The sequence below is a fragment of the Lepisma saccharinum genome, chromosome 12 (assembly GCF_977018435.1).
Source record: "Lepisma saccharinum chromosome 12, izLepSacc3.1, whole genome shotgun sequence".
Taxonomy (NCBI): Eukaryota; Metazoa; Arthropoda; class Insecta; order Zygentoma; family Lepismatidae; genus Lepisma; species Lepisma saccharinum.
The window spans coordinates 48,183,175-48,255,263 of NC_139240.1; the positions used below are offsets into that span (position 1 = coordinate 48,183,175).

At 38.9% G+C, this 72,089-nt stretch overlaps 1 protein-coding gene across 3 annotated transcripts; it reads right to left on the bottom strand.

The window, feature by feature from the left end:
* Positions 1 to 13,225: 13,225 nt before the first annotated feature.
* On the bottom strand, positions 13,226 to 50,575 carry LOC145996045 (uncharacterized). Of its 3 annotated transcripts, none has more exons than XM_083132256.1 (6): positions 50,396 to 50,575; positions 25,255 to 25,405; positions 20,392 to 20,674; positions 19,777 to 19,932; positions 19,123 to 19,240; positions 13,226 to 15,620 (listed from the first exon to the last, which is right to left on the bottom strand). In XM_083132256.1, the coding sequence occupies exons 2-6, from the start codon at positions 25,362 to 25,364 to the stop codon at positions 13,762 to 13,764; spliced, it is 2,526 nt and encodes an 841-aa protein (XP_082988382.1). In that variant the 5' UTR covers positions 25,365 to 25,405; positions 50,396 to 50,575; the 3' UTR covers positions 13,226 to 13,761. The 3 variants fall into 3 exon arrangements, with proteins under 3 accessions (XP_082988382.1, XP_082988383.1, XP_082988381.1); XM_083132257.1 differs by lacking the exon at positions 50,396 to 50,575 and adding an exon at positions 29,061 to 29,220; XM_083132255.1 differs by lacking the exon at positions 50,396 to 50,575 and adding an exon at positions 28,915 to 28,975.
* Between the last annotated feature and the right edge of the window lie 21,514 nt (positions 50,576 to 72,089).

Below are 72,089 nucleotides of genomic sequence, written 5' to 3' on the forward strand. Positions count from 1 at the left end.
GCATACGAGTGCTGTATTTGTGTATGATCAGATTTTGTTAGAAGATTTCAGAATTTGTATGAATAAAGTACAATGTTTCTAATATGTACAAACATGGAAGAGGTAATATTTGAAATTCATTGAAAATTTGTTTCATTGGACTTGCAAGGGATACATTTTTCATAATTTTTAATATCCGTTTTTGCCAAATAATAATGTTCTGCATTTTGGGTGAACTACTCGAGAAAGAGATACCATATGTAAGTACAGGTTGAATCTATCCAAAATATACTGTCCTTAAATCATTTAAAGATTAAACATTTCTCAGAATTCTCATCATGTAGCAGAGCCTGCTTAACTTTTGAGTTAAAATAGTAATTTGCATGTCCCAAGACAGGTTTGTGTCTATCTATGCTCCTAAGAATTTTATTGCATTCCTTTCTTTGACGACTTTATTGTTAATAATTACATTAAAGTTGTTTTGTTTGTTTTACTGGATTAAAATTTATTCGAACTGTTTTATTAGCATTCAGGGAAAGCTTGTTGTTGTTTAGCCAGGTGTTTAGTTGTGTCGTTGTCAAAAAGGAATTCTTTTGAAGTTGCTCATGTTCGAGGCTTTTTACTATGATATTTGTATCATCTGCAAAAAGTATGGTTTGAGACTCTGATAAAGTTTCTGGAAGATCATTTATGTAAAGTAAAAATAAAACTGGTCCTAGTATTGAATTTTGCAGTACACTGTTGTGAGGAACAATTTGTCGGATTTGATTTTGTTAATATCTACATACTGACATCTTATCTTTTAAAAAAGAAGTGAACTTTTTTTTTTTTTTTTTTTTTTTTTTGCTAAACCCCTGATTCCATAATGGTCCATTTCATCTATTAAAATGTCATGCTGTACCAAATCATGGTAAAATCTAAAAATAATCCATACATAGGGCTCGAAAAATCCTGGTAGCCAGATCGTCATGGCGACTAAAAATTCAAGCCTGGCGACTATGATCTTTTTCTGTAATTTTGCCGTTTTTTTAAGTTTGCATGTACGAAATTTTGAAGACTCTAAGTTCAAATTGCAGTACAGCCTAAGTTAGCAAATGTTTGTTTCTATCAACGTTGTGAACATTCAATAGAATCGGTAACAATTTCTTACTCTTTGTCCCCCAACCCCCCATTTCCCGTTTTACTCACATGATTTAGCGATGTTTTGAATACGGTGATGCTCAGCTTATTATAGATTTATTGATTTGCTTTATTTTACTTCACTTTTTGTGCCACTTTTGGCTAATTTGCGAAAATGGGGATGAGTTATATATGATATGATGAAATTGATGAATGAACACTCACAAACATCCATGCCCAGCCCGGGATTCGAACCCGGGTCCCCTGCCATCGTAGCCTGATGTGCTCCGCCACCGGGAATGGCTCAGCTTCTTATACTGGTATGCACAATTGCTAGTAGGTGGTTTCCTGGCACCTGATTTTCAGAGCTGGCGCCTAGCTCTAAAGAAGATTTTTTGAGCACTGTTCATACACATGCATTTCTTTGTCTGTCGATTTTAGTATGATATTTGTAAATTCGAAAATAGCTTCTGATATTGATTTACTTTTTTGGTATCCAAATTGATGTTTCAATAAAATTTTGTATTTTTCTAAGAAAGTTACTAATCTATTTAGCATAATTCTCTCTATTACTTTAGAGAAAACTGACAAAAGAGAGATTGACCTATAGTTTGAGCATTCCTCTTTGTCGCCTTTCTTGATTAGTGGTCTCACTTTTGCTATTTTGTACTTACTAGGAAAAATACCTGATTCTAAAGATGTGTTGCAAATACTTACTAGTGGTTGTAAAATACTATTCGCACATTTTTTGAGTAGAGAACTTGAAAATTCACCTGGCCCTGATGAATACTTACTTTCTAGATTTATAATTACTTTCTCGACTTCTCCCTCAGTTACAGGGGTGAGAAACATAGTGTTTGTGTTTCGGGGACTGCTTAAATATGTTCTTAATGTAGGTGTAGGGATTACTGCATTTTTATTTACAGTATTGGGAATGTTCACAAAATATGTATTAAAAATTTGTGCTACATCAAGGGAATTGCTTATTTTCTCTCCATCGGACATTATTTCTAGTTTTTTATTCACATTCTTTTTTTTCTTACCGGTTTCATCATTAACAATTTCCCACAGTTTCTTTGATTTATTTGCAGATTTGCTTATTGTATCTGCAATGGCTAATTTCTTCACATTGTTTATTACCTTCCTGAGGATATTTACATATGTTTTGTAGTGGTCTTTAAGTATGGGATTCTTGTTTTCTGGACTTCTTTATATAATTTTCTTTTTGTTTCACAGGATTTTTTTGATCCCTTTAGTTATCCTAGAAGTTGAGTTAGTTTGATTAAGGGGTTGTTTGTATGTCTTGTATGGAAATGCTACTTCAAAATGATATCTTTGCAAATAGGCTTTCTTTTGTATTTAAATTTTCCTCCATGAGCACATCAGTACAGTTTTCTTTCTTTAAGGAATATACAAAGTTTCCTATATTTTCCTTGGTGAATTTTCTTTTTTCTACAGTAGTGATATGTTTTGCACTTTTTTGTTTTATATTCTCTGGTATATGGAAACTTATGGAAACTGCTTCATGATCGGACAAGGCTAAAGGTAAAATATTTGTGGAGTGTTCAAAAAAATCTTGATTAACTATTACTTGATCAATACATGATTTACTTGCTGCAGTTATCCTTGTTGGTGAATTTATTGTTGCAATCAAGTTATGGGAAGTTAGAATTGTTTTTAGTTCATTTTTTCTTTACTGTGTTTATATGTTTATATCAGCTGTCACTATAATGGGTCGTTTTTTATGTAATAAAATGGACATTGTTTCTAATTTTTCAAAAAATGTGCCTAAATGTCCATCTGGTGTTCGGTATAAGCAAACTACTGTTACTTCATTGCGTTGTAATTTTAAATTCACTACTGTGTGTTCAAAATTGAATTTTTCATTTAAATAATCAGTTTTTGTTTGCTTCTAATTAGTATGGCAGCACCACCTCGTTTGTAGTGTTTACAGCAATATGCACCGGGTAAAATAAAATTTGGAATTTGTGTGGAAGAAACCTCTTATTTTTGCATCCAATGTTCAGTGGCACAAATTATATGTGGGACTTTTTTGAGGGATCCAAGAATCACATCCAGCTCATGGACCTTGTTCCTTAATGACTGAAAATTTTGACTCATTAACCTAAAAATATTTTTGTTTTCCGAGATAGGAAGTTGTTCATTTTTGTTTATATTGACTGTATGTACATCTACACTGGCATTCAGATTTTGTAAACTGTTTTTTTTTGTCTCCAGAAGCTATTTGGGGACTGTTTGCTTTTACAATAAAAAATCAGTGCTTCGATTGCGCGAGATGATTTTTTTCTGTCAGAGTGTCTAACTCTGTCAGTACACAAATCATTAGAAGCCACTTCACTACCTTTTCCATCGCTCAGCACTTCACTATTTTCCCCATCTTTCACCACTTCACTACCTTTTTCCATCATTCAATACTTCACTACCGTTTTCACTTGAGGATGTTGCACTTGAGTCAGTTACTTCCTTTTCTGGTTCGTTCCTTGTTACTTCTTTTCTTATATCTTGTGTGATCTTGATGGTGGAGGTTGGTGGCTTCTCCTTGGAATTATTTGGAAGTTGTGCCGGTAGAGGTATGGAATGCCCATTTTTATGGAGATTTACTGTATTGTTTATCAGCAGATATAGTTTTTCACATGTTTTTGCCTTTGACATTTAGGTGTTGGCCATGATTTGTGTGGCCAACTCTTTCAACTTCATTCACATCCAAGAGCTGAACTAAGGGGAAAGATTTGCAGACTTTGGCAACTTTTGAGTTTGCAGTGTCTACTTCAAAGTTAACACATGATGATGGGATTAGGTCGTATCTTTTGGGGATAGTGCAGACAATTACATTTGTATGTTGTACTGTGTCAAGGTATTTTTTTAGTGTTTGTATTGCCGTTTTGGTTTGGTTTTTTACAACATCCTTTGACCCCCCATTATAATTATGTAGTCTTCTATGCCAAAATCCTTTCACTTGGATGCTAATGAACTTAACACTTCCCTCATTAGGGCCCCTGGTTTCGTGAATCCAGATTCTTGATACTTATTCTCAATAGAGTTTTCTGCTAGCCTTCCTGCCAGCTATCCCCTACAATCAAACATTTACCCTTGTACTTTTGGTTTTCATGTGCTTTGTTTCCTTTATCAGTCTTTCGTGGACGGTTATATCTTATGTTACTGTTATCCTTTATGCTGGATTTACTGTGTTGTGTCTTTTGTTCACCGCATCAAATTTTTCCCTTCCATTCTTTTCCAAATATAATTTTGTCGCGCTTTTAGGTATGGCAGTTATGGTGTTGACTTCTGCAATAACTAGCACATTAAATACGTTTCTATGCACAAACTTGTTCTGTACGCTGTGAGCATCCTCTTCTTCTCTGGTGGATTTGCAAATTATGTTGCGTTTAATAACTTTTGTCCATATTTTGGGGTGTTTCGCATCCTCTAGTTCCTCTATTTCTCTTTTCTTCTTTCTAGTTTGTCCATTTGAAGTAATTGTATAATTCTATAATTCTGCCATTTTACTTTGTCACATTCAGGACAGGCAGACATATTTTTTTTTACTTATCTATTACATCATATATGATGTATAGATAATTCTCTACAAAACTGACATGGTTCTATCTACAATTTTGCTACACGTTTTACTTGTCCATTAATTTTAGCAGAAGGTTTCTTTTGTTGAGTGTGTGCAGAAATATTCCAGCAAAGTAGTAATTGTTCTATATCTAATAACTACTTCTATTTACATTGTTTATAATTATGCCATAGTCTAAAATTACATAACATAACATTGAGGCAAATGTTTACATACAATATATGTATTTTCAATGAAGAAATGTAACTTTTGCCATGTGTGTGGTACAAATTACTTTGAAATGTGCAGAATACAGAGGTCTTGCTCTTTGTAGATAAATGTACATATTTCTGTATCTTAGAATTAAGAATAACCCCAGAACGCACAACTAGAAAATATTATATGTAATCTATGCTTCAAAGTTGAATCCACTTCTTAAAACTAGCCATTGCATATAATGAAATCATCTCTCAGTTTTCATATTTCAATTTTATCTTATTTTTATTCTCTCATGCAGGAAAGTCTAATATTAATCACAAAATTTATACCAGTCAAATGTGGTTAGTGTAATCTGTAATCTTATGTATAAGCTTAAATGTAATTGTACAAATAATATTTTGAAGAAAACAGCTCTTGTTTTCCTTTTGCTACGAATTCTAAAAAATTGTGGAAGCAGAAACATTCGCTCCATCTTTTGTCAGTTTTTACAGGTGTCCCAAGTTGATAGGTTCTGTTAGCAAGGTTTATCTAGGATTGTGTGTGTGTTGGGAGGAGGGGATGTTGATAAGTATATGCATATAATAGTAGATTTAGTGCAAAATTTACCATAAATTAGGCCTTTGTGAAATATTTTGTAATGCATAAATAAATCACTCCCTGTTCGAAAGTCAAGTAATGGAATGTGTTCTATCAGCAGACACCAAACAGTTTAAAGGAACAACTGGAATATGGTGAAAACCAGGACTCGACTGACCCACCAGTACACCTGGTCAATTCTCACACATTTGATGCCTTTTTATGTCTCATATTAACAATTGAACACACATGTAGCAGCGATGTACATACCCATGTAATAACGGATCAATGTTTAAGTAAGGATGATCATGATTTGTGAGTTTGCAAATAATTTATGCTAGGGATGGCCACAAAATCCAGATAACTGATATCCGTATTTCAAATTATCTGATATCTGTTCGTTTCAGATGCAATTGATAATCTACGCAATAACCAGAATTTTATTTCAGGGTGAGGCGGGGGGGAGTTCATCCCTTAATAACAAACATGCTGAAGAATTTTGGGGGGCTTCAGCCCCCTGAGCGCCTCTCCTGTCTACATGGGATAATCCAAATATCTGGAATAATTCGGATATCAGGATAGTACATATTTGATGAAGGATTTGTAGATAATCTGTACAGTGAAATACAAACATGATGAATAAAATAATATGTGAATAGCCAATAACACATAAAAAGGATAAAACTGTCTGGATAATGCACACATTCGGATACATGGACATTTTGGATAATCCAAATATCTGGATAATTTAGATGTCTGAATAGTCTGGATATCCAGTATCCAAATAATTCAGATATCAGAATATCCAATATCTAGATATTTGAAATCCTGATAGAAAATTATGCAATATCCAGATAAAATTTTATCCAAATTTGACTATCCCTAGTTCATGTACAACTGGAGAATTTAAATATAGTTTGCACTGATTGCAACAGCTACAGGAGGTACCCCCACTAGTGTAGTGGCTTATGCTTATTTGCAACTGAATGACCTCTGCTGAAGACTCATTAAACAGTGGTTTATATCCCACTTTAAACTGTACGCCCAGTCTCAATTAGCCTATGTGAACACAAAGTGGACTTCAAAAAACAAATCACTATGGATAGGGCATTACAGTCTATCCCAGAAACCTGTGGTGCAACACCGACCATAATGGTAGAGACGGTGAGAAAGTGAGTGAGTGGAGCAAAGTAGTGCATGCTGCTGCAAACGGCTGGTAGCTGCAGTCTCATTTACTCCTCCATGTAACTCCTTTTCTTCTTGGGAGTTCATTGGTCCAACCCTCTCAAGTCACTATTTCATTCGCTTGTTAGACCACATCCTCCAGGGACAAGAGTATAGAAACAATTGGGATATTTCTAAAATCTCCATTTTGCCCTTAATATTTAAGTTAAATTTAACTACAAATCAAGAATTGGATTATGCTATTGGAATTCGTTGGAATAGTTGAGATTTTATAAAAGTTAGGAACCAGTCAGGTTTAATTGTTAAGTGTTTGCATGTCTTTCGTGGTTGGTGATTGCAAGGTGATGCAGCTTAGTTATGTGTTAGTATTTAGTATTGTAGCATTTTTAAAAATTCCAGTTGGTGGAGAGGGATTCCATATAAATTATACATAAATAAGTAGGGATGGCCCAATATGAAATTTTGGCCAATACCGATAAAGTACTAATATAAAATTTACTGATACCAACAACCATTATTCTATCGATCTGATATAAAATTTCAAGTGGTTCATTGACCTCCTTAATAAATGTATGTTAACAGACGAAACAAGCTTTTGCAATGCAAAATACACTGCACATTTAGACATTTACTTTAAAAAGAAAGTACCAAATGTAGAGTACATGTTGAAAATCCATAAAAACTATAACAAAATGGCACAATATTGAACTAAATTATAATATATTTATAGATATATATCAGATTGGTAAAATTATCGGTAATTTTACAGATACACTGATATGCCTACGTATAAATTTTCAGCGAAAAATGCAGGCTCGACCGGGACTCGAACCCGGGTCTCTGGCATACCCAGGTCTCTGGCATTGCTCTAACCACTGAGCTACCGAGCCTGATTTTTCGCTATCGCTGTTTTACCTGCGTGGAAACGTCTCTGCCAGTGCTACCGCAACGGGATCTGTTGCCTTTGAAACACAGGAGACTTTGACATTGCCTGGTTCCTCCCAGCATAGAGATGTTAATTATTGTAGATTAGGCACACACAGGAGATGTACTGCATAGAAATTTTCAGCAAAAAATGCAGGCTCGACCAGGACTCAAACCCAGGTCTCTGGCATTGCTCTAACCACTGAGCTACTGAGCCGGCCTGGCCTCACCTGATTTTTGCTCGGTAGCTCAGTGGTTAGAGAAATGACATGGTATGCCAGAGACCCAGGTTCGAGTCCTGGTTAAACCTGCATTTTTCGCTGAAAATTTCTACGTAGTACATCTCCTGTGTGTGCCTAATCTACAACTGATATGCCTATATTTACTGATACTGATAGAGTACTGATTAATCTGTCCCATCCCTGTAAATAAGTGTCAAAAATTAGATACCAGTGGGGGTTAATTTCCTTTCATCCCACTATTCAATCACCAACCTGAAAAACACTAATAAGTGGGTGTTTACCTGAGCCTGTTTCCTGCTATCAAAATATTTGTTCAAGGCATGCTCTCTACAAATGTGTACATCAAATCCCAAAATAAAAGATGAAAGGCACTAATTTCTCCCATTCATAAAATAGTTCTTTACAAAACAGTCATAATGTATAAATACTGTATGTGATCAGAAGTATCCGGACACCCACCTGAAAATAAAGTACAAGTTTGGGCAACCCTCCATCGGGAACACTGGCAGTCAATACAGTGTTGGCCCACCCTTAGCCTTGATGACAGCGTTCACTCTCACAGGCATACTTGCAATCAGGTGCCGGAAGGTTTCCCAGGCCATTCCTCGCAGAGCGCCAAAATGAGAAGAGGTATTGATGTGGATCGGTGTGGTCTAGCACAAAGTCGGCATTCCAAAACATCCCAGAGATGTTCTATGGATTTCAAATCAGGACTCTGTGCAGGCCAGTCTATTAGTGGGACGTTCTTGTCGTCAAACCACTCCCCACAAGCTCACAGTATGGACGGGTACTCGGTCATTTTGAAAGACACAATGGTCATCCCTGAACTGGTCTTCGATGGTAGGCAGCATGAAAGCTGTTAAAATGTCAACGTAAGCTTGTGCCCTGACATTGCCATGTAAAGCAACAAGGGGGCCAAGCCCCCTCCAGGAGAAACATGACCACACTGTAACCCCGCCACCTCCGAATTTCACTGTCGGCACTATACAGGCTGGTAGATGTCGTTCACCAGGCATTTGCCTCAATCACTCCGTACCATCGGATCGCCACATTGTGTATTGTGATTCATCACTCCACACAATGGTTTTCCACTGTTCTATGGTCCAGTTTCAATGCTCCTTGTGCCACACGAGGCGGCGTTTGGCATTTGTCTGTGTGATGTTTGACTTATGGGCAGCTGCTCCGCTATGGAAACCAAGTTGCCGCACCTTGCGCCACACAGTGCTTGGAGTAGATCCTGATGCAGTTCGGAATTCCTGTGTGATGGTGGCGATGGATGATTGACGATAATGCTGTACGATCCTCTTCAACACTCGATGGTCTCTGGAGGTCAACATGGGAGGTTGGCCTGCATGCTTTTGGGTTGTACACATACCTTCACTATAACATTGGAAACAGTGGACAAAGGGTTGTTTAGGAGGTTGGAAATCTCACACACAGACTTCCTACACAAGTGGCACCCAACCAACTGACCACGTTGAAAGTCTGTGAATTCCTCAGACCATCCCATACTGCTGTCTCACACTGTCTGCAGACTATTGAGTTCGCTGACTATGTGTTCCACACGGTAGATGGCAGTACTGTGTCGCCCTCTATGATAAACACACGTTTCGCGGTGTGTCCGGATACTTTTGATCACATAGAGTATGTAGATCTAGTTTAATGGTACATTGTGGTAGCATATTTATTTGAAAGCGATTTTCGAGGTTCTTGGAGCAGTCACTTCATAAGCATTTCTTTCGTGCCATAGTGATTCTCTTGCAATTTTGTACTGTACTCCTTCTTGAATATCTTGTATAGAGCATTGTTTCTCAACCTACGGGGCATGACCTACTGCTGGGTCCTGAGAGGGTGTTTGGTGGGTCATGAAGTCGGGCTCTAAAATTGATTAACTGTGTCTTAAAAACCTATTTCATTTAAATTACTAAGATATATTGTAAACTCTACATTTCTGTTATTCACGCTCTACCATTGCTTTTTACCGGCATCTCTCAATTTCAGCGTGTGTATTGAGTTAGATGTTAGAGTAGAGTAAACTTTAAATTACATATTAACTTTTCTACAGAGTGTCCCACTCGTAAGGGGGCCCCGGAGAAAGTGTTATAAAAATCTTAATAAAAGAGGATATGAAACCAAATTTGTACATGACATAACTTTATGGTTGAGAAATGATGGTACATTACAAGAAGTGCTGAAAGTGACCTCTCCCCACCTGTATACACAGTTCAACATGGCGCTGCATGTTCGTGAATGTTCTCACATAACTCGTCACTGAAAGGCCAGGGATATTGCAGTACACGTGGTACAGTGATGAAGCGTGGTTTCACTTGTCAGGATACGTGAACTCACAAAACACACGTTTATGGAGTAGTGACAACCAGCATGCAATCGTTGAGGAACCCCTTCATTCACAGAAGGTGGGCGTGTTCTGTGCATTATCACAGCGGCGCATCATCGGGCCAATTTTTTTTGACACTACTGTCAACAGTGATGAGTACCAGGTATTGTTTCATGACTTTGTGAACCAGTTGGATGACAAGGAACTGACACTTGGCTGGTACCAGCAAGATGGGGCAACATGCCACACGTCTGACGCGAGTATGGCTGCGGTGGAATCATTTTTCCTTGGCCAAGTGATTTCAAAAGGATTATGGCCCCCAAGGCCACTGGACCTGACCCCACCTGACTTTTTTCTGTGGGGTTAACTTAAAGGTAGTGTGTACAAGAACAAACCACGCACCATCGACAAATTATGTGAGAACATCCGCCGTGAAATGCAGGCAGTCGCGCCGAATACTCTGGCAGCAAAATTCACGAACTTGCAGCACCGTGTTGAACTGTGTATACAGATGGGGGAGGTCACTTCCAGCACTTCTTGTAATGTACCTTCATTTCTCAACCATAAAGGTATGTCATATACAAATTTGGTTTCATTTCCTCTTTTATTAAGATTTTTATAACACTTTTTCCGAGGCCCCTTACGAGTGGGACACCTGTTAGAATGAAGTATTTGTAATTTGTTTAAGCAAGCGTAAAAGAGGGCTTCTTTAAGTACTCGATGTTAGCAAGAATATGATGATAATATGTGTGCACACTCCTACTAGTAATACTGCTAGCACACATGCTTATGGGTCACATGAAGTGTAATATCCTTCAAGGTTGGTCTCGGACTGAGGCATTGAAACGTACTTTATCTTTCTTTTTACTGATAGTAGACTACGAAAATTGATTTTAAATTTAAATCTGCATAAAACTGCTCACAGGTCAGCTTGAGTCCTTACTCTCACGCATTGTGGTACTATTGTACTCAAGCCCAGCTGCAGGATATTTATTTACAGGCACGAGCAAAGCAGGCATTTTTAGCTCTCAAACAGTGCCTGAATGTGAAATTTAGACTTTGTGTGTCAATTTCATTTTAAATATATTTGATTTACATCTCCATATGGACTGTTTTAACCAGTGTTTGAATTGAAGTGCCTTCCCCCCCCCCTACTTTTTTATCTCAGGTTCTACATTTGTATTTTCATTCCCAACCAGGAAAAAAATCCCCCCCTTATGTGTTCTATTATAACCGTATTTGGGAAGTCATAACAGCCATTCACTGCTTGAGTCATGAAGATGAGCTTGCTGTTCATGATAATGTGAACGAAGTACACAGTATTGCACCTTGAATCTTTTATGAATGCACATTATTGTACTGTTCAGTCAGAGCAGAAATATCTAAGAGATCTGGCCACAGTGCTCAAACAGTGGAAACAACAATTCTGAAGATTAACAAAATATTTAAAATTCATTTGGTAGCATCTTGTTATCAAGCTGTTGATTGATTGATTTAATTTATTTTGCTTTTCTGCCACTTTTGGCTTCTTGTGAAGATTAGGATAAGTGATTTTATGATGAAATTGATGAAGTACTCAAAGTACACCCATGCCCAAGCTGGGATTCGAACTCAGGACCATTATCACTATAGCTAACCACTCTGCCAGGAGTGTTGTGCCAGTATTGAAGAATTATTCAAGTCTTGAACTCAGCGCAGTGCACCCTGGACTGCATTTTGCAGGCTAACGAGGTTCTGGCATCTGAACTCTCGGCCAGTATACTCCTCCATGTTGTGTGCTGTCCTTGTGTGTTTGTTATTGTTCTTTCATTTATTCCATCCTATCATCACTCATCCCCCTTTGCGATTAGCCAAAGTGGCAGAAAAGCGAGGCAAAATAAAACAAATCATTCATTCATAGGAATTGTTGAAACTTGTGCGAAACAGGTTTTATTCTTGGAATTGCAACCCATCTGCTTTTGCTTCAGGCCATCCTTTTGCAGTGTTGTTCCTGGATTTTTTTTTTTTTTTGATTCTGCAAAACAGCCAGACTCCGGAGAAGTATGAGCTGGCATTGGTGATTAAATTCCAACCAATATATCAATATCAGATCAGCCATAATATACACTAGTTAATAATACTGAACTTACAATTGTAATAGAAAATTTTAAAATCATCAACTCAAGGATAAATTACACCATCTCCAACTCCAAAACTTAAAATATTCTATTTACACTACTTTAGCTTTTCTTTTTTTTCTTGATAATATTCTTGTTCATGTACCAGTAAAACCATGAAATGCAAGGTCTTCCAGTTGGTAGGGTATCTGACTGTCATGTAGGAGACATAGGTTTAATTCCCTATGTAGATGTTTTCATGTGGGAATTTTCAAGCAATGTCCCTGCATGAAGAAGCTCTGGAATTCACTCAGCCTCTAATAAATGGATGCATGAGAGGAAAGGTGGCTAAAGCTCATCCGATCAAAGAAGAAATCCAAACATTTCGTCTCCAGTTTTCAAGTACAAAAAGCAGTGTTGCCACACGACTGATTTTTGTTCAGTCGTAAATGACATCATCTGCTGTCAACATGCTCCCTTCGCTCGCGAGGCAGAAAATCGGAGACTCATTCGTTTGCTACCCTGCAGCAACTGTTAGACTTTGCCATGCCTTGTCCTTGTGGGGTACCATTGCCATCTGTTTGCTTTCAAGCATAAGTTTGGCAAAGCAGAATACTCAAGAATTCCCCTCCCCCTCCTCCATGGCGACTGGGCCAAGCTCATTGGTTCAAGGGTTCATGTAATCCTCCCTGCCTTTCAACGCAGAAAACAAAAATAGAATTTGAAGTTGGTTCTTTGAGCAATTGGGCTTTAGAGTGTAGTGCTGATGTCATCACCTCCACAAATGACTGAGATGTGAATGTTTTGGATCCCACCTTAATATCCCCTCATATGTCTCCACGACATGTTGCATCATATTGGGGGTAGTTTTACCTTCTAACCTTATTAGTAAAGCTATGATTATAACTTATTTTTAACTTATTAATTAGTGAAAGTTATCGATGTGGAAGAAAATACAATTGAGATATATATGTAACAATTCATATTTACTTCAAGATATTATGCACTGTATAAAATGTAAAAATTTAACACCATTTAGTCATCTTTACAAAAACAAATTTCATGAGTCAATTTTTGAGAATATCATTGTCAGGTACAAAAGCTTGTTTCAAATTTGAAACATTAACTAGGTGGGTGAGCTTTTTTTTTAAAAACATAATTTCTTTTGAAAATGACATTACTCCAAGCATTATGGTGTCAAATATAAGAGTAATAACAACTAATATAACACAAATATTTACAGTTATGAATAACATCAGTCAAAATAGAGAAATAATATCACATTTCTTAATGAATCTTATGTCAGTGTTTCTCAATATATTACTATGATATGCAAGACAGGCAATGAGAAAATGAGACAGTAACAAAAAAAGAACACAACTTTACAAGAATAGATGATTATGAAATATGAGTATTATGTATTGTGAGTTATACATATACATTATGATGTGAGTGGAAGGTGGTGATGAATAGGCAGGATGATGTTTGTCGTTTGATTCTTCATCAAACTGCTTTGTTTACAACGTCTTCTGATGAAAGCACAACTGTCCTGACAATGGCTTTCAAGCCTTTGTTGGATGAGAACAGGGTTGGGGTTCGTGGTATACTTCTTTTCCTCTTGAAGGTGTCAAGGCTATCGTCATCTTCCTCGAAGCTCATTTGAGAATGGATGCAGTCAAGAGAGAGCATACAGGGGGAACTGCTCAGACGTGGTGATCTGGACAGCTTCGGAGAGCGTTTGTTCATCTGCTTCTCAACCCATCGTAGCATTGTGAGTACCGCATCTGGACCGGCCAGTCTGAAGTTAGCCGCTGTGCGAACCGTGGGGGTAGGATCTACACGGAACGTGCACGCAATCCCTTGCAAGGCCTGCATGGCATCCTCGTTGCCGGCGTAGATGATGCGCACTCTCTCCGACCAATCCACACCATACATTGTCCTTAGGATATAAATAGAAGCACGACCCTGGTCCCACTTCACTGGAGGTTTCGCCTCGATAGCCTTATGGGCCTTGTGAGGTTCGAAGCCTGCCTTTTTGAATATTTCACTTGCACGTTTCACTATGTTCTCTCTGAGGTGGAGAGGAGTTTCGCGATAGTGGAATGTGAGCAGAAGGCCTTTGTTTTCGATCCACGCTCCGTCATGACACACCTCGTCTTGAAGAGACCGGATGAGTTCCCTCAGTTTTTCTTCATACTCCTGCGGCACAGGGTGAACAAATTTGGTTCCATCGGGATGAAGAATTTCCAAACCGTGACTGCCAGCATATGCTACATTCTCAAGTCCAACCATTTTGCTCAAATTTTCAAGGCTACGGCCGGATATAATGGCGATGTTAACATCTGGCATATTGGAGAGACGTTCCAAGATCTTCTTTGTCTCGTCTGGCATGATTGCAAGATCAGGATGTGATGCCATGTGAGCCAGTGTACCATCATAGTCCAGAATGAGACTGAGTTTGCAGTGCTCGTCGATGTGGTTGTTCAAATAGTGATCAAAATCTTCCAACCGCAAGGGCATGGTATGCTCCAAAGGATCATACTCATCACCACTGATTGCACCCATTGCTGACAAAAAGGAGTGTAGCCAGTAATTCACATCCATGATCTGTTCACGGTGTCGCAGTTGGGTCATACGGAGTTCGCGTTCATCCAATGGCATCTGGAGGGCTCTATGAATGGTTTCGGCCACTTCATCAATCTCGTAAGGGTTGACTAGCAAAGCTTCATGCATCATACCACCTGCTCCTGCAAATGGCGACAAGATAAGAACTCCAGGCTCCCTTATCTGACACGCAACGTACTCCTTAGCAACCAGATTCATTCCATCACGAAGGGGGGTCACTAATGCCACTGCGGAGTCACGATAGAAAGCCGCCAGTTGCTCCTGACTGACACACCCGTAGATGTATCGAATGGGCGACCAGTTGGGCTTTGAAAATCGGCCATTTATGCGTCCAATGAGCTGGTCCAGTTCTTCTTTGAGCATCCTGTACTCTTGGACATCTGTTCTGGATGGGACTGATATCTGAAGGAATGTAACGTTCTCAATGTACTCAGGGTGTTTCTCCAGAAGTCTCTCAAAAGATTTTACCCTATGTACTAAACCTTTGGTGTAATCAAGCCTATCCACACCTAAGATGATTTTCTCCTTCTCGTCCTTGATAACTTTTGGTGCAGTTTCAGCAAGATTAACAAACCTTTCGTAGGGGATCCCAATGGGCAAGGCTTTGATGTGGACCGTCCTTCCTGCAAGCTCTACGAGCATGAGATTCCTGTCCACTCTACAACCAAGACGTCTTTGGCAACAGTCAATGAAGTTGAGGCAGTAGTCTTCAATGTGGAAACCAACCATATCACATGCTGTAAATATATAAGAAAATATGCCCTCAGAACATATAATGTAAAAAAAATATATCAAACAAGATGAATTTTACATCACAGAATGGAGCACTAATATTATAAACAGTACATCAATTTACCCAGCATTGCATCAAGCACTGTATCTTAAACAGTAATACAGTCATAACAGTATTATAGGATATGATTCAGATTTCATCATTTAGAAAAGGCTTTATAATATCAAAAAATATTCCACAAGTGCAAATATGTAATGGAACATACAGAGAAGGAATATTATTATCAGAAATTTTGAGAAAGAAACCCAAAATTCTGATTGATGTACAGTGGGATGCACAAGAATTGCTTGTCAAATTGTCCATGGCTATTTCCATATTTTTTTCTGTTGCATCCTACATGTTTTTAAGGAATAGGTTTTTACACACATGCATGGACGTCCGCAGGATTTTTTCCAGGGAGGGGCAAGGAAGGTATTTTTTTCCAGGGGGGGGGGCAAACAAGTCACATTTTCCCCCAAAAGAGTATAGTACCCTAAAAAACATTGCTTAAATTTTAATTTATGGTGTTAATGCAATAATTAACACATATTATTTTGGCTAAAATGAAATTATATGTGTGAAATACATAATTTTTGGTTGACTTTTATTTTCCAGGGGAGGGCCATGCCCCCCCCCCTTCCGGACGCCCATGCACACATGCTGCAGAGGGTGTCAGCAGCCGTTTGCCTTCTTGCTTCAAGTCTTGATCCCCTCATTGGTCAAAACAAAGTGCTTGAACAAGATGATGGACAATTTGCTTGGTAATATTTTATGCATTGCGCTGTACAGTATAAGATGGAAGGGAACGACTGCACCATTCTAGACAATGCTGAATAAAAGATGATCATGAACTTTCATATCCTTTGTGAACTACAGTATTTGATTTTCCTTGTTTCATGTACTATACCTGCCGCAAAATTAGTTTGGTATTGACGCTTGGGAAGCACGTGTTGAAATCGGGTCTACGGCACTGCGGGAGGGTGGGTTGCTGGCATGCGAGCCAATCAAAATCTTCCCAGTGCTTCACCCAAGCCCTGGTTACCTAGCAACAGAAAACGTTTATCCCGGTGTTGCCGCTTATCGGGCGATTCTTCCGGCGATCAGATTTCATGTTGTTGGGAGAGGACGTGTTGTTTGTTTGTTGCGTTGCTGTGATATTTTAACCGGTCCGTTGTTTAGTGTTTATTGAATTTAGAGTATTCTTTGTTGTATCTAGCGTGTTGTTTTAGTTGTTATTTTTTGTACATAATTTTCTGTGTTCTTGAGTGTGTCGTGAGCTTGTGTGAAGAATGTCAAGCACAGGAGGCAATACTCGAGATGACAATGTACCAAAGAGGCCATGCACTAAAAGAAAAAGGAATTCTTCTCAAAGGACAAACGCGGGAGATGGTTTGTTCTGAGCGCAAATAATTTGAGCAAGAGAAAAACAATGGGGCTCCAATCATTTCTGTAAATAAAGTTCTGGACAGGACTGTTGCTGATTTCGGCGTGTCTAAGAACACTATTGTTACCATAGGGAAAGAAAAATATAATGTGGTAGAAATAAATAAATAAATAAATGCGAGGCTTCAAAATTGGAAACCCCAGGAAAGAAGAGGAATATCAATAAACGCGTGACAAATTTAGATACCTTTCAGCAAGATGCTATTCGTCGCCATATTTACTCTTATTATAATAATATATTATATAATTATAGAAGGAAAGATTATTCCACTGTTGGGAAACTGCGAGTTTCGTTGAAATATTCGGCATTTTTTCAAGGTTGGGAAACATCTTTAAGGACAGTCATAAAATATCTGGGATTCTCATACAAAAAAAAATAATAATGGACGCAAAATAAAGTAAAGTATGTAGGCATATGGGGATGTGGAGGTAAAGCTCCACACATTCTCGACCTTGACCTAGGCCATATTATGGAGGTGATGTGGTTCACCAACCGCCTTTACCGCAGGTTTGCCCCAGGTACTCACTTGGGCTGAGTCGACCCCGGAGCCACTCGGGATATTTGAAAAAGTTCCACAAACCACCGCGGGTCTCACACGTGAAGGTCAGACGCCCCACCAACTCAGTTGCGGTATAATTGAAAGATGGGCAGACTTTAACGGGGACTTCGGAAAGAAATGATTATTGAAAGTGTATATACAGAATGGATTGAAAAGGTAACCTGTAAACAAGGCTCGTTTCGTTAATTCGTTCATGTTGTAAGGGAGATGGAAATGAAGAGAGAAAACAATAACACATTCATCATTGTTGTCATCATTGTTATCCCGTTTTCCTCGAAAAACAATAACACATTTCATCATTGTTCCTTTTCATAACACGTTTTCCTCGACACAGCGTCAGACGGCTGCACTGCGTACCGTAGCGTACCGCACGATATGGCAACACCGTGACGCGTGTTCCTTCAGCTCTCAATACCAAACTAATTTTGCGGCAGGTATACCTTACGATTGCACTTCATTTGGATATCAAAAAAATATATTTATGCAGTTTTGTTGCTCTTTTCCAGTTACATTGAAGAATGTAATATGTATTATTGTTGTTATTTTTTTGGTAAAAGTAAAAAACTATAAGAAAAGTACAATAATGTCATTTGCCTATGTAATAATATGAAAATTAATGTAACCTGCATTTTTTAAATTAGAATGAATGGAATGCAAATAAAAACATATACTCTGATAATAAATAAATATTTTTTGTATTAAAATAAAATAGTTGGAATTACAATCAATACATGTAAAAATCGTTTTAATTTTTTCACATCTACAAGTTTAAAAAAAAAGCATTTAGGGGTTGTACAGACAATTTAGTGGTACGAAATTACCATATTAGGCCCATGGAACATGTGCAGGGGTGGGATCTGTGGATAAATCATTGTTATCTTTATTTAAATATAATTTACGATGAGGGCAAGTTACTTTTTAGAAATTACCAACTAAAAGCCTGAGATAACAATATACGAAAGTGTTCTGTATAACAAAATCATGCAATAAATCTCGATTTGTAAAGTGGCTTTTAGATGCGACAAAAAGTCGCCTAAACAATAAGAGCCATTTGTAATTTTGTAAAAGCCTAATACTGATCTTAATGTGACATCAGTGCTTCAGCTGCAAATTCCTAGCTGGGGGATGCTTGGTTGAGTTTCAGCACATGTAGGGGGTTACTTGTATGGATTGTAAGTGTAAACAATGCAGTAGGTGGGAGGATGATTGTCCAAATTATCCTAGCTGGGGGGGATGCTTTATGAACATTTTCTTAACTAAAGGATAGCATCCCTGTGCCTTACTTGGAACACCAAGTGACACGGTGGTGTACCTTAATTTGCAAAGCACATAGAGCACATCAATATTACTTAATGTTTATTATTATTATTATTATTAAAATTTTCCTAATATTGGTATGAAAGATAGAAAAAATGAGGAATAATATGGTTAAAAATAACTTTTTTAAATAATGCTGAAACTTACCAAGCATGCTTTGAAGTATCTCATCATCCCATGGGAATAGCCTCATGATATCCCATGCAGGGAATGGAATGTGTAAGAAAAATCCAAGCCTGAACCTCAGATTTTCTTCTTCTGCCACCTGGTAATAAAAATAAAACAATTAAAATAAAATATAATCAAAATATATTAATACAGAAATATTTCAACCTCAAATAAACTGCTGTAATAATGTAAAATACTATTTAAAATGTTTAAAATAAAATTCAAGAAATAGTATGACTGTTCATGGAGGGTGAAAGGTATACACAACTTTTTGAAGAAATTATTTGTTGCTTTTTCCACTGACATGCTTGCAATTAACTTTTTTTGCAAAAATAAAATATGTTTTTTTGTTCCTATTTTACTCATAATTATTTTAATACTTGTATATATTTTTTTTTGTTATATTTACAATACTTATTCAAATTGACATTTCTTAGTATTTTGTTTTCTCTCTAGTTATGCATATGGTAATTGAATACATATTTTTTCTCAAAACAGGTACCATGAAATTTCATGATGCTTCTATAATTCTCTCAGTGTGTTAAAATACATGCCAGGAAATGCTACTGAAAACGTTATTGAAGGAAAGACTAAAGGTGTGTACTATTTACATATAATGTAAAGTAGACATACCTGTCGTATTGTAGTGGCACATGTCATTAATTGGTAGTCATGCACCCAAACAATGGGCACAGTGTCAAATTTTCCTTGTGAGTCCAATTCTTTCACCACCTTTCGTAGGGCAACCAATGTGGCATTAGCAAATTCCTCATTTACTTCACAATAAGCCTGCAAAAAGGAAAACAATGCAATTCAATACATAGAAAAGATGTAATTAATTAAAACAATGTAATTATTTTCAATCTGCAGCTGTCTTGTACTTGACGGGATTTTCAATAGTTGTTTAAAGTTACATTAATACATTAACATGAAAATGTTTTTGGGTGTAATCTAAAACAACCTAATGAATAGCCTATGTTACTGATCAACTCTGTCTAATTTAGTCCAAAATAACATTTTTATATTTCACAAAATTAAGACAAAACATGGAGTTATATCATGTTTCTCATGATCTTATTGAAATATCTGTGTTATAGGGCTGCTAATACTTCTAAATTTGATGTTGTGGAATGTAATAGCTGGCTGGCAATTAGTGAAGAATATGGTCCCAAAATTAATAGTTTTTAGACCATGCTAAACTGTATGAAGCAGGACTTTTTTCAAGAATTACAAACTGCATCAACTCACCTCCCATGTTTCGGCTTTGAAAAGTGCCCTATCTGGCATGGAGTGGAAGAGAGGCCAAAATGTCCCATTGCAGCATCCATTGTAGTAAGCGTCGAACTTCTCCTTGACTACATGGACAGGAACCACTTGTCTCGACTTCAGTCCTGCAGTTGGTGCATTATCCTCTGGGTCAGACTCTGGGATCGGCTCGGAAGGGTCAATATTGTGAAGACCAGACCAGCCAACCCACAAGCCATTGCATTCTATAACCACGGGTGCAACGGCGGTCACCAAACCACCAGCACTGAAAGATCAAGAACGTACTTCTTAAACTATTTTCGGTTGTTAAACACTTAATGCTAACGTATGAAAATTGCTGACATTAAGAAAGCATGAGTTTACATCCATCATTTACACAAGTGTACACGTAACCACCTTATTGGTCAAATATATTGAGTTATGGTCTCATGAGCATTTCTCCGAAAGTCTTGGGTTCAAAAAGCAATTGTTTTTCGTCTTGTTTGCTGGTAGTGGATGATAAAGAGGCGTACATGATTTTTTGTAGAATTTAATAGTAGAAATAACAACAACAATTATTATTATGATAGTTAAAATTGTTATTCTGGTAAAATTACTCTAAACCACTAAAATCTAACCAATTTTATACCAAATTTAGTATTAATATTATATCTTCAATGTGACTCAATGTAGAAGATGACTGAATATCTGTCACAACTCTATTCAATTATTTGTTTACGTCATACAGTTAGTGCACTTATATGCATAGTTATTCTTTGTTGTTATTAAGTTTTACACAGCTAGTTCAGGAAAAAGTTTTAAAAGTTAGGGGAAATTGTAGTCATGAAATTTGTTGTGTTACCTCTCATGTAATTTTTGGAATTTTTAAAACCATGGAACAATTCTTTAGATTAAATGGTATAATATGAAAAACATATTTTACCCTCAATGTTATCGATCTGGCACATTTTATACTTTTTTATTGTTTGAATACTAACTAATTGAACCTTAACAATAAAAAACAAGCTTTCTGCATTTTTGTAACTTAAAAATTAAAATACGGAGAAATTAGTACTCACTTTTATCCGCGAAGCTGTTTTTTCTTCTTTTTCGATTAATTTCAGTGGCCACTGCCACCATCCTCGTTGGAACGAGGTTGGTGGCAGTGGCCACTGAAATTAATCGAAAAAGAAGAAAAAACAGCTTCGCGGATAAAAGTGAGTACTAATTTCTCCGTATTTATATACTACCGCGTCTCTCTTTTCCCAATCATGAATAAAAATTAAAGATGCAAATTTCAAGGAGGGGTCGACGTACCGGTTCGACTCCCAGCATCCTTGACTGGATCTACCCCTGTCCTACCTTTGATACATACAGTCATGTTCCTTAGGGATGAAGGGGAGGGTGTTAGTTACTCAAGTCATGTGTAAAGAAATAAAAATATCAAGCAAAATTATGTAGTCATCATACTTCCCCCATTAAAAGAAAAAACACTGCCACGCCTAGTATAGAGGAGGATTTCCTTTCTCAGTGTAGACAATGGCTTTTATTTTGCATTATCTTCTGAACCATGGACTTATCCAACAAAGGAGTTCCAATACTTTTAACCTTATACTCGTTATCAAAAGCGTGAAGGAAGTGTGCCAGATAGTTGTAGAGGCGATGAGTGGTTCAAAGTCAACATAAGGCATGAGATTTGTCCCTCATGAACTCAAGTGTCTCACCGATTACGTACCTTATCACCTTTTCAAAGGTTAAGGTAGTTTCATGTGTTATCTTAATGACCCATTTCCATGAGGATTTCTCCTTGACTGAGAGCCATGTGTAGTCACATGTTTCCAAGGACAACTTACTCCGGCTCATTTCATTCAAATTGTCATACAACCTCTTAATAAAAATACAAAAGCTGAATTTTATTATGGCTAGTATCAGTGCCGTACCCAGTGAGGGATAGTGTTCCTCTGTGGCGGGGTACTTATTGTAATGCCCTTTCATGCCAGTGATCCTGACGGTGCTGGCAACAGAAAGAGAGGAGGGGTGCAGGGAGATGAACACCCCTGGTCAGAAATCTGACCCCCCCACCCACAATACTAGATAAATAAATGCTCTTGTACAAATATGCATATATATAGATATATTAAATGTTATTGCTCGCCCAGAATATGTCCCACATCCTCACTCAGTTTATCTGGTGCCATCATGGACGTCCGCAGTTCTTTTTCCAGGGAGGGGAAAGCTAAGGTATTTCCCCCATAATATCGTTACCTCCACAAAAAAAAAAACACTCCTTCAGTTTGAAGTCATCTTGTTCCTTCAACGCCATTACAAACTGTGACTGTATATGTGAAAAATATGTAGGTTTTAAGTTGATTTTCATCTTCCAGGGGACGTGCCCCCTTGCTCCCTCCTTCCGAACGTCCACTGGTGTTATTACTGGATCCTAGATTTTCGAAGGGGAATTTATCTTATGTTTTTTTTGGTAGTCCTATATTTCGACATCTTTTCCAGTATTTGGTATAATATCGGAACAAATCCCCAGTAACCCCCCCCCACCCCACCTTTGGGCACCACACCTTCTGCCATTGTGATTATCATCCTTTTATCAGTTCATGATTCATCCTCACTGTAGTCATTAACCTAAGATGTAGAAAAAAGGACACAAAAAACAAAATAACATATAATAACGCCTTCTTGATGGTCTATGTACGACGTCGATAGCGAAGCCGAAGGTTTCGGGTTTAACTTCAGGCATGGGCACTGGTGTCCTTTGTTGTCCACAGGATTTTTCCAGGGAGGGACAAAGAAGGTATTTTTTTCCAGGGGGGGGGGGGGCAAACAAGTCACATTTTCCCCCAAAAGAGTGTAGTTCCCTAAAAAAAATTGCTTAAATTTGAATTTATGGTGTTAATGCAATAATTAACACACATTATTGTGGCTAAAATGAAATTATATGTGTGAAATACATCATTTTTGGTTGACTTTCATTTTCCAGGGGGCCACGCCCCCCTCCTTCCGGACGCCTGTTAGTACCCTTTCATCAATTTTATCAAGTATCATTCATTCTCGAATTCGGTATTAACCTAGAGAGCCGGAAAACCCACGTAAAATAAGTAAATTACAGTAAGTGCTAAAAATAGACCATAGAGAATGGATGTACGACCTTTTTTGTGTACCCAATCTTGTCTTTCCTTGCTTTGTAGGAACCCTATCCATAAAGAAAACCTGTGATTCTTATTTTTGTACTGACCACAGAAGTTGCATAGTTGAATGGTTGTCAGACATGGTTTTGAAGCCCAAGATAAGAAACAGGCCTTCCAAAGAACGTGGTGAAAGGTAAGCATTCTTACATTTCCTAAGAACTTGTTTTAATTTCATAAGGTGTGTGTAAACATGTGGCATATTCGTAAACAGCTAATTATGCACACGAAACGTGTTCTAACGCTTCCTAGTTTTCGTTGGAAAATGCGCTGTCAGGTAAATGTTTTGTTTTCTTGTTTGCACGGAAGTCTACTAATTTCCGTATTTTATAACATCGTGGAACGTTCAACCCATTTACTCCATAAAGAAGTATGTACAGAAGCGAAACAGTCCGGTAAAATGTCATCGTACAAACGGACGTAATAACACAAATACAGTATGTTTTGTTGATTATTTCAGTATAAGGGCTAAAAACGAATAATTATCTACGAAAACTGTCTTTGAAGCAAGATTAAGTTTGTGCATTAAAATTTTTATTTTAATCTCATCGCATGAAATCACTGTAGCGGTATGTGAAAAGTTACTAGGGGGCAGTAGATGGATCAGGTATTAAAAGTATTGCAATGGGGAGGGGCGGGGGTGCGGTACGTCCTAGAAATAACACCCTGTACGAGATGGTATTTTGTTAAATGTGAAAGTACTTTATTATTGGGATTTTGGATGGGAGGTTGTTGCAAAATGTTTTCAATTATTAACACAGGCTACTCGCTTTTTAAAAGCATTTAAATGAATACGTTTTTACTTACGATTTTTCAGAATACTTTTAAAATTATTATTATTACAACTTACTGAAAATACAGTTGGAGTTTGTTTTTAAGTCCACTTTATGCACAGAAGGCTCATCGGGACTGGACCTATAGTTTTAAAGTGGAATCCGTACCACTCACTACCCGCTGGGTATCGAACTCTGGATCACTCGGTTACAAGGCGACGACGGTATCACTACGCCCATCGGGGCGTTCCTATGTATATATTTTTTATTTATTGTTAATAATTAAAAGGCAGTATCTTCCTAAGCCCCGCGACAGGTTAAGTTTGCAGCAGGTTTTATGTATTAATCCGCGCGAGAAAGGCGCTCAGAATCTCCTGTGCTAGTCTCGTCTCAACCACCAAGCTGTTGATATCGCAGACAATGAAACAATCGGCAGTATTGCAGCGGAACTATATTCTGCGCGCACGTTTGGGTCTACATATGCGAAACGTTGCTGCAAACTTAACCTGTCGCGGTGCGTTAGGTTCACCTTAATAATATCCGAAATGCGGTTAAGGCAAGCAAGCGTGCTAATAGCACGCGTTATGTCAAAATTGTAGCTACTGACATATACATATAAGCAGTAAAACTTTCTGTTACTCCTACCGATCCTTTACTAACTATTATCTTCTGTGCATGTTCAAAAGTATAATTTCTATTTTTACCCAAATATTAAGCTTCAAACACTTTACCATGACTCAAATGTGCGACCTCATCGTTACCACAACTGCTGAGCAGTCTGGAAGGATCTGCCCGATTAATTCCAAACACGATGCATTAGTATATTTACCTTCACACACTTTTTTAAACATCTCTAAACTATATTCAGTACATTGTAATGAATAATGGTTACTTACCTCTGCTTTCGTTCTAAATTTCCATCCTTGTTCCTGATCAGTACGAAAGGCAGTCTATTGGACACCACAATAATTGGTGAGTCTATTTCCCGCTTAAGTACCATTTTCATTACAAGTGCCAGAGTTTTGCTGTACAACGTCGCTCCAAAATCTGAAAATCAAGAAAACAACTGATTAACTTCTGGCCGCATATAATTAACATGAAGACTCTAAAAATATGATGTATACAATTTTCTGCCTAGTGTGTTCGATATTACAAAAAATTGTAAATAAGTATATAGATTATATCCCTGTTGTCTTTGAATTGGATACAATAGGGAACAAGTGCAATTTCTGATCGGAATTAAACCGATTGCAGTGGATAAACTTGACGAACCCTCAGCTTGGAAAGCTAACAAATGCGCAATGCAATTGAACAGGGGATACGCACATCCGATTTCGCCGGCAGGCGGTTTGATTCCAGTCGCTCACGGGCACGAGTAGGAGCGGCACAAGAACCAAACGAAGGCACTGTATAATTTTTTCTTCGATCCGTGAATGTTGTGTGGTGTTCATATTCCTGAAAGATGATAGAATTTGGCATTTCGTTGTTTAACGTCATTTTCTACCACCTTTTGTCTAATCTATACGTTATCGGAGATTCATGAATGTTGTTTGGATTTTATGATTCGTGTTTGTTGCTCGCTTTTGCAAATGACTGTCTCATATTCGACGTCGTCTTACGTCAAACATTGGCTCTAAACATCTCGGCTCTCCCGTTTCGCTTTGCAGATTTGTGGTACTTTTCCCTATTTCTTCGAAATTAACTTCGTCTATCTTCCTTTCTGGCCTTATCGCGACGATGGTGATGAATGAAAGTTGATCGGACTGACGAAGGGATGTCATCCCAGAATCTTCGGAGGCGAGGTGCAGTTACGTTAAACAACACAGACAGCCTAACCAATAACGTATTTGCCTTGTAATCAATGAGTCCCAGGTTCAATACCCTGAGGAGGAGCATGGTGGTTCGGATTCCACTTTAGACGTGTAAGTCCAGTCCCGGTTAGCCTTTTGTGCATAAAGTGGAGTTAAAACTAAAATCAAAGCACTTTATCAGTTCTTCACAATAATTAACACCAACTACCAAGAACGCCGTTAATGGGGGCCGGAGAAACACTGGCTCCCCAACCTATCCAAAATTTTCGTACTTTACAGGAAATTTTACTTTAAAATTTCTGAAGAACCTTAAAAATATCTATTTAGAAAACTTCACATGTAGATCACAGTCGGTTTCATCTTCTTAGTTATTGTACTTGTTGGAAAAGATGTAGACTAGGAGTTTTACTGTGTGTGGTTAATATATATTACGTACTGAATATTATTAATATGTAGAAAACAATATGTATTATTTATGAGCCATGTTAAGTTATATTTTCAAATTTGCCCCGCGAACACATCAGCCTGGCGAAGTTCTTGCATATTACTGTGACTGAAATGAAATTATTTATATGAAACGCATAATTGTAGTTTGACATTCATTCCAAAGGGGCACTCCTATACGCTCATGAACCTTACGTATCTAAATCAGACAGCAACCTCTTTGCTTCTTTCAATTTCAAGTCTATTACATTCTTAGTTGTTAAAGTCGCAAACGAGACTATACTCTCGTAGGGGAAGTCTCGGTCTCGCTTCAAGTGATCCCATTCTCGTCCCGAATTTGGTACACTTTATAATACAGCATGTTTGCCCAAGGTGCAGTTGGACAGACAATGGCATACCGAGGATTTCCAAAAGGGGGTTATTACGTGTACTTTTTTTTAGTAATCAACCTTTATTTTGTCATATTTTCCTGCCTTGGACGCTATACTTTGGGGGGGGGGATCCTGGGCCAAAGGGGGTTATGCCCCTACAACGCCCCCTTGGGGACGCCACTGTGGACAGATACAATTGTATGGTTTTTAAGTAGCATTTGCATTGCTTCGGGTAAATAGTCTTTAATTCTTCTTTGCGAAAGAAAACTTTTCTAATGATTTTTACAAAACTTTTAAATAATTGCATCACAACTGCGGAGCATAAAATAAACAGTACGAATAAATTCATTGACTACAGACACGGTGGTTTCGGAGCGAGGAATTCATTACGTAGACAACAAGTTGGGGGAAGACATTGCAAAACGCGATGAGCCTCTGAAATATGTGCATTCTGTTATGAAACAAGGACATGCAATGCAGAAGAACGGTTTTCGACGATACGGCAGTGTTGCAACATTGACCTATATTTCGATGTCGGGAATGCTCCAGAATGATCTCACTAGAGGTTCTATACAAAAATGGAATCTTAACACACATTGTTAGAATGATAATCTCGGAAATGCAAGGAATTTATAACATGAATAACAAAATGCTCAGTTCAGTGGCGTATGTAAGGTGGTGCCCCTTCCCTTTTTTCGAAAATCCTGGGCACGCCACTGTCTGGAGTCATTGCATTGCTACTTTCTCCCCGTGGAGGCACATACTGATTCGGTCCCTCTTTAAACTGTAGGTCCAGTCCCGATGAGCCTATCTGTTTATAAGGTGGGCTTAAAACATAAGCTATATCTATCTAGTAAAGATCTCCCTTAGCGTGTGGAAGTAAGGGTTTTACACATTCTTGACTTCGGCCATAAAACAATGCTCTGGCAACCTTTAACCCGTGCTATCCATTGACAAGAAGCTGGATGAGCCAAAGAGTCGCTTCCACTGTAATAAGTTATCGCATTTTTGTTATAACAAGTACTTATATTGTTAACCGACGTGGTTAATTTCTATTAAGATTTGAATGTTTGGATTTATTGTTATTTAATTACTACACGGTGGTGTAGTGGTAACGTTGTCGCCTTGTAATCAAGGGATCCCGGTTCGATACCCGATGGAGGCGCATGGCACAGTGGTTCGGATCCCAATTTAAACTGTATGTTAGAAACGAAACACCAATAAGTAATTAAGGTTTAATCTCACACACAGTCATCCAGTACATGACATTTCTCTTGCTAGTCACAGAATAAGTATCCCGCAAAAAAATACACAGAATATTCACATGAAAAACATGCACAGAATACTCATATCAAGCAAATACACAGATTACTGCTTTTCTATTTCTAACACTGTAGGTCCAGTTCCGATTAGCCTTTCTGTGCATAACGTGGACTTAAAATAACAATTCAAATGGAAAAACACTAATATTATTTCATTACTGCATTGTTCATTTTCAGGCACATAGTGATATTGTGTTATATTGTTTAATGAAAAGCAACTGTTGTGTAATTGGTAACGTCGCGAATTCTAGCACATGTAATTTATATCGAAAAAATATATATAACCAGAAAATGTAAATAAGAGTAAACTCATATACTCTAATTGTAACAGTTGATTTTAATTAATTACTGTAATTAGATTATTATTATTATAAAGTAAATAAGTGTAACAGGTAAGGGGGAGCAATTATATCACGAACGCAACCAAAATAATAACCAGCAACAATTAGTAACTCTAATTGTAGCAGTTGATGTTGATTAATTACTGCAACTGGGTTAATGTTTTAAAATAAGTAAATGTAAATCAGTAACTTTTTTAAAAAAAGTAAGTTCTTGAGATTCCTTTTAAGAAAAGTAAGTTTTCGAATATCGGAAATGAGTGAACCTACCATGCAATGCGAAACAACTTCCGGTGGCGCTGTTATCGGAAAACATCGAATAGCATGTGCTACTTAAAATGGACTGTCGCGCACACTTATTCAAATAAACTAACACGTTTCATAAACACACTGAAAGCATGCTATTGCACACTAACCTTTACAACGGCAGTTGTCGAAGCGCACCTTTTCAGGGTTGAGGGAATAAAGTGTCCGTTAAAGATAACTTGTCACCGGTTGAACGTTATGGTTATTCTTCCGTTCCATCAAACACTTTCACAACAATCACTTTTCGCGCGAGTTTATGCACTGAACGAGAACAGAGGGAGACCGGTTGTATATATACATGCTTCATCTATATGCTAGCAGCGCCGCTTCGCAGGGGGATAAGGGGAAAGTGGCAATCTTGTTCCATGTCTGCGTCACGTGATAACTTCGCACTTGGATCGGCGCGGCGCACTCTGAGCCTTAGCGGGAGGGGAAGCCGTGTGTGTCACTGAGTACGAAAGTTGGTAAACAAAACCCTCTGTCGGTTCTTCTATAGAATCTGCTATCCTTCACACACTCGCTCCTGTACTGCCTGGTATCACTTATTTCTACAGCAGTTTTTGTCCAGTGTCGAAACTTCACCTTGCACGAAAATGTTGCATACACGGCGCTACCGACGCGAGTTTATCAGTACGTCATTTGGTTGCTGGTCGCAAGTTTGTGCATTTAGGGTAACCGCGACGGTGAGGCAACAGTCGCGGGTTAACAACCTTTTGTGGAACCTTCTTTTTAAACCGACTGTAAGGTTTATTGGCGATTTATTTCTTTTTATGTTCATTACTCATTTTTATTCTTGTGTCAACACATTTCGAACCTCCCTGATGGAGTAGTGGTAACAAGGGGTCTCAGCTAAGATACCCGGTAGAGGCACATTGTACAGAGACGGGAGGATACCGGCTATTCCCTCCACAAGATTATATATATAATGGATAAAAGTAAGGAGGGCCAGAAGGGCTAAGTAAAAATCAAAGAAGGTAAAAGGAAACACTCACCGGACAGTAGAAAAATTCAAAATTTTCGCTAACTTCGTAGCATCATCGGTGAGTGTTTCCTTTTACCTTCTTTGATTTTTATATATATACACCAGGCAAACTAAAATAATTTTTTATCTCTTGTCATTAATGGTCTAGTCATAGAAGATTTCCGTGCAGAAAAATATGCAGCCTTGTGAATTAAGGCGGTACTGAAGGTGATTTTGCGGTAATTTTTCGATAACAGATGGCAGCACCGTTTGTCATGGCAACCGAGTGCCATGTTGCCAGATCTACGCGCATAATCTACCATTCTGCAACTGACCTATTTCATCAAGCCGAGACAAAGCAGGTTGTTTTCATGGCATAGTTTAATATACATATTTGACATGTATTAAAAGTGTTCACAAGAAAATTTTAGTTATGGACGTTAAGTTTGAACTTGGCAATAGAAATCTGTCAAGTTTTCGGTGTTATAGTTCGAGAGCTCTTTCTCTGTATGAGCTTGGGTCTTCATAGAATGTAAATATACTAAAACTAAGGGTTTCTAAGTTACGTGTAAATGTTATCATAAGATTTAATGACCTAGGTGAGAGTTAGAAGCAATATTCTAAGGTACTTAGAACCGTAAGGCAATAGTTTAGTTTACTGACTTGTAACATAAGAGTATATATACACAACGGGAGCCTATATTCCAGGCTAGCTAGGCTATCTCCGAAGCCTGAAGCCTAGAAAGTAAAATACTGAAGAAAAATCGATTAGAAACTGTGAATTAACCTGATTTCAAAAAGAAGATAATGGCGATTCTGAAGTTGGCAACCTGATTTCTTATGAGTTGGCAACCTGAATTCTTAGGAGTTGGAAACCTGATTTTTTAGGAGTTAGAAACCTGAATTCTTAGGAGTTCGAAACCTGAATTCTTAGGAATTTGCAACCTGAATTCTTAGGAGTTTGCAACCTGAATTCTTAGGAGTTGGCAACCTGAATTCTTAGGAGTTGGCAACCTGAATTTTTAGGAGTTGACAACCTGACTACCGTTAGGATGGCAACGTGTATTCCTTGCACACGTCAAGAATGAGCCTAGTCTTCTCCCTTCCTCCATAGCTAGTCCAGGTTTTAGACTCAGCATACGCCACTGATATACAAATTTGCATACCCAAAGAAACCTCCCAAAATAAAATCACAAATATGCCACTGAGTGGACATCCTCCCCCTCCTCCCAAAGCAAATCCTCCCCCTCCCCCACTTTAAACCGTAGCCTATCTGAGCATAAAACAAGCTAACTTCCTGGGTTTGAATCGCGGCTTGAGCATAGCCATTAATTGTGAGTGTCCCTTCAAGAATTTCATCTTATCTTCGCGATTAGCCAAAAGTGGCCAAATCAATCAAACCCACTCAGTGCTGATGACGTCACTTTTCTGGAGTTTTCTTTGTAGGAGCAAAGAAAGGTTTCTTTATAGATTCTTTCCGATGATGCTATTTAGATCGTAAGGTTGGCAATGGTGTGTACCTTACGAAGCCTAAAATAGCAAAGCACACAAAAGAGATATTTGCTCTATAAGGGTAGCTGTTCGGAGGTGTACGAGAGGCAATTAAGCTAATCTGCTTCGCTATTTGGCTGTTGCCAAGTTGTACTCGGTAGAAGCGAAGGATCACGAGTGAGGATATTTATTGATATACCTTTCCCACAGATCCATCACGCGCGACCTTGAGACGGTTCGCTCCACGTGTCTTTGACCTTGACCGTCAAATATGAACCGAGTTCAGGCCAATGAGAAGGGAGGGTCCCTTTGAGTTATCAAATCCAGGAGTGTTGTGTCAACTATCGCCATGCTTAGTTAATGAATTGAAAGTTCCATCAAAATCTTAAGCTGTATTTGTCAGTCTACTTATGTACAGTGGGAGGCATAAATATTACCAGGCGAATTGTTCATCGCAGTGGCCGTATATAATGTGAAGGTTTAACTAACCCTCCCATTGGTTTAGTAAACATTTTGCATTAATTGAATAATCGCATCAGGGGCCTTGGGTTCGAATCCTTGCCTGGGCATAGATGATCTTTGTTATGATGTTCACTTCATCAGTTTCATCATCCTCATCGTGGCGATTAGCCAAAAGTGACAGAAAAGCGACACCAAATTACTAAACTCAAAACGAATCGAATCACCATTTAATCAAATCACTATAATGTTTGAAATTGTATTGAATATATAACTTGTGGTTTAGAGGTGGTACACAGACATAATAGATAGTCTTATATTGTTCATGTACAATCATTTTATTTTATTAATATCTTCAGAATAACCATATCAGCATTCATTATGTTAAAAATTAACTGAAATATGGCAATGACTCGCATACAGTTTCAAAAAGAATGATAAAAACGCACAGATATATTTTGATAAATAATTTTAAAAAATAACTTGGAAATAAACTGAATAAGTTGCGAAACTCGGGTAGAAAATAAATTTCCACGTTTCTTCTTTTCTTTATTCTGCTTGGTGTTGAGTTAAGAAATCGAATTTATCAGTAATTCTGTTGCGGGACAGAATCACTCACCGCTCTGAATGGTGTCAGGCTATGGTATTATTGAAGAAACCCACATAGAAATTTAAGGAAGTCAATGTCTAAATGTACAACTACCAAGCACGAGCATACTAATCGTCCAACATTCAATGTGCGGCGCTTAAATGGGGAGATTTTTATGTTCCGCTTGATTTCAGGATTTCTTGGCGGTCATTCTTGTAATAGCGAGTTACGAGTCTGGTATTAAGTTGTGAATAGTTATAGGGTTCGGGGTGAAGGACTTGGTAATGTGGATTAATAACCAGACGGTAAACAATTAACATATTTAATATTCACTGGACGTTATGTCCGAAACATACAAAATACATTGAACCATGATATCAAGCATTACACAGAATATATCTGCTTGTGATTTTTCTTCTTCTTGGCCGTGAAGACCAAGCCTTGTAGCCATATCTGGACCGTATCATCCCTCCAGGTGTCCCATAAAAAAAATAATCAGATATGCTGATGACCGTATCGATCTGGTGGGCGGCGAACCCTGGTAGACCTTCTCGGAGACGAGTGAGGTGTGCTAGGACCTGGTCCTGGGTATCCGGCTCTGCCTGGGGTAGGTTCTGGTACTGTTCCACCGGGGTTGGCTGAATTTCTATTTGGTATTGTAACGTTGAAGTCGTCGTCATCTGTAGTGTCACGTGAAACACGTCTCTTCAACCACCTGGGATGTACCACTCTTTTGATTCCATCTTCCAACATTATCTCGTAGAGGATGCTATCCCCAATTCGACGAATGACAACTCCTGGGATGTAATTTGGAGTACCGTGCTTAGGTGATTGAACCCAAACTGCTGAGTTGATGGCGAAAGTACCATATTTCGACGAAGAGTCGTTCCGACACTTTGCTGACTTTCTCGGCTTGAATGGAGATTCACTCGACAGAGGCACATTGTTTGGTTCCCACCAAAATCTGGGTTGGTGTTTCAAGACCGAAAGTGCTGGTAGGCTTCCTTTTCCACCCAGTCGCGTGTTCCGAAGGATGAAAAGAAGGTTGGCGATCCCCATATCAAGTTCAAGCGTGCTCAGATTGGGTTTGTCAGTTATAAGCTTGACAAGAGCGGTTTTGACAGTACGAACGTATCGTTCGGCTAACCCGTTGCTAGGGCTGTGATAAGGCGGTGAAGTAACATGTTTGATGCCATTCTTAAGACAGAAGTTACGAAATTCGAGAGAAGTGAACGTTGGGCCGTTGTCGGATACGATAGTATTTGGTATCCCTAGCGTGGCGCAAGATTGCATAAGCCAGCGGATCGTTTCCTTTGTGTCCAATGTGTGTACAGGCCATACTTCTGTCCACTTGCTGAAGGCGTCTACTATCAGTAGGAACTTACGCCCTGCAAAGAAAAAGTGGTCTATATGCCATCTCTCGTTCACGTACGAAGCGAGAGGCCATGAAGAATCGGGTCCGTTGCGGACCTTAGGAGCATTAGCTCGGCATGTATTGCAGCTCGCTACAAAATCCGTAATCTCTGCTGACATGCCTGGCCACCAAAATCTGGATAGACACAACTCTTTCATACGAGTTGAACCTATGTGTCCATCGTGTAAAGCTCTAAGAACTTCATTCCGTTTAACTGTGGGAATGATAAGTCTACCCGACCACATGAGCGTTCCCTGCTCGTACGTAAGGTGAGCTCTTCTTTCGAAGAAAGGTGCGAGCTTCTTCCGTTCGGTAGACGTGTCGTGTTGATCTGGCCAACCATTTACTACACAAGAGACAACTAATGAGAGCAGTGGGTCTTCTGAAGTGTCGTTCTGTATTGCGTCTCGAGAAAGAGGAGCTACAACGTCTTCAATGGACCCGAAATATGCATGAAGTTCTTCTTCCCCAGCTGGTATTGTGTCACTTGTTTGTGTAGGCAATCTGCTTAGCATGTCAGCTACTTCTACCTTGCTGGAATGAATTATATTATATCGGTATGAAGATAAAAGTAGAGCCCATCTCATCAATCTATTGGATGAATGTTTTGAAATGGCTCGATCCGGAGAAAAGATAAACTTTACAGCACGTGCATCTGTAACAATCTCGAACTTGGATCCGAGTAAAAATTTGTGAAATCGCTTGATACCGTGAACTATGGCTAGAGCTTCTCTCTCTACCTGGGAGTATCTCCGCTCCGTCTCACTGAAGGTGGTAGAAGAGCAGGCGATGGTCTGTAGACCGTTATCAACTCGATGACACAATTGCGCGCCACAGCCGAAAGGAGAGCCATCAGTGATAAGTACAACTGGCTTTGTTGGGTCGAAAGGCACAATAGGATTTACCTGTCGAAGTTCCGCCATGATGCTGTCGAACTCGTGTTGACAGTTATCGTCCCAATCCAAGGTGGCCGCGGTGGCTCAGTCGGTAACGCGTCTGACTACCATGCTCAAGGTCCCGGGTTCGATCCCCGGCCGGTTCAAATCCGGGAACTTTTCTAACGGTGGAAGCGGCCCCGGCGCAAACCCAGCGTCGAATAACATGGGTACCTGGGGGAAACCCTGGGGGGTAAAGGCGGTCAGGGGCGTGATGCTGATCACATCACCCCCACTCACGACCGGATCAAGAAAGTGTGGGGCGTTACCCCCACACCCCCTATACGCCTTCATGGCGTGGTGCTATGCACAGGGGAACACTTTACCTTTTTTTATAGTTATCTTTTGTGCTTGTAGTTAATTGTGCTGCGTGTGATATTACCGGATTACAATAGATATTAGAACTAATATCTGATGTCCAATTCAAGGCGTGCACAAGTAGGACTTACACCAACGAACCGGACGAAAGGTAAGGAAAAGTTATGTACAATTTTGTGTAATGGTTCAGGTTGTCATCAAATGTACAATTATAAAATGTTCCTTGTAAATGTACTTGCGTTGTTCGGTAGTTCAATCGTACTTGACTAAGATAGAGTTTGAAATCGTGAAAGGCCAAAGGTGTCTTAGAAGCATGTAAGGGACAGATTTAACTTACATGTTGAGAGATTCGTTCTGTATGAAGGTTGTCTACTTAGTACTAGTAACATGTAGGCCGATAAGAAACTGCAAGTGGATGTTACAGATAGAAGGGTCAAATAAAGTAGGGAAATACACAAGGCCTTCTGCTCAGGTTGTGTTATGAATGCTTAGCTAGCGGGTCAAATAACGTAACAGAACACAACCTCGCCTTTCTTTACTGACTTATGCAGCTGTTCTTTTTCTTACCCTTTTCATTGAGAATAACTCTCAAGAGTTTTTGGCAATGAAAGAAAAGGTACAAAATACTGTGGACAGTAATGTGTTACGAAGTATCGACTCGCCACCATATTTTCTTCGGGTACGGATGTCTATTACATTACTTGTCACAACTTTGACAGGTAGGTTGGGTATTACTTAAAAAAGATTACGTCGCGGTTGGAAGTGCTCTAAACGCAGTTGAAATAAGGGTTCCAGTAACACTTAATGTAGTTACTATTTGAAATGCGTCACTGCAACTCGCTCATTCTTTTCAGGCAACGAGAAACGAAAATAGTATTTGCTTTTGCACGTTTCAACAGTAACTAATTAAATTATGTTAGCTACATTTTAAAAAGTGGTGTTAGGAGTAAGTGCGGCACGCATTTTTTCAAGTGTGAGAGTTTGCTTTGAACTTTCTTCACTGTATGTATGTTCATAAACACACAAGGTTTAATACAACTTGCTAAAGTTCAAGAATGAAGTAACTGCTTAGTTACTTTGAAAATAACTACGTATACTACTTTTTGAGCGAAGTAACTGTTGCTTGAGTTACTTTTAAAAGTAAGTTCTCAAAGTGTGCAAGGGCAGTGCTTCCGGAGGTTTACCGCTACTACAGCATGTTTATTCTGGCAGCTCCACTCAAGGTGGGTGTGATAGCATATGCAGGAAACCTGATGGGTGCGTGTTGGCCTCATGATTACGAAGCTTTTTAAAGGGACTGGCAGACGTAAGGTGCAGACTACCGGGAATCGATTATGCACAGAGGAACTAAGCACGTTTAAACACGTGAACAGTATCTGCCCGTGGCGAAATTATGCGAGGAAAGTCTTCTCAATATCACGTGATCAATAGCATGCCGCTCTCCACCCTCAATGAATCAAAACTGGACGGAAGGAAGAATGAATAAGCCATGTCTCTTTTCGTATTCCTTGGCGAGTTATTTTTAGTACCGTGTTCTTTCCTTTCTAGAAGATTCACGATATTGAGAATAAATATTAAATCCAGCCTCGTTAGTCTGCAGAACGTGGAAGAGAGGAGTGGCGCCAACTTACATGGGCCCATGGGGCTCGAGCCCAACTAATTTGTTGCGTTATTATTATTATTATATACTTCTTGTCGTGATTTGGTTTCTTTTATTTCGCTTTTCAACCACTTTGGCTAATCGCGAAGATGGTGTGAGTGATGATGTGATGAAATTGATGAATGGACACTCAAAACACCCATGCCCAGGCCGGGATTCGAACCCAGGACCTATGGCATCGTGGGCCGATGTGCTAAACACTCCACCACGCTAGTCTGTCGTGATTCATAGTTGAATGCTTACTAAAATAATTAAATAACAGATTGTTGAAAAAAATGAATGGATTGGTATACGTACACCCCGGTGGGGATCGTGAGTCGAACACTCAACTTACCACGTAATGAACAGGTCTAGGGTACGATTTCAAGGCAGGTGGCTTTCCCAGTGTTTTGATTTCACTTTTAACCGCAGGTCCAGTCCCATTAGCGTATCTATGCTTGTAATGGACTGAAATTTGACAGAAAACTACGTACACTGATTTTTTATATGTATTCATAAGTAGAAACCAGATACACTACTGTTTAAAGGATGGGCACCCTGAGAAAGTTTTTCAAAGGGGGTCAAAATGGAAGGGGATTTTGAGTTAATGACATCATGTTTCGTCATAACAAAGAAGTGAAGCGGTAAATAATGTGAGAAAGGAAGTGAATTAAAGGACCCGACAGAGAGAGAGAGAGAGGGAAAGAGATGAGAAACATAAATGAGAGATGAAGAAGCGAAAGACACACACAGACATACATAAGTAGAATATACAGAGAGGAAAGAGAAATAATGAACCAGGGAAGCGACAGAGAAAGAAAAATAAGTGAAGAAGCGACAGATTGAGTAAGAAAAATAAACAAAGAGAGATGCTAGAGGGAGGAGAGAAGGAATGGAATACAGAAGAGAGAAAAACGAGAGAGGGAGATAGAAAGAAAGACACAGAGAAGGGAAAGAAAGAAAGATGAATATAGAATCAAGACAAGCAGAAAGAAACGGAGAAGGAAGATTTATAGGATATTGTGATTTGATTTGATTTTTGTTATTTAGCCTCGCTTTTCTTTCAGTTTTGGCTAATCGCGACGATGAGGATGTGTGGAGATATAATGAAAGGATACTTACGTAGAACATCCATGCGATGTTGATCGATATAGAGAAGGGATTCACAAGAATCAGAAAATGTGAGCGGAAAAAGAGAAGGAAATGATCAAGAGGTATACACCAAGGAAAACTAAGTAAACATGATCAGAAAAGTAGGCATTTTTTCCTTATTCGGAACGGGGGTCAAGGAACCCTTCCCCCCTTTCAATCCTCGTCGAGAACTCCTGTGGTTTAAGGTGAGATTCTACGTTCGCTATTCCCCTCCAAGACTTGGTAGGAGGGCCTGCAGACCTTGAAGAACCCCGCGATAACTTAACATAAAATTATAGTGTACGCAGCCACAACAAAACAATTAAAAAGATCTGAAGCAAACCTACCTTGTAAAGAAGTACCCAAAATCATTAACTGTTCACAAAATTACTCATTTAATGAAATTTGTGCACCTTTCCGCGCTACCAAGCTTCTACAAAACGTCCAAAGAGGGCACTGGAAACTGCAAGCTGTTTGCGAACGTATTTTAGTCGCCATTGGTTATCATAAACCTTGACACACTGGCGATTATAATGACTCGTGAAAGTTTTTAATTGCTGGGTATTAAGAAATTACGCATATTACCCTGGGATTCAATCCACGACCGGGAATAATGTCAAGTACACGGGAACGAAGATCTCAGATGAGATAACGTAGTGCCAATGGACTCGAAACACTACTGACCTCTGTTCTTTGCTTCAAGTTAAAAATGTAGCTTTATACGTAAGTCCCTATTGAGAGAGGAAGTTGCATGCGTTAAGGATGACCAGTGGATTATGTGAAAAGAGGACAACTCGAGCATCAAAATGGAGGCGATTTTTATACTGAAGGACTGCATTCGGAGTAATAATTGATCTAAGTGCACTTTTTTCAGTGGCGTACGTAAAGAGGGGGCTGATGGGGCTACAGCTCCTCCCGATATTTAAAAAAAATATCTTAATTTTCAAATGAAAGTAAGTGGTAAATGCAAACAGCCCGATTATCATTTTTATCTTTGAACAATTTTTAAAACGAAAGTTAAGAATGTTAATTATGAAACATTGTATTGTATATACCAGAACCCAGCTGTGTACAGTCATGGACACTTCTGGGTTGTGACGATTATATTGAAAGTTAATGAGATTATTACAACCCAGAAGTGTCCGTGATTGTACACTCCCTCCCCCCCCCTCTCTCTCTCTCTCTCTCTCTCTCTCTCTCAACCTCTTTCTCCTTTTACCATCATTTCTTCTTCTCCTTCTTTCTTTCTTTCATTTTCTCTCCTCTCTTCTCCCTCTCTCTCTCAATTCCCATTCTCTTCTCTCTTCTTTCGAAAGAAAGAAGGAAAGAGAGAGAGAGAGAGAGAGAGAGAGAGAGAGAGAGAGAGAGAGAGAGAGAAAGGAAGAGAGAAGAAAAGACCCTTCCTTTCACCGTTTCTCTTTCTTCCTCTCCCTTCCTTTCTTCTTTCTTTCCTTTCTTTTCCTTAGGAGAGAGAGAAAGAAAGATAAGAGAGAGAGAGAGAAAGAAAGAGAAGAGAGAGAGAGACTTTCTCTTCCCTCTTTCTTTCTTTCCAGAGGGAAGGAAAGAAAGGAGAAAGAGAGAGAGAGAAAGAGGAGAGAAGAGAGAGAAAGAAGGGAAAGAAATATCTCTCTCTCCCTCTAGAAGAGAAAGAAAAGAAAAGAGAGAGAGAGAGAGAGAGACCTTCTCTTTTTCTCTCTCTCTTTTTTCTTCTTTCCCCCTCCCCCTTCCTTCCTCTTCTCTGTTTTCTTCTTCAAAAAAAGAAGGGGAGAGAGAGAAAGAAGAAGGAGATTATACAATCTGTATATACCATTGCAGTCCCCGCCCCCCACCAAAAAAAAAATACTGCGTACGCTTTATGCTTGCCAGTCATTAAGTTTTTCGAATCACTTCATCTAATCAGTGGCGGCGATGCTGGTTGGCTTTAGGGTCCCTGTGCAGAACTGACGAAGCCCTATGAAAATAGTCTCATAACTTTCCTCTGCATTTTCTAGCGCGTAAGGTACCACAGAACTTAATGTAGCACCCAAAAAGAAATTAACGTTAATTTGTCACCGGAATAACACCTTTAATATGCAAAATAATGCTGTGATAATTATATGGTCATGTCTTACTTACAGGGTACTGAATATTGTGTAACTATTAATGTATAACGATGTATTACTCTAATAACAACCTTTGATTTTGCAAAATATTAGATGTGTAATAACTATTGCGACAGTCGACATACAAATAGGAAGCTCTTGATTAATGAAATATTTCTTCGGTTACAATGCCAATGATGTGTCATGTTAATTTTGATTATTTGTTTAAGTTTTAATATATTGATTTTACCTCTCCGATAGCATAGTGGTAACTTTGTCACTTTGTAACGAAAGGATCCCGGGTCAGATACCTAGTGGAGACATATATTGTTTCGGATTGCACTTTAAACTGTAGTCCCAGTCCTGATTAGCCTATCTGTGCATAAAGTTGACTAAAACAAACTTAACGATGCTGTTGTTACCGTAGTGATAAAAAAAATGAAGTTAACAAACTAATTCTATCTAACAGTTTTCAGAACTTCCGTTGCTCAAGTTCAAACAGTGCATATTAACGATCATAACATTTGAAACAAAAAAAAAGTATATTTTTATATTAGTTAATATATCCATCCGCAGTAGACGAAAACATAATAATTAACCGAAAAAATAATAAAAAAATGCACATATTTAAAGTTACAAGACGTATCAAGTTGTCGCAATAACAGAACCTTATGTGATTTGCAGTTATCTTTTGGCTTACGTCCATTCGCACAGATAACCTTTCTCCCCACTTAAAAAAAAGGAACCAATCACGAAACAGTGCATTAAAATATTCAGCACTTTGATCTGGCTTTTGAACTGACCGGAAACTCGACGAAGACTTCGAAATATACACAAGTGTGTGTATTGTCACGTGATTTCTCTTGATCCCCATAAATCAATCAGGAAGAGGTTGTTGTATTATCTTTTTCTGGCAAGTGCATCGTTTTCTAATCCTCTATTTTTCCCCCCATTCCTTGCAAAGATGATAACAGGCCAGTCTGATCCGGCCAGCGAGCCTATTTTATTTTATTGTTCCCGGTTCGGAGGCTATTGCTAATCAACCAGTACGCGAGGGGAACGTAATCGTGACGTTATCTTGAGCTGCGCACAATAGATGCGCGGTAGAAAATGTTGATAAGAAGACCAAGGGAGACTCATAAGTTAGCAAAGTTCATGAACTTTACTCAGATTGTTACATTTGCACGTGGGATTCAAGACAGATTGAACAAGGAAAGTTCAAGGAACATTGAATTAATAGATTCAAGATTCGTTTTCGCTTCAAAAGTTTAAGCTTCTAAAAGTATAACCAGAATCACTGAACTAACACTAAAATCCCAGTTTCATTTCGAAGAACCAAAAAATGTTGTGCAAGTAGATGTTCACTCTTAACACTTTTAAGTAATTGTGACCAAACTGGACTGATTTGTTTAGAGTTACGAAACAATTTTAGAAGCCTCCACGATCGCGTATTGATAACTCCGTCGCTCTGTAGTCAAGGGGTCGCGGGTTCGATACCTGGTGGAGGTACATAGTGGTTCGGATCTTACTTTAAACTGTAGGTCCAATACCGATTGTCCTAAATGTGCATACAGTTGACTTAAAAAATAAAAAAATTGAAACAAAAATAATTTAGTAAAATTACAGAGTTTAGTATTTTTTTGCTTTTCTTGTTTTAATTACCACAATAATAATAATAATAATAATAATAATAATGTGCCTTGTCTTCTCCAAGTAGAGAGCAGATACCCTATTAAAGTGCCCTATTCAGGGCTCTGACTGAGAGCACCAATAGGGTGGTGGAATGTTATTAGTGTAGCACCTTGAGTAAAATACCTCAACTCTCACAAAAAAATACCTACGTAGGCAAGGTTTAGAAGGGTCTCACTTGTTGCACAAGACTCTAGCAACCCTCAGTGTTCTGACGTCTTCGCGGAACGCTTTCATTAGGCTAAATGCCTTCGCTGCTAGATTTAGTTCATTTAGCATAGCATAAATAATACATTTGCCGTGTATTTATGTTAAAAGGACTAAACCTAAAAAAGAAACTAAGTAACCAAGGGCGGGCGCAGGATTTTTCTCAGGGAGGACAGGGTAATAGAACCCTTTATTATTACACACATCAAAGAAAGTTTGGAAACACCAATGAAACAGTGAAATATGGAACGGTGCCTGGCATGTGACTCATTTTAGATGTTAGTTGAGACGTTACCAGCAGAGTAGACAGAAATGGCAGCACCATCGTGCGGCGTGGGTGGGAATAGTGCAACTCACAACCACTCCGAGCTGTCTGTACGGTAAGACGCATTGTGTTTCCGTGTGTTGCAGTGAGAGAAACGCACCTGCCTGAGTAGAAAAATGCTTCCGGTGACGATATCAGAATACAACCGTGTTCGAATTGTCATCTTAGTGGAGGAAGGTTATTCTTATCGTCAAGTTGCCCAACGAGTGGGTGTGAGTGTATCTGCCGTGTCCAAAACATGGAAACGGTATGTGGAGACTGGAGGCGTCGTCCTCGCAGTGGTCATCCCCGTTCGTCCATCCTAGCACAGGACCCTTATGTCCGAATTCTTGTCCGGAGAAACCTTGAACGCACTGCTGCAGACCTTAGAAATGACATGTTCGGAGCTACAGGTGTACACGTGACCCCACAAACCATTCTGCAATTGGCTCCATAATGCAAAGTTGCATGCACGACGTCCCTGGAGAGCGCCCCCGTTAACCAGGACATACAGTAGTATGCGATATCGGTGGGCTCAACAACACCACGACTGGGACATTCAGCGACGGTCCAGTGTTCTCTTTACTGATGAATGCCGCCTGTGTTTGCGACCTGATAATGGTCGAATACGTGTGTGGCGAGAGTCAGGCAGCATTGCTCGAGCTCGGTATGTGGTGAAGCGACATCAACAGGGAGGTGGCTCGGTCATGTTTTGGGGGTGGTATCACGATGGGACGTCGCACGCCACTGGTTGCTTTCCAAGGGTCTATGAATGCTGTCACATATCGGGACTGTATTTTGAAACGTTTTGTTGTGCCTTTTCGTGTTGCAGCATGACAATGCTCGTTGTCACAGGGCGCGGATTGTAGGAGCGTTCATCGACAATGCAGGTATCACTCGAATGGACTGGCCCCCATTTTCCCCAGACATGAACCCCATCGAACATATATGGGACAAGCTGAAAAGGTCTGTCCGGAAGCGTGTACCACCTCCCTCAACACTGAACGACCTCCGACGAGCGGCAGAAGACGAGTGGGATAGGATGGACCAAGAGTTCATTGACAGCTTCATCAATGGTATGCCACGACGTGTGAATGACTTGAGACGTGTACGAGAAGGCGTTACTCACTACTGAGATGGACCATGTGCTGTCTCTTTTTGTTCGCCATAATGGCATACTTTGTTTTTCGTCTGTCACTTGACTGGGAATGTCATGTCGTTTCACTGTACTGTGGTCAAAGGTTTCCACAAATACACTATTCGTTTTCATGACGCCTATACCTCGTTTTCTTTCTCTAATACCCGGTACTGTGGGTGTTCCCAAACTTTTTTTTTTTTTTTTTTTTAGATTGTAACAGCTTTTCTAAAGTAAGGGGGAATCAAACTTTAAAGTTCGGCGGGGGAGAGGGCCATATTTAGTACTTTGGTATAAAATACGTATGATGATCATTATTTAGGCTGTCATTATTCTATACCATTAGGAAGTTGCATGTTATCAAGTGAATTTTACTCTGAATTATTCCCTAAGCGGGATAGTGGTGGGTGACATAACCATCCACCTTTGTTCCTTCACTCTTAAAACAAACATCTGATACATTAAAACGTAGTGAAGTAAAATATAGCACTGACTACTACACAAAAAGTCCACGGGTAAATATTCGTTATTTTACGTCGCTTTTCTGCCACGTTAGGATAATGAGGATGAGTGATGATTAGACACAGCATTAGCTACGGGGGAAGGCAAGGGGATGCCAAAACCCCAGAGGCAAAGTCCGTGCTGAAGGAGTAAAAAGAGGAAAATTTGGAAGGAGTCAAGTTTGCAGCTCCTTATGACAATATTAACTAGTATGACAGTTTCGGAATAAATACCCTAAAAATATTCTGTTTCCCTAATGGCTGCTTTGGGCGGGGAGAATTTTAACGTTGTCACTTCTTGCCCAAGCGGTGGGCGTAATTGGTTGTTCGACCGCTAGTTCCTTCGTAGGTAAACGCGTCAACAGAGGGTCTCTGCCATAAAGGCGGTCCCCGCGCCGGTTCCTGGTCCGGCGGTACTGTAGTGTTTGTATGCTACTATACGACGGTTGTTTGAAAATTTTAGTAAATTTTCAGGAGATGATGCCGCAGTTCATAAGGTGAATAGATCACTTTCCCAAACGCCCAAAAAGTGTTTCTTCAACAGGGTACAAAGCCTTAACTTCGCCATGATAAACAAGACGTCATAAATAAATAAATAAAACGCCTCGCGTCGTCCCACAAATTGAACGTCGCAATAGCAAAATTACACGGATTTTGCTTCCAATTTATTCCCCATCCAGCCTATTCACAAGACTTGGCTCGTGTGATTTCTTCCTGCAGGTGCATCATTTTACTAAATATACTACATAGTAACGCATTGTAAATAACCAGATACAACAGAAAAATAAATAATGTAACTTGTCGCATGAAGTGATATTTGCACTTGAGATACAATCCAGAAAATTTCGACTTTGCAATACTCTAATCATAGGAGGAGAATTTGTTGCTGAAGGCACCAAATTCTATTTTCACTGGCGTAGGCAAGATTTGGGTAAGGTGTAGACATTTTTAGAAAATCATTTTTTTTTTAATGAAAGCAGAAAATAACTCGGGAAGCGGCAAAATGATAAATGCAAACTCCTCTTCAAATGAGCCCCTATTACATTTTTCTTTAACAATTTTTAAAATGAAGGTAAAAAATTATATTTAGGAATATATACTGTATCCTGTCCCCTCTCAGAATGCAACTATGTAATATCTAGCTTTACAATTCCGGCCCCTCCGAAAAAATATCCTGCGTACGCCACTGGTGTGCCCAGTTATCATTAAGTTGTGGGCTTTTTAACATTTATTCACCGTCCAAAAACACTGTTTACCTATACATAATTTATTTTCTGACATTTCAAATTATGTAATCAAGCAGTGTGCTGGCTTTCTGCATGTCGAAAGTTTACATTTTTAGATAAAACTGTCGACCACTTGACAGGCTATTGCATTCAAATTAAAATCAGTTACTATGTATTTATCAAAATTATTTGGGGAGGATTATGATGAACGAATCTGGGGGGATTGCGTCTGGGGGTCTTGGGGGGGATGGGCACCGCTGCTGGTGTAGCGGCCGTAGGCTGGGAGCGCACAAACAAAAGGCTGCGTCCGCTTGTGGTTAAAAATGTATACCACGAGCGCACAAACAAAAGGTTGCGTGCGCTTGTGGTTACAAATGTATACCACGAGCGCACAAACAAAAGGCTGCGTCCGCTTGTGGTTAAAAATGTATACCACGAGCGCACAAACAAAAGGCTGCGTCCGCTTGTGGTTAAAAATGTATACCACGAGCGCACAAACAAAAGGCTGCGTCCGCTTGTGGTTAAAAATGTATACCACGAGCGCACAAACAAAAGGCTGCGTCCGCTTGTGGTTACAAATGTATACCACGAGCGCACAAACAAAAGGCTGCGTCCGCTTGTGGTTAAAAATATATACCACGAGCGCACAAACAAAAGGCTGCGTCCGCTTGTGGTTAAAAATGTATACCACGAGCGCACAAACAAAAGGCTGCGTCCGCTTGTGGTTAAAATGTATACCACGAGCGCACAAACAAAAGGTTGCGTCCGCTTGTGGTTAAAAATGTATACCACGAGCGCACAAACAAAAGGCTGCGTCCGCTTGTGGTTAAAAATGTATACCACGAGCGCACAAACAAAAGGCTGCGTGCGCTTGTGGTTACAAATGTATACCACGAGCGCACAAACAAAAGGCTGCGTCCGCTTGTGGTTATAAATGTATACCACGAGCGCACAAACAAAAGGCTGCGTGCGCTTGTGGTTACAAATGTATACAACGAGCGCACAAAATCCACGGCCATGTTGCCACGTTGTGTTAACTGTTTTTGCCTTTCAAGGCTGCGTCCTTATAAGTTGACATATTATGTATCATATATTATGTGAATGGGCGAATGGCTATGTTCATAACATAAGACGGGCAATGTATCGTTGCAGAAGGAGGGAGACACCAGCAGACCCCAGAGACATAGTCGAATCTAACCTAACCTAACCTATCAGAGTTGATCACTAATGAGGAAGATATAATTGGTACTACATATGTGTAATACTTCTTGATATTTGACTTTTTATGCAATTAAATGATCCTCTACACAGGCCAGCCATTACACAATCATAGATGGCAACGCAGCATTGTGCGCTTGTGGCACCTTTCGTATACCACGAGCGCACACTTTCACATTTTTGTGCGCTAGTGGACTGCGCCCGCTGTAGGCTGTTACTGCAACCGTGAACAGTGTATGCATATTATCGGAGTCCTAACCCAGCTTAACGTGGATTACATCCTCCACCCCAAAGACAAAAAAAATATTACACTGTAGACCTATCTAATCTGTCGACATTCACACGAAGGCTATAGAAATAACTTCTATGTCCCCATTGTTCCATCTCCTTTGTTTTATCACCTCACTTTGTGTTCTTACTGTTTTTTCTGACACAATTTGTGTCAAGAACTGTTGCAAGCTATTTACAATACAACTTTTGTTCCTAATACTTTTTATTATTATTATTGGACGCAATAAAGGATTGTTGCTCTGCGACAATCCAAATGGAACTTCCTTGGTCCTCATGGAATTTTTATCAGTATCTACAAACAAGCAACACAACAAAGGAACCTTTGTTTGTCAAACAGTTGGGGCAACCACGTGTTTAGCTAGTATTTATTTTCTGGGAAGGAGAGGGGGGGAGCTTCATTGGAAAATTGTCAGAACAAAATTCTACTGAAATAGCATTTTAGAGCAAAACTTTTGCCATCGAATACCTTAATCTCGCATAGCAGAAAATTTATAATATTTTCGACGGTCCTTACGGAATAACAATGAAGAATTTACAGAGAGGGTCAAGAGGGTCAGTGTCCCCCTCTCCCGAAAGACTTACCAAGTCTAAAATGAAATAAGCAAAATACTCATTTTTTTACTGTTGTATAATATGAATTTATTTTTTTCTGCAGAATTTACTTAAAGGTAAGGAGTACACTGTGCTGACAGTGCTTGCGTAAATTCATGCGTACCGCCCACTAATAATAATACACACATACAATAATAATAAACACAACAACAACAATCAGTGACTTTTTTTGAGATGACTCTATAATTGTTTTATTTTTATTCAATGAATAGACCAGTTAAAATTGTTTTTGACATCAATATCTTTGGTAGGGCAGCTATTTTCGTACAAATTTAGTGATCTTCAGTAGAAATAAGCTAGGTAATGAATACGTGCTGTTATATCTCTATTCCCGTATCATCTCTTTATCTGTCCATGAAACAACAACAATAATTATTATTACTATTGACACTTGACTCGAACCTCTCCCGAAATAGGATTAGATACGTGCCTGCAGAATACCTGACAAATATGTGTTGAAATTTGCGAGAAACACTAAATATCTTGTAAAGTAATTTATGTGCATCACTTTGTGACTAAATGTGGATGCAAATGTGTTTAAGCTTGTTATTTTATCCATTTATAAGCAACTTTTCACAGGGAATGACGTCTTTCGTTGTTATTGCGATTGTAAAATAAATATGTTGGGCATGTGCCATGTAGGACACAAGATATGTACATTTGAGTGTCGTTTCAATTAAATTTCCATGCATAGTATCATTGTGGAATTCAGCACTTCAAAATCTATAAATAACGGCAATTTTTTGTTTAAAACAGTCATTGCACAACAATACAATTTGGCAAATTTTCGGAGAGGCAAGCCCTGTGAACCCCTGTCTGGCTACGCAACAAAGAAATTAGACTTCTTATTTTATAATGTCCAATGTCAACGATAGATTTCAATGCAATATGGCACGTGCTACACTAACGGTGAAATCCGTCACTTGTTACAACGAACTAACGTTATTATTTACACAGCTATTTTACACTAATATTATCTGTATTACCGTAATGTAAAGAAATATTATTAAGGCAATGCTACTGTAAATATAAACTCGAGAAATGTTATACAAAACCAGTGTTCTGTAACCAAACGAAAATGTTTGAATGAACTCGAGATATTGAAGAATATCAGAGATCTTATTTTTCCCGCCAGAGGCGCTAGTGTTCTAACCGCAATAAATGGTACGATAATTAAATTAGTGAACAATTCATCCCACGGATAATAAGGATATGAAGTTGTTTTACTCATAAGTTATCATGACTATAGTATTTTCTCCAACTTTTATTTAGCTCTCCATGGAGGAGTGAGTTCTCACAGCGCGCTGCAACGACAGAGGTCCCGGGTTCGTGTCACGGCCCCGGCATGGGTGTTCTTTGTGAGCGTTCCTTCATCATCTTCATCGTCGCGATTAGCCAAAAGTGGCAGAAAAGTGACGATGAATACCAAGAATCAAATTAAATCTTTAGGCTTACGCTGTAAATTCTAATCTTATATTCTTAATTGAATATTTTACAATGTTGCAACCTCTAAGTTAACCAAGACGACAATAGTGCATGAAGGGCAAACACAGTTATGCATTAACCAGGAACCCTTGTCTTCGCAGTGAGTTACTTTAACCACTCCACTGTACAGAGAACAGCGCTAACCTCAGTTGATATTTGCAATTCTTAGTACATATCAAGATACGTATGTATTTTAAGATAAGCATCATATGTTTATCATAAGCTATTATAATTTAATGATTGCTTACGTTAGTGTTGAAGGTTTCAAAAGTCATGTTTTTCTTGATATGCACTTCACATATCACGATATAATTTTGCTCAATGCCTGTTTGTGCGTTCAGTGCGATATGAGATCACATGTCATGAGAATAGAGAGAACTACAGTGAAAAACTAATACATAATTATTAACGTTAATCTAGAAGTTTTGCAAAAAATAAAATCCAAACTGAACGTGTTAACGAACTTCCTTTGAATCGTTCACTTGTTCTGTTTTATTCATATCATATCATTGATCTGGCGTACTTGGTTGGAAAGAGTTGGTGTTTTAAGTCCACTTTATGCACAGTAAGGCTAATCGGGACTGAACCTACAGTTTAAAGTGGGATCCGAACCACTTGTGCCTCCACCGGGTATTGAACCCGGGACCCCTTGATTACAAGGCGACGACGCTACCACTGCGCCATCTGGGAGGCCCACTTGGTTGGAAAGAAGGGGGCGGTGGAGTAATAGTTGCCAACTACTGAAATTCAATAATCTCAATACTTGTATGCCTTTCGTTGCATAATATGAAAGTTATTTATATCAGCCGAATATGTCTGAATATAGATTCGGTCGGGTTTGATTAGATTTTTATTTTCTGTCACTTTTGGCTAATCGCGACGATGACGATGAGGGACGAAATTGATGAAGGGATGCTCGGAAAAATTGCCCATGCCAACCCGAGACTCGAACCCGGAACCCCTAGCGTCGTAGAGCTCTGTGCTAACCACTCCATCACGGAGATCGGCTCGCATTCGATTGGGAGAAATCACTTCTGTATTGAGAATGTCTGCATACATTAATGCATAATACTAATATTAGTACTGTTAGAACTGATAAGAATAATCATTCAGTAACAACATTTTTCTTACCTTATAAATTTTGTAGTTTTATATTTCTTTGGTAATACTTTTCTGCTTAGAATAGCTTATTCACAAATTGTACTAGTAATAAGCTAGATAATGAATTCTGACGCCATCTCTGTTCCTTTTATGTACTACGAGAATAGACCTGTTCTTTACAATAATAATAATAATTATTATTATTATTATAATTGAGGCATTTGGTTTAAGTGCAAGCAGATCTTCCTTTCTAGATAGGTGTACGGTCCCGGGTTCGATACCCGGTGGAGGCACAAGTGGTTCGGATTCCACTTTAAACTGTAGGTCCAGTCCCAATTAGCCTTACTGTGCATAAAATGGACTTAAAACACCAACTCAAACTCAAACTAGATAGGTGTACATGTCTGTTCGTGGCATTTAAGTTATTTAAATGAAAAGTTAATGTAAAATAACTTTACCACAGTTTAGCTTACCGGGAAAACAACAAAGAAGTCACTCATGATGCTGAGGAAAAACAAAACCCTACTCTTCCTATGCACGTGGCGCCACACCAGCTAAAACAAACTACAAAGTACAAAGACAAGATCGAAGAGGATTATGTTATCACTACGCACCAACCAGACCACGTTTTTTTTTTAAAAATGGACCAATCACCATACCTGTCACGCTTAAGCTACTCCTCCAAAGATGCACACGTCTAGACGCTGCTGCTGTCAAGACTGCTGATGGATGCCGAAATCACTTTCTTTCACCCCTTCTCGTAAACACTGCGAAAACAGTTCCTGTATTTGTAAACTGGGCTTGTTTCACACACTTGTAAATGCATCAACGGTTCATCTATCTTTGGAGCGTCCTTCAGTAAGCTTGAGGCCTTAAATATATCAGCTACTGTTGACATTTCGGCACAGGCTATTTTGTGATATCACGAGCTTGTCATGTGTACTCACCAGGAGGAAAGTACACTTGGGTTCCCCCTTTCCTCTGATCCCCTCCACCCCCCTCAACGGCTGACCCTGGGGGGTCATTCTTATATTTCTCTTACCACGGGTCACAGGAGGCCCGCCCGACTAGGATTTGCCATTCATCGACAATGGGTTTTCCAAAAGGTGTAAGTTATTCAAAAGCCAACAATGGTGAATACAACAGCTTCTTATCGATTTTGAAACAATAGCTTGTCTTTGCTCATTGTTGACTTTAAAAAAAATGTAGAAATGGAGGTTAAGTTTTTGCTGGAACTTCTCCAACATGATCACGATGTGAACTTTATAATATCTACAAAACGTCAATATGACGTCAGATTTTGCCTCGATTCCCCTCCCCCCTTTTCCCCTCTCCCTAACGTAGACGAAGCATGCCATGAAAATGCGGTTAGGCATTTTCGCTTGAGTGTTGTTGCCACAATAATCACTAAACAACTTTGATATCAGAACTTAGATACTGGAGTACAGTCATGGACAGAAGTGTGTTGTAATGATCACTGAAAATTAATGGGATTGTTACAATCCAGAAGTGTCCGTGACTGTACAAGTAATGCCGCATATTTCTTGATGATCTGGCGGTGAAACCAAAGGTACAGAGTTCCAACCTCGTGGATTTTTCTTTAATTTACAAAAAAATATAGTGATTTGATTTTGGAACCTCCTAAACTTAATCTAATTTAGTACCATAGTAGTGCGCATTGGGGGGCAAGGGGAGCGAGTTGCCCCTCCTAATATTTTAATTTAGAATTTAGTGTAGAGCGATTAAACAGTTAATAAACAATTATTACACACACCAAATAAAGGATTTTCAAGCCGATGAAAGTTCCAAGTTACGAAGGGGATATTATTTCTTATGTAATTGGATATGTCAAGTGTTTAAAAGTCTTGTACCAACTGAACGAATTCCAACATTATGGTACAGGATATTTTCCTATCACTGCAGAAGTTCATTCTATTGTTGGACCAACAATTATAGCGATTCAAATGCAATCTAATATCTGTAAATATACTGTGCATTCAATTCGCAAACGTGTGCGCGTGTGTAGATTTTTCCCTTTAAGAAGAGCCTGAATTGTATTCCATTTCCACATCAGAGGTGAAAATGTTGGAAAATTCAGGAAATTTACTTTTTCTGAAAAAGTCTGGGAAATTTACTGCGTTTCTGTAAGAATCAATATTTTTGTAGTAGTTTACTAAAAGTAGGTTCATGAGCAAGGCAAAAGGACAAGCAAGAAATATTACATTTGAGGTGGACAAAGTATACTTCAGTTTGGTGTACTGAATATTCTGGTAGTTACAGTAGAAAAAGCATATTAAATACAGGGTGGCCCAAACAAAGGTAACCGAACACGTAAGATAACTGTTACATTTCGGTTATTTGTGGGCCACCCTGTATTTAATATGCTTTTTCTACTGTAACTACCGAAATGTAACCGTTATCTTTTTTTGGGTCACCCTGTACTTTAGGAAATGGGGTCATGTTTTGAACTATTTTCATGCAGAAATCTACTATATTTAGTGGATATTGGTATTTTCCACTTTCTTGTTGCAAATTTTTTTTCGTAGTGTTTGGTTGATATTTTATATACACCGAAATGACACTGATTTTTTACAATCTTCCCTTTTTTTAAAAAAAATGCGGTCGTTAGAATTGTATTCAACAAATTTTGGGCTGATGATTGATGAGGACAGAGATGTTAAATGGAAGGGGGGATGATGTGTAATCAAAATTTTCTTCCTCCTTGGGAAATTCGACATGGAGACTTAAGCAAGAATTCAAATGAGAGGAAATCAGATGAACGTGCGCCAAAAGCATGGAAATTTCAGATGCTTTGAAACCTTAATAGTGAGTAGTATCTCCATTCTTATCTAAGGTAGTACTGAATGGGGGAGGGAAATCATTTATTGGGATTCCCAGTTACATCCCCAGGAAAAACATGGACAATGGTGATAAGAGTAAGCAGTGAATCATACTTAGGGAAATTTATAAGGGTAGAAATATATGTGGGAGCACCCAAGTAGGATTAAGGGTGGGGAGGTCACTTGATCACCCCGCTGGAATAAGTAAAAGTTACGTACTACAGTAAAACCTCGTTAATTCGGACCCCGATAAGCCGGACTTCGCTTAATCCGGAGAGGCAAAAGGAAAAAAAAGCAGTTTGCAAGGTTTTAAATGTGGCTAGAAGTCAACAATCGCATTGTATGTACAGTATTGCTTTGCATTTTACTGTACTGTATAGTGTATTTAGGCCTATCCCTTTAAATACACCATAATAAACGTGGTTTGTTGCTATAAACGGAGTTTTAATGCACTTTCTACTGTTCTGTTAAGTTATTTAAGTTAATCCGGACTTTCGTTAAACCGGTCAACTTATCCCCCTATTAGTCCGGATTAACGAGGTTTTACTGTATCTCCTTCCTCTTGTTTCTTTCATATATATTCTTTCTTAGTCATTCTCGGTTTTAGTATCTTTCTGTTCGACCTCGCTTCATCTCTACTTAATATTTTTTTATTTTCTCCTCCACTTTTCTTGCTTCATTTTCTTTTCTTCTCTTGTCTCTCTGTCTTTATTTTTCTGTCTCTCTCTTACTTATTTCTCTGACCATTTCTTCCTCTCATCGACCCCGTGGCGGAGTGGTTAGCACAGCGCGCTACAATGACAGAGGTTCAGGGTTCGAATCCTGCCCTGGCCTTGGATGTTCCTTGTGAGTATCCCTTCATAAATTTCATAGCATCATCACTCATCCTCACAGTCGTGATTAGCTAAAAGTGGCAGAAAAGCGACGTAAAATTCAATCAATCAATATTTCTTTTCTCTCCCTGCCTAGCTTTAATTCTCTTCTTTCTCTACCACTTTTTTTTTCAAGCAGCTTCTTTCTCTCTCTTTCTTAAAATATTTCCTTTTCATGATAACACGTAGATTTTGTTTTCCTGTAGTTTACGGTTATTACAAGCATAAGAAAACAGTTTTACGTTGTGACGTTTCAGGAGAACACACACTCCCTTCATCAGACATTTATTTTCATTTTGACTAAAGATACAGTTACAACAATGGTAATGTAACAGAAAACATCAAGAGACTTTGTGAAAACAATGATGACTTTGAATTACCTGATATTTGGGATTCATAATTTTAAATAAAAATAATGTGATCAATTTTTTTTAATCTGAAATAAAAAAAAAAACAGACTGCTTCTTTTCACAGTTAAGTTGCTATATTGCAACAATGTAACATTGACAACATCCATTATATAACGGATTCTTTTTGTTTAAAAAGTTGCTAACCATTGTTGTAACTGTTCTTTAGTCAAAATGAAAATAAATGTGTGATGAAGGGAGCGTGTGTTCTCCTGAAACGTCACAACGAAAAACTGTTTTCTTATGCTTGTAATAACCGTAAACTACAGGAAAATAATTCTACAATGCAAGCAATGCGTACATACAAGAAAAACGTAGATTTTTACCACCTCTTCCTCGCTTTGGGAATTTTATCGAAACTCTTAAGGAGTAGTCAGCGTATTATATGCTAGATTCTTCTTTGTAGCTGATCAGTGGCAATTCATTCATTTTGCGTTTTTTTTAACCACTGTATAAAATCAGAGAAATCCTTGAATTCCGGGATTCTTCATGAATTTTTGGCTCCGGGAATTATGCGTGCATTCTGCTTGAATTCTTCTGAGTAGACGTGAAAAATTGCAACTTTTATTAATCCAAATATCATTGAATTTAAACTGAATTTATACATATTTATAAATGCCCTGAAGCAAGTTTTTCACAGTTCAGCTTTTATTTTATCGAGGAAGGAAAAGAAAGTTGCTACTTTGTTACTGTTCTTTGCAGAACAACATCTGACAGACGGAAGACAATATAGCTTGAAGGTGATTAGGTAAATTTTAGTCTAAAATTCTTATTAGAATATAAACCGTAACATTTGTGACTTGTGTTTGTAGATCGTATTTCGAGTCTGAGTATGTAAAACGGCAAATGTAAACTCCGGACTTTAAATTAAATATTTTCAATATATATATATATATATACCGTTTAATTTAATTTAATTAGAATTTTTGGATACATTGGAATCAGATACACTCTTTATGTTATTAATATATTTGTGTGTGGGTGGTGAAAGGCGGTAATATGTAAGTTGAAATTGGGAGAAAAAAACATGTGCTTGTAGCCTTGAATTTTTGGAAAATTCTCCTTGAAAACAGGGAATTATACTTGAATTTTATCAAGCCTTAGAGTAGCCCCCCTGAAAATATTTATGTGCCTACGTTTTGGAGGAAGAATCAACCTTCGAAACGTAGATACATAAAGATTTTATACAGTGGCTAATAGTAAAAATTAAAAATAAAAAAATAAATGCTAGGCTATATGTTTCACATCAGATTTTTTAAAAGAAAACTGTTGTACGGTGACTGTAAGCTGAATATTAGCTTAGTCATTGTAATTTTTCAATACAGTAAAATCACTGTAAGGAACTAAAGTTATATACAGGGTGAGCATAAAGTCTTTCCCTGATTATGAATATTTATATCTCAACTTCCACGGTAGATAGGCAAATAAAACCTATGGCAATAAGTAGTGCAATACATCAAGTTTTTTTTTCCATTTCTTTGTTTTGTCTGATTCGTAGAGACGGTTCCATATCATGACCACCGCGTTCGTCGGACATATCCCTCTCTTGACTTTTTTTTTATGGGGTTACGTTAAGGACACAGTGTTCAGTTCACCAATTCCTGATATGCAAACTCTTCAGACACGAATACGGGATGCTATAGAGACGGTGACGGAAGAGATGTTGGCAAAGACATGTAGAGAAATTGAGTATCGTCTAGACGTTCTAAGGACAACAAATGGAGCAAATGTCGAAGTGTACTGATAACAAAACATGATGAGTTAAGCTACCATTTCCAACAAACCGCATATATGTATCTAGCATAGTTCTTTAGCAATAAAAGTTTGTAATCAGGGAAAGACTTTATGTTCACCCTGTATATTTTGTATCTGTTTGTAATCTCTAATATCCGGGGCTATGGATTTTGTAATGCCGGGATTTCGGCATGGTACAAGGATCCCGGGATTACATTCTCCAAAAATAAACAAATAAAGATAGATGAAAAGAAAAGAGAAGATTCCAAGAATGAATGGAGAAAGGAGGAAAGAAGACTAGAGAGTAAGAAGGGTATGGATACTGTACTTGGGATGCGGATTTCATAATGTTGTGCTCCTGTAACAAGTACGCCCCTGCTTACTGGTTATAATGGTTGGGTTTCCCCGCTTCTTTCCTGCTGGTACAGCTGTAACTTTCTGGGGGATTTTACCTTGGTATACGTCCAGGCATCGTCTTCTTGATGAATGCCGGAACCTATGATCTACGCTGAACTTTCCTTATGCATTAATGCATTCTGAGAAAAGCCGATGAGTTACACGACGACATAAATCTTGTTTCTACACTTTATACGAGGGTTGATCAGTATGCTCTGCCCCTGACCTAGAAGGCTTTTTTAGAGGTCCATTTCACTACCACTACCGACTGCTCCTGAAACCGTGCGTTCATAGCATCCATCACTTCAGAATCGCTGCTGAAACTCTTCCCACGCAGGTATTTTTTGAGATTTTTTAAGCATGTTGAGGGGACAGACTCCCCTACTGTCTTCCTTATATCATTATAAATATCCGTTGGTGACATGTTTTTTTTCCAACAAATATTTGATGACTGCACGAATATCCGTTTTCTCCATCTTCTTTGGAATGCTTACTTACACCTCTCACACTCCAGCCACATGTAAAACAGAAACCAAAAGGATGAGATCAATGAAACTATCTTAGTCCAAGAACTGGAAGTGTGTCAGGGGCATTACATGCTGATTAACCCTCGTAAATACAACCCGCGGGCCATATCAGGTCCGATTATCTCCATTGTAGATAGAATGTAACGTAACTAACCCTTACAATTCGCTTCCGAGGCTCTCAACGGTGTCGCAACGATAACATCGTCGTCTTGTAATAAATGGGTCCCTGGTTCGAATCCAACTTTAAACTGTAGTCCAGTTCCTATTCGCCTAGAAGTGAGCGTCAAATCTCCTGCTTATGGCCTTGAACGGCTGAACAGCACCAGCGAATCACAGACTTGCGGCATTGCCTAGTTCCGTGACAAGGCGTTTCGCTCAACCACGCTGTCTCTTTTCCGTGTGAGATTTCGACATGGCACAGCTGCAGTGCGCTGCTATTGGCTATCGCCATATGCAGGAGATTTGACGCGCACTCTAGCTGCGCATAAAGTGGGCTTGAAACAAAAACTAAAACAGGTTGAAATTTCTCCAGGTAAAGCCTGCATGTTTAGTGTATGTTGTGTGTGGAGGAAGAGGTAAGGACAGAGAGAGAGAGAGAGAGAGAGAATAAGAAAAACAGAAAACTGGAATAGGGAAAGAGAGGGATTCAAAGAGACAAACAGGAGAAAGATTGAGAGAGAAAGGGGAATAGAAAGAAGAACAGCAAGAGGGCGAGAAGGGAAAAATATGAAGGTATACAAAGATGGAGTAGGAATTTAAAGAGACAAACAGAAGAAAGATTGAGAAAAATATAAAGAGGGGAGGGTAGATAGAGAGTGAAGTAAAATGGAAAGGGTAAAACGGGAGAGAGAAGTTGTAAGTACGTAGAAAGAAATATAGACAGCGTGAGTCATAAGTCTCCATACAAATGGTGAAAACGGTGACTAATGTTTATTTTTCCTTTCCAGGCAGGTGAACCAATGAAAAAGAGATGCCACTAACGAAGGAAGAACGGATTGACATCATTCTGTTGGCTGGGAGTGGTAATGCAACCCACAGAACGCAGATAACCCATGACACCTTTGCACCTGCGTTACCCTCCTTTCATCTGTTGCTGTCTTTGGTCTTCCAGGCCTGCTTTCGTCGGCGACGGAATCTGTCCTTCTGAATTTCTTGATAAGTTTGGCCACGGTGTCATGGATTATCTGCGTTCTGTGGGTTGCATTGAATATACGTGCTACATGACGGGTGGTACCACTCCCAGCCAACAGAATGATGTCAATCCGTTCTTCCTTCGTTAGTGGCATCTTTTTTCATTGGTTCACCTGCCTGAAAAGGAAAAAATAAACATTAGTTACCGTTTTCACCATCTGTATGGAGTCTTATGACTAGGGAGCGGAAGTTGATGACATAAAAATATAGTTATATGACCTAAAGAATGTCCTCCATCAAATTTGTTAGTTTCAGGTTAAAAGTTGAAATGAAAAGGAAATTAAACCAAATGCAATCTTGCTTTCAAAGAAAAAGGCACCAAATGATACCACATGCACATTCAATTAAAATATGCAACGAGGATTTCCAATGGAAACAACCTAATAATTTTAAAACAATTTAAGAAAGTCGTATACACTGGTGTAAAATGCATTAATTTCCAGCATCTTTGCCTGGTGATGTAGTGTGGTGTGTCCAGAAAAAATTCCCCGCGGGTTTCACCGTTTGGCCAGGGTAATTCCAGACTCTCCTTATCTGACCATAAATCTGAGTTGGTGGTTTCCTCCGACACAGCAAAAATCGTCACCAGTTCAGCATTTCTTTTGCTCGTAAATTGCATTCCTGCAAGATATATATATAGGCTTATGTTCACCTTGGTGAAGAGACTCAAGAATATTACCAAAATGAAAGAAGTGACAAAATATGACGAAACAATACACCGAATATTGCGAAAAATGCCGAAAATCGGGGAAAATGACCTAAAACCTGAAAATTGGCAAAAGATGCAAGAAAATGCACTTTAAAATTACCTTTTTTCGGTTGTAGACAGTGATGTGCGTCTACGCGTAAACAACGATAGTCTACATTCTACACGTAGACTATTTTATACGCGTAGATTACGTAATCAATGTAAGCAACATGGCGAAAGGTGATAACTTAGCAAAGGGCGCCGTGGAATTAAAAAAAAATATACTGCGTATCAGTTGCTGATGTGTGAGGAGAACTTTTCATACTATTTCTTCCAAATTCGAACAATTTCTCACCTAGGAAGAAACCTAATATAGGAAATATTCTAGTGCTTTATGGGGAAAAGACCACTCTTGCCTCACGACTGCCATCTGTTGTTGTTTTTTGCATACTATTTATCTTCTTCCATAGTTGGTAATAGAAGAGAAGAGAAATTTTGTTGTAAATAGGATTCTTTTCATTTCGTTAGGAACCAATATAGTTGAATATGTCACATTCCTTTCATGAAGCCTTGAAAATGAATTTTAATGCACTTTAGATTGTCTACGTAGTCTATGTAAACTACAACCCTATGTAATCTACGAGTAGATTACGTGTAGACGTAAACTTATAGTATACGGCACATCACTGGTTCTAGACGAAGTGTAATATTGTGTATATTTAATAGGCATCGTGTCCGAGATGTCAGAAAAAAGATGGCATTTCATCAACTTCCGCTCCCTACTTATGACTCACCCTGTAGAAAGAGACAAGAATGGGCAAGAGAGAAAGGGTTAGGGAAACAAAGGGCGAGACATAGAGAAATGGTATTATAAGATATGGATAAAAAGGAAAGAGAAATGAGAAGATATAAATGGAAAGTGGGAGAGGAAGGAAGACAGGGAGAAGGGGAAGTGAGACAGTAAGGTTTGATTCGACTTTTCTTATTTAGCGTTACTTTTCCGATGATTAAAGTGAGCTGAATAACTAGAGTGCGCGTCAAATCTCCTGCATATGGCGATAGCCAATAGCAGCTCACTGCAGCGGTGCCATGTCGAAATCTCACACGGAAAAGGGACAGCGTGGTTGAGGAGAGCACGGAACTAGGCAACGCCGCACGTCTGTGATTCGCTCGTGCTGTTCAGCCGTTCAAGACCATATGCAGGAGATTTGACGCGCACTCTAGACGGAAATCAAACTATTGTTGCGTATCAATCAGCAAGGCTTCTATACGTCCAAAGCAGGAACGAAGTCAGCTTTCTCATTGGTTGATTCTCAACTAACCACAGCTGCCGCCAAAATCAACCAATGGGAATTATCTCAGGTCACGTGGCTTCGTTAACATCAACTTCAAACTAGGAGTAGACGTAGAATTTTAATAATTGTGAATGCCTCGAAGCATTACCACAATGCATTTGACCCTCGGAAATCAGCGTGCAGCCTATCATTCTATTGCACGGAGTGATACCCTCAATGCCACTTGTGAACTGATACATCCAAAGCCAATTATTCATCATATGCTCATCACGTGTAGTTCCACACCCCTTAATATGTTTGATCAGCTAAAGTTTATGAATATATCTCTTTCACGTGAACATCGTGTGTCAATTTACGTCAGTTGTAGTAATAGTAGAATTTGTAATGATTTTGTTCTTTCGTATTTAACCGCGCTGTTCTGCCACTTTTGGCTAATCGCGCCGATGCGGATGAGTAATGATATGATGAAATTGATGAGGGGACGCTCACAAAGAACACCCATTTCTAGACCGGGATTCGAACCTGTGACCCCTGTCGTTGTAGCCAGATGTGCACTCCGCTTGTAATAATTTTCGAACGACGTTTCATGAGAACTAGCCTTAACGGTTTTATGAAGAATCCTGAATGCTGAGGTATCACCAAGACTCGAACTCGAGACCCCGAGAACCGTAGTCGTCTAGTCGGTAGGGCGTCTGACTGCCAAGCAGGAGACCCGGGTTCGTTTCCGAGTGTGGATGACGACACCGTCAATCACCCAGCTTTCAGGAAGGTCTTGAAAGAGACGGAAGGGAAAATACCATGAAGCGATGTGGGAACTTCGATTTAGCGTCATATTATGTACCGTTAGGCTATCCTCGGCGGAGAAGGGGGTTGTAAGGGGTGACCTTTTCCGAAGACATCCAAAAGTAAACCTTACTTTCACGAGTCTCTGCCGTCTAGCCTGCCAATACAATCCTCTGTAAGGTTGTGTGTTGTCCTGTGTTTTGTCCACATATGTGCTTAGCGCCCCTTCACAGCCTCAGCTTTTAACCCAGGCAAGGTCTTCTTCAGACTCTGTACCAAATACAAATGAAATAGGTACAAAATGACGTACGACTTAAGAGAGAGAGAGAAATGCTATATTTAAGCACACGAGAGAAACAGGACATGACAGAGTGGGATGAGGCTAAGCAGATAGGAACGGAGAAGAGAATACTAGTGAGAAAATGGAAGGAGGCCAAGGAAATAGAGAAGAAAGGTGAAGAAGACACAATGAACTGGAATGGGGGACTGAAGATAAACAAAGAATGGAAGAAGGTGTTAGAAAGAGTGGAAAGGACAAGAGAGAAAGATGAGAGAAGCAGGAAGAAGAATGAAGGAAAAAGAGCGTGAGATAAAGAGTCCAACCACTTTCCAGATGAAAGGAAATGTTTATCTAAATCGCCTGTCAGGTGAAACAACAGTTGACAGGAGAAGGCCACCTGCTGGAACACCTGGAAAGGAATGTTCCAGATAAACAACTTTCTAATAATCTTATGCCTGGAGGGGAGTGATTTGTGTGTGTGTGTGTGTGTGTGTGTGTGTGTGTGTGTGTGTGTGTATATATATATATATATATATATATATATATATACCTGTTTTGTACCATATTTCATTTGTATTTGGTACAGAGTCTGAAGAAGACCTTGCTAGAAGGTTGAAACGTAACGTTTAGTTTATGTTTTAAAATAAAATAAATTCTGCCTTGGTCAGCATATTGAGTTTTTTCATTTTATTTACGGAAAGGGTTTGGTCACGTAGAATGTGACTGGTGCAAATAACCCATGTTATTCTGACGCAACCAGAATTTCATTTCATTCGTTCATTCGACGGAGAAGGACAAACAAAACAATCTCTTTTTCCCATTACAGTTAGTTTAAGTCGCTTTTCTACTGTACTTCATAGGTTAAGGTGAAGAGTTACATTTACGCACTAGCTGTGCATTTATTTCAGTATCGCCCGAATCAGTACTGTTACTAATAAAGAACTGGGTGTATGCAAGAGTATGAATTTCTCCCCATGTTGCAAATGGAAGCGTTTTTTTTATATATGGACATGATGTTTAAGAAATATGATGATTAAAAATTTTCGGAATCCCATGTAATCCTTATGGGGAATCAACTTCAACATCAAGTTACGGCTAATCAAATGGAAGTTTCGACTTTTCCGCTGGTCAAATGCATCTTCAAACTGTCCTCTTCCCGTTGATATATTTTTCTATTTAATCTGAAGTTTTATATTCCCAAGAGAACAAATCAAATAATACTCCCATAAGCGCAATGCATTTCTCCTTGCCTCCTACGACCATCCTGGCAATGTTGCCAAACCTGAGCCACATTTCACCTTAAATGGAGTTAAAACTGACTGTGAAGGAGCTAGAATTACGAAGGCTGGATAAAGTGCCTCCCAGGGTAATGTTAGTTGTCAATGGGGTGGAGGCGCTGCTATTACCGTTAATTCTAAATTGATGACAATGTATTCTTAGTTTTCACCATCTAGATCCGGCAACACCCCCCATCTCAATAATCCACCGACGGTCGTATGAAAGCGAAAATAAAGGATTTCCTAATAACAATATTATGTCAATTTTTCGTCAAGCACGGCGCTATAAAAAAATTGTTGGGGAGATGAGAGGGGGCCAATATAACAATATCACATACTCATGGCAAGGGTTGGTCTATGTGGGCCGGAGCCAGTGATGGAATCATAGTGTGGCATGGGGGCGGGCGCCACAGTTCACAGCCAAACGTGTGCACGAAAGAGCTAGATCTGTCTCCAAGAGAGATAAGTTGGCAACACTGTCGCGGTGGAAAGAGCTTGGGAAGAGCCACGTGGAAACTGTGCCGCATGCCTTAAGCGCGACGATGAGGATGAATGATGAACAGGGACATACAAGATGATGCCTTGGCAAGGATTGAAACCTCTAACCTCTGGCTTCGTAGCACGTACGCTGACCAAGCCGCTAGAGGAAGCATAAAAAAATTACGGAGAAGCTACAATACAGGAAAACATCCGTAACTTCTAACATTCAGAGACGGCTGCCAACACTGAATTGCTCAGAAGTCTCCAACATGAATGGACAGAACAGTGTTGCCAGCAATTTTAAGTGACATTATTTCACAACAATTGAACTATTTCTCTTCGTTCCCACGCTAACATACTTTTTTCACTATTTGAGTTATATCTGGTTCATGCAATTATTCACACAATCCTTTGAATTTGCCGTACAAAAACACTTTTATATGTAAATTATGCTCTGAAACATGAAGGAATAACTTTATTTTCTTCTGGGCTTTTTCCTCCACCCCCCTACTAATCAGAGGGTGCGTGCACGCCCATGCCCTGAGGGTCTGCGGCCCAAGGTTAAGGGGAGGAGGAGATACAGATACCCACCAATTGCGCATTTATTTCAATATCGCCCGAATGGGCACTGCTACTAAAACAAACCCTGGGTGTATCCAAGAGTATGAATTTCTTTCCATGTTACAAATGCAAACATTTTTTAATGTTGATTATTAAGCTGGACACAATGTTTGAAAATTATGATAAATAAGGATTTTCGGATTAATTATGATAAATAAGGATTTTCGCGCGAAATCGCAAAATGTGAAAAAAGATTCAATTTTGAACATTCTACACGTAACTACACCCCCAATGATGAAATATGCATGAGCTTTATTCGCGAAGTAATGCGAAATGTGTGCTTTTCCACGAAATAAACGCTTTTTCGCGAAATAACCGTGAAATATCATCAAATTAAGTAGAAAACACGCAAAAACCGGCAATCGAGGTCGTGCGCGCAAACTGCCGATTTGTAACGAAACGTTTGTCTAAAGTTTCCTACCACTTGCAGCTGAAGAACGTTTTATCATCGATCACATCAGGAAGACGCTGCAAATTGAGATTTCCCATGCACATAATCTCAGTTCGAAAACTTCGCTCCCTGTCAAGCTGCATTCCTTTCTTCCCCCGAATATGCAATTTAGAAATGGAGTGATTTTGTGTTGATGTTTTATTTTTGGTTGGACAGCTAAGTACTTGTGTATATGTACAGTATATAAAAATGAAGTAGTTTATCAATTTATAGCTCTTTTGTATGCTGTTTCCTCTCATGATGAAAAAGTGTGTGCCAATTTGTTTTTCCACCGCTGGTATATACCGCTGATCTAACATTTTATTTACTTCTCTCCTCAGTTTTTATTTACCATAAATTTGTCTCCCTACTTATGGGGAATCAACTTCAACATTAAGTTACGGCTAATCAAATGGAAGTTTCGACTTTTCCGCTGGTCAAATGCATCTTCAAACTGCACTCTTGCCGCTGACATCTTTTTCTATTCCATCGTAAGTTTCCTATTTCCAAGAGAACGAATCAAATTATACTCCCGTAAGATCAATGCTTTTCTCCTTGCCTGCTGGCAGTGTTGCCAAACCTGATGCGCATAAAAGAACTAAATTGCACCTTAAGTGGAGTTAAAACTGACTTTCAAGGAGCTAGATTTACGAATGTTGGTTGTCAAGGTGTGGGGCACTGCTATTATCGGTAACTCTAAATTGATGATAATTTATTCTTAGTTTTCAACATCTAGATCCGGCGGCATCGCCCACCTCAATAATCCACCGATGGTCGTATGGAATCGAAAATAAAGAATTCCCTGATAACAATATTGTGTCAATTTCACGTCAAACACGGCGATATAAAGAAGTAGCTGGGGAGATAGGAGGGAGTGGGGCGACGCAGCCAATATAACAATATCGCATCATGTGCAAAATGTATACCCAAGGTTAAGAAGGCAAGAGAAAGCTACAGAACTTCTGTTGTCTGCTTCTATTGAAATCAAATGGTTTAACACCCACTACAGGGAAACGCACGGAACCGAAGCAGAAATTTCCTTGCCAGAAGTCTGCAGGTTATGGCCACTGAGACGCCGCAAACGGGTCTGCTTCCGCGTTCCTCGTCTGAGTGGGCGTTAAGCTTTAGACTCTTGAACAAGGAAATTCCGTGGCCAAGAACGAGTGAAGTCGTTACCTTTGACACAACGGGGTGCGAATTTACAAACCCTATAGTGCTACAGAACCTGCAGCGATATGTGGCTTCTGATTGGCTCTCATTCCGGAAGTTAATCCAGTGTTCCCTCAAGGTAACGCTAGATGGCAGGGTTAAAATTGACAATGTTGATTTAAGAGATCCATCCCAACAAGATAAGAAAGCCCTTGAAGCTGAGGTTAATTTTGAGCACATTTTTTTTTTTTCAAATTAAGGTTTTCAAAGATAGAAAATCAGAACTCTTCTAGAAGTTAATGGTTTTCTTATTTAAAGTCACATCAGTGCAAACATTGTAACTACTTATTCATATATTTTCTGTGTCACGTCCATGGTTGATTATACAGAAATGGATATATAGTATATATATAGTATATTTCAAGATTCCAAGATATGAAATTTCTCCTTTAATGCAGTAATCACTTCGTCTAAACTACAAGCGCTTCGAGAGATATCAACATTATTATTCACGATGGCTTCGTATTGGTTTTAGTCACCTGAAAACAATTCAAAAACATTTTTAACATTTTTGCCATACAAATATATATTTCTTAACATAATTTCGACAATTTTATTACATATTTTATTTCTAAATAATCACGAGTCTGATCTTTCCATACTTATCCTGTAAACAGACAAACAAGGAACGACGGACAAGGAACATAAACTCTTCCGGTGCGCACAGCCAATAAGACAGCGTTATGTACCTCTGGTTCTGCAGCATTCTGGGGTTTGTAAATACGCCAACGGCGTGTAAGGGTGACTTTCGCTGAAGAACTCAATTGTCAATCTCTCTTCCAAGTAGTACACTCCGGTAACTTCAGTGTTGCTAGCCAACGAGGCTCTGGCGCCAGTATAATACTCTGTGGAGCTTGTTTCCAGAGCTTGTGAGTTTGGGAGTGTCCCTTCCTTCATTCCATCACCATTCATCCTCAACGTCGCGATTAGACAAAGTTTCAGGAATGTGACGATAGAGTTGATTGATTGATTTGGTTCGTTTTACTTCACATTTCTGCCACTTTCGGCTAATCGCGAATATGAGGATGAGTGATGTTATGATTGGAACCCGGGACGTCGGAACGCGCTATGCTAACCACTCCACCACGGAGGCCGGCTAAATGGGCAAACAAACGCAATGGGGCAGCTAATACAAACCGAATTCTTTAGCCGTGAAGGTCGTCTTCCTATTTGCACGTAACAATAGCTCTGGGTAATAGTCAGTGTTTCCAACCTTGTTCTATAAAAAGCACTTCTGGAAGATGTATCATCTTTGTGTACTTTGTATTCTTCTTTATTTCTCACAACCTCTCTTGGGTAATCGGAATGACGAATTGATGAAACGGATCCAAAAATACAAAATGAAACGCTGATATCTTACTCACGTGGGGTGTAAGGAGTGACCTTGTCATAATGACCCAATAACCAACCTCTGTAGCCACGTAGTACGCTCCAGACTGCATTCTTGCAGACTAACGAGGTTTTGGCGTTTTGACTCATATACTCCCCTGTCGGCTTATGTTGTGTCCTCTTCATGTGTGTTTCGGACCATCTTTCATCAATTTTATCTTTTCAATTTTCGCCCCCTTCTTCGCGATTAGTCAAACGTGGTAGCAAATGAGATAAAGTGAAGAAAATCAATTAAACAATCTTGCTCAGGATTCGAACTAGTGCTGCCGTGATTGAGTGGTAACTGTAACGTGCTACGAAGCCAGAGGATCCATGGATGATTTCTGTTTGTCCGTCTACGGCCCATTTTTCACTCATCCTCATCGTCGCGATTAACCAATGAGGTTGAAAAGCGAGGTAAGGTAATTAGAAAGAACAAGGGCCTTCGTGGCACACACGCTAAACACTCCACTGTGGATGCTGGTTTAGCCTATTCCATCTTATTTCACTGCACTTTGCAATGTAGACTTTAGTTTTGATTGATTTGATTTATTATACAGTAAAACCTCGTTAATCCGGATCCCAATAAGCCGGACTTCGCTTAATCCGGAGAGGCAAAGGGAAAAAAAGCAGAATGCAAGGTTTTAAATGTGGCTAGAAGTCAACAGGAGGACTTCCCAAAGAAAAGGCAGTCAACAACTGATGAAATACTGTTTCCCGCAGACTTTGTACTGTACTGTATAGTGTATTTAGGCCTATGCCCTTTAAATACACCGTAATAAATGTGTTTTATTGCTATAAACTGAGTTTTAATGCACTTTGTACTGTTCTTTTAGGTTATTTCAGTTAATCCGGATTTTCGTTAAACCGGTCAACTTCTCCCCCATTAGTCCGAATTAGCGAGGTTTAACTGTACTTCTTACTTCTGCCACTTTTGGCTAAGACAAGGATGAGTGATGATTTGAGGAAAGTGATGCAGGGACATTCTCAGAGAACACCCATGCCCAAGCCGGGATTCTAACCCGGGACCTCTGACTTACAAACTTTAGGAAACGAGAGAGCCATGGGCACACTCACCTGTGGCAAAAGGGGAAATTCCCTACTTATTCATTCCTTTAACTTTTATTCGTAACTCCTTTCCATGTCGTGAATCTTCTACCTTTGGAGAGTTTTAGTATATTTTCTCGTGCTTACTTCTCCCCTTGACGATTTCCTTTTCTGTTAACAACTGTCCGTGGTGAGATTGTCAGTACAACACTACTCAGACGGGCTACGATACTTGCGCAAAAAATAATTATATAGTTAGCAACACTGTCCGTTGAGAAAGTGGTCGCTCTTAATCATTTTCGAGTGTATTTCTATTTGTGTATTCCTCTAGCGAAAAAAAAAGTAGCAATGACTTTGAATAAAGATTCAAAGTAAGTCGCAACCTGTGTTGTTTACAAGTTTCTACCGTTATTTGCATCTTTGTGTTGCGCAGTAGTGAGCAGTAGAAGTGGGAAACACTGCAAAGCTTTGTTTGATGCACCTTGAGGCTAGATATAGATAACATTGAGATTTATATCCTCTCAAGTACTTGGTTACAATTGATGTTGCCAGATAATTATTTTAGGTTTAGGGTGAACAAAATATTTTTCAGGTGGGTTGTCTCGATTCGGTGGCCACGATTCTCTCCTCTTTTCTGTCTGTTCTTTCTCTCTTTTTCCTATTTCTATTTTTTCTTTCTCTCTCTTCCATCCTCTTTTCCGTTTTTCCTTTCTCTCTTTCTTTCTTTTATCTATCTTTTCTCTCTCCTTCTTTTTCTTTTTCTTTATATCTTTCCTTTCTCTCTCTGTTTGTTCCTCTTTTTCTATCTTTCCTTTCTCTCTTTATTTTATCTATCTTTTCTTTCTCTCTCTTCCTTCCTATCTTCTATCATTCCTTTTTCTCTTCCTGTTTTATATATCTCTCTTTCTTCTTCTTTTTCTTTATATCTTTCCTTTCTCTCTCTCTCTCTCTTTCTTCCTCTTTTTCTATCTTTTCTTTCTTTCTTACTCGTCCTCTGTTTCTATCTTTCCTTTCACACACACTTTCTCTTTTTGTTTTCTATCTTTCTCTGTCTCCCTCTGATATCTTTCCTTTCTCTCTCTTCCTCTTTTGTATCTTTTCTTACTCTCTCTTCCTTTTCTGTATTTTCGTCCTCTTTTTTACCTTTCCCTTCTCCCTATTTTACCTTCCTTTCTTCCTCGTTTGTATCTTTCTTCTCTCTCAATTTCTTCTTCTTTACCATCTTCCTTTTCTCTTCTTCTTTATCTTTTTCCTTTACATTATATTTCCTTTCTTCCCTCTTATAGTGCTTCTCTGTATCTCTCTTATCAAACCTGTCTTTCTCTATATTACTCGGCTTTCTTACTGTTTCACCATCATTGTCTTTCTCTTCTAATTATTGCTCCCTCACATCATTCCCTTCTGTTTTCTACTTCTTTCTACAACTATATATTTTCCTCTGTGCATATGTGTCTGTCTGCTGGTTGTTCTGGCGTAGTGGTAACGTCTTCACCTTGTTATCAAAGGGTCCCGGGTTCGATACCCAGTTGAGGCACATTGGAATGTATGATTTCAATAATAGTTCAACCATACAATTTTCGAACACAACTTTTTCGTTTGACTCTGATCTTAATATACGCTTCTGAAATCACACTTTCTTTCAGAAAAAGATGGCAACTATGCTTTCCACCATTTGGGGCATGGAGAACCAATAAACAAAAAGAAACGGGTCGACGAGACAGCGTCATCCATGTCCTTCCGTCTCCTTAGGGAGTTTCTGGAGTTGCGTATTACCCGAAATTTATGGATAATGCCCGGAAACGGGTTTTGCCGCGTTCCAACCGCTCAACACATCACCTTCAAGGTCATGGAAAGACCCAGAACCATATCTGTAAATAAACATTACCACGCATGTGAGATGGGGGGAGGGGGGTTGTATTGAAAAGGAATATGAATGTTTTCATTGTCAAGGTCTTTCTCTGTCTACGATTGGAACTCGAGACGAGTGCTGGCAAACAAACGAAACGAGTTTTACCACTGCGTACACTGTGCACGCCCTTGGCTCATCGCACCGAACTCGGGCACCTTCCTGGTCTAGCCGCCGTATTTCGTCTTCTGACGCGGAATGCTGCTGTTGTTAGGTTAGGCTTGTTGGGTTTAAATCAACAACGAAAGTATTTAGCCTGACGTCATAAGACGAAATACAGCGCTTGACCAATAAGGTGTTTGAGTTTTGTGCGATAAGCTAGACCCCTTGGCACGTAAATGAGCATTTCTTGAAATTTATTTCCGTCATTTTCAAAGCGTTTCTCACCCAACCCAAATATAGTTGCCCTGAGTCTTTATGTTCCGGATAGTTTTTCGCTAGAATTGCGCAGAACTTATTTCGTGATAGTTTGAATGAGATTCGGATGAATTTTGTTTCGATGTTTGGAGCGGTAACAGTTTCTTTTATGAATTCTAAGTTTAACCAGTTACTTTTAAAAGCAAGTAGCAGTAGCTGTAACAGAGTTACTATTTGCAATAATAAGTAACATGAATTACTATACAACCCTTAAATTGTTAACTTGCAAATTTGTAACGCGGGAGAATTTGGCAATTCTGTTTCCAACTAGTGTCTTCTCTTGAAGCTAAGGTGAAAGGATTTTCGTAAGATCTCCTAAGGTACGGAAGCTAGGATTCCTTGCATGCTATATTCAGGACATTCACGCTTTGTTGCAGTTGCACAAAACCAGCCATAAATTTTGAGTGACTTGTTGCCGCTAGTAAGAAATCATTGTTGAGGGAGTTGATATTGTTGAGCTTGGAATGGAATTACAATTAATGCCCCAAACCACAGCCTCGACTACTAATGCAACCTTCTTCAACTCACAAGGGTTATTTGTTTATTTACATTCATACATAACCCGTGGCGGGGTGGTTAGCACATCGCGCTACGACGCCAGGGATCGCGGGTTCGAATCCTGGCCTGTGTATGGATGTTTGTCTGTGTATTTTCACCAATTTCATCATATCATCACTCATCCCCATCTTCGCAAATAAGCCAAAAGTGGCACAAAAGGAGAAGTAAAATAAAGCAAATCAATCAATCAAACATTCATACATAAAAAAAATGCAGTAGGAATCGAATCTGCTCCCGCAAGGAAAAGAAAATGCAAGCCCATTTATGGAGGAATTCTGTGAAATCTACGAAGTGATAATAATAGTGGTTGAATAACAGCAAATAGTAATTATGAGAAGTTCTCTTTTCTCGAGTAAGGCGGAGAAAGATTCTATATTGACAATGATACTGATTTCCAATACAATCTGAAAATTGATATTTTTTAACCACTGTCAGTGGTATTACGATTGTCCACAGTATTGTAATAGCCAGTAGCATTTAAATGATACATTTAACAGAGGTCTACATTGTCTTTTCGTTCTAGTTTACTAGGATTTTGTAATAGCTTGAGTATTGCAAAGGTTCTCGCCGATAGTGTACTGGTAACTTCGTCGCCTTGTAATCAAGGGGTTCCGGGTTCGATACCCGCTGGAGGCACATGGCACAGTGGTTCGTATCCCACTTTAAACTGTAGGTCCAGAACCGATTAGTCTGTTTGTGCATAAAGTGGACTTACAACAACAATTCAATCAATCAACTTAAGTATTGCGAGATGATATTTATTCTGTACCAATATTGTTTTCGCATTGTTGACTTCATTATTTAAATATTATAACTATTGTCACATATAATAGCTGCTAAAGTGATAACGAACACTCACAGACACTATAATTTCATCGTCATATACAAAATAGCCACGGCCACAGTTGCTATTTTTATGTGGATATTGTAAATAAGCTTCCCGCCCTAGTCCCCTTCTGCCTAACTATCCGAAATATTTCTTGTACAAAGTAAGACTTCAAATAAAACATTATCATAGTTCATAATACGTTTTTCTGTGTTAAGATCTTTTCTCAAGAGATGGCGCCAGCAAAAGCCTAAAGATTTCCGAGACAAATACATTTAGAAATGGAAGAATTGGAGCAATATATTTAAGCATAAAATGTTACTATGTACAAAATTATGCAGCAAAGCAAAAGTTGCATTTTTTCTTAAAAATTAAATAAAAAATTACATAAATATTTGAAAATACACAAATGGAACATTGAGATACAATTATAAGAAGAGACCGGAAGTTCTTATTAATGTTGGTGTGTAATTTATGTGTGTATATTTTTGTGGCCTCTCGCACGGAATAGCCGGAGAGGTAAACTTTAAAAGATTATATAAGTTTGACTGTATCAATCAGGAGGAGCTGAAAAAGTAGCTTTGTAGTTCTGGACAAACATAAAGAAGTCCGACCTCTTCTTCCTAATCTTAATTAAGCATGTGACCATCACATGTCGACCTGAATGTCCTTACAATAATCGTCAGCATTATATGAGGAAGACAACGTCTGGATTACTTTAAGGTTTTCCGGAACTATATGTACTATAACATTTACGTCTATTTTCATACAGGCTACCTACATAATGAATCAAACGTAAAAACATGAGGCCCAGTCAGTCGACGTAATAAGTGGATCGTTGGGTCGTAAAAGGAACGCGTTACTATTGGCTGTTCTGATTAGCCACGCCCACGTTGCGTTTTTCATGTAGGTGTTGTAAATAAGCTTCCCGGCTCTAAAATGCATTACATTAGATCTTCAGTCAATTTGAGAGCATGGACATTTTCTGGAAGGTGCAAAACGAGGCATATTTGACCTAAAAAAATAATTCTTCAGTTTGAAGTTATCATACCCCGCAACACCCTTCTGATAATTATCAAATTATAATCAACATAAATTACTGTCATATAAATGTAATTATATGTGTGAAACATACAAGGTGTCCCACTCGAAAGAGAACCCTGAATTTGTTTTGTAAAAAATGGAAATGAAGAGTAAAGGA

Coding starts and splice junctions, on each gene's coding strand:
- LOC145996045 (XM_083132255.1), bottom strand. CDS start 28,960: ATGTTTTCCGATAACAGCGCCACCGGAAGTTGTTTCGCATTGCATG. Junction 19,933..20,391: donor TCAAAGCCGAAACATGGGAG/GTGAGTTGATGC, acceptor TCCTTTTTGCAG/GCTTATTGTGAAGTAAATGA. Junction 15,621..19,122: donor GATACTTCAAAGCATGCTTG/GTAAGTTTCAGC, acceptor ATATATTTACAG/CATGTGATATGGTTGGTTTC.